Source organism: Cryptomeria japonica, chromosome 7 (assembly GCF_030272615.1).
Source record: "Cryptomeria japonica chromosome 7, Sugi_1.0, whole genome shotgun sequence".
Taxonomy (NCBI): domain Eukaryota; kingdom Viridiplantae; phylum Streptophyta; class Pinopsida; order Cupressales; family Cupressaceae; genus Cryptomeria; species Cryptomeria japonica.
Window position 1 is genome coordinate 287,794,176 of NC_081411.1, and position 72,089 is coordinate 287,866,264.

Sequence of the window (72,089 nt, forward strand, 5' to 3'; positions counted from 1 at the left end):
AACTTGGCAAAGAAAGAAACATGAAATGAAATGTACTAGAGTACACTACAAGATGAGCTATCTGAAGCCTACAATTGTCTTCAAGCATCTTTAAATGTTGAAGTGCTTCCCATTAATATTAAACTATCTATGAGAGAGAAAAACATTGTGTATTCTTATTGTCTTCAAACAAATTTAAATGTTGAAGAGATTCACATTAATATTCAACTATCTCTAAGAGAGAAAACCATTCTGTACGGTTATTGACATCTCAACAATGTCAAATATCTATCAAATTAGCATGGAAAGTTACATTTGTCTAACTTATCAACACTTGTAGAAGCAAATGTATGAACTTAAGGTAATTTTCAAAAGACATATAGAGATTTAAAAGAAGTACTTAAGAAATATTTAATAAACATCCAAAAATTTTAAGAAATTCTTCAAAAAAAAATTCAGAACCTATTGAGAAGAAATAATGAATATGAAAATGTCTTGAAACATGTGCTTACAACATTTTTTGTTTTTTAAATTTATGTAATGAGAAATCATTCTGAAGATACGCATTTTTAACTTGAAGCACAATGAGGTTGTCAATAGTCAAATAGATACAAGATACTATCATGCTCTGGACAGTGAGCAACACCCAGGTATTGCATTCAAATTGTTGACAATCACCATTTAAAATAAACAAGGGACCAGAAATAGATTATGCATCATGCAAAAATAGACATACATACTGCAAATCACCTACAACTATGAGTAAATACTATTTGCAAATTTTTTGAAATCTTTTTGGGATGGTTTTGGTGCATTGATAATGACTTGCTAAAATCCTCCTTGTTCTTGTATCATGGTTGGATGATTGCACAGAAAACTACTACCAGCGTATGGGTCAAATTTATTTGTCTATAAGTAGAAGATTTATTCAAGTGGTTAGTCTCATCTTGGATGAGATATAGCATTCAATGCACTATCACAGAGATGTTGATTCACAATTGTGGTAGAGGATTGCTCGACACTAGTGAAAATATGAGTTAATAAGTGAATAAGACTAATGAAGAGAAGTGGAAAAAATTATTATAATCTTATTTTTATTCATAAAATATATGTAACTAGAAAATAAATTTAGTCCTAATAAGCAAAACGAGACTAGTGATAATCAATTTTTGAAGGAGGAAACAAAAATCAAATTTGTTTGGAAACCAAAAGTAAAAATTGCAAAAAAAAATAAAAAAAATCTATTTGTGGAAATAAATCTTTGCATGTGAAAAAGAAGACTTGTGGATTATAGATAGTGGTTTTTTAAACCACATGAGAGGAGATAAAAGTAAGTTAACTTAATTAGAAAATTTTAATAAAGGATTTGTCTCACAAGGTGATAACTCTGCACTTTAGATTAAAGGTAAAGGCACACTGTTCTTGAATAATGAAACACCTATTAATGATGTGTATTGTGTAGAAGGTATTAAGCATAACTTGCTGAGCGTGAGTCAAATTTGTGATAGTGGATTTAATGTTTATTTTTATGCTCATGGTTGTGAGATAAAAAGGAAGTCTAGCAAGTTAGTCGCTATAGGAGTTAGAACCATAAGCAATTTGTATAGTCTCTTAGGGACTAAAGCAGGAGGTAGTATGAATGTCTATCTCAACAGATGAATAGAAGAAATCTAGTTGTGGCATAAGATACTTGGTCACTTAAATTTTGACAATCTTGTCAAAGTGAGTAAGTATTAAAATGTTATAAATCTACCTTTTATTAGTAAACCTAAAAATGGTATGTGCAATAAATATCAACATGGAAAACTAACCAGAAGTAGTTTTAAGACAAAATAATAATTTTCAGCAAAACCTTCGCAACTTATCCATATCGATTTGTGTGGACCTACAAGAACAAGAGCACTAGGTGGAGAGAGATACTTTATGCTCTTCATAGATGATTTTTCAAGAATGACCTGGGTAACCTTTCTCAAGCATATCTCTGAGGCTTTTAACAAGTTTAAAATTTTTAAAAGATGGTAGAAAAGGAATTAGACTACAAACTTAAATGCTTGAGATTTGATAAGGGAGGGGATTTTATCTCTTAATATATTTCAGATTATTGTGAACAACATGGTAGTAAGAGGCAATTTGCAACAACAACAACACCACAAGAGAATGGTGTTGTTGAACGAAAGAACAAAACTCTAAACCCAGTTCAATTAAGGGTAAAATGTTCGCTTACTTCCTATGAACATTGGTATGGTAAATCTGTTAATATAGGTTATTTTAAAATGGTGTTTGAACCTTGCAAAAATAAAAGGCTACTGGTGGATTTTAAATGTTCGATATACAATTGTGTTTTTCTTTGTAGGTGCATTCTATTTTTCTATTTTGCATTTTGGATGTTGTAGAAGTGCATCTATATTTCTCAATAGACAATAATGAAAACACATTTTACATATAATTTATCATTTTAATTCTTTCTCATTTATCACTCGATCTCTACTCTAATGATGACTATCTTGTGTGCTCTATTTCTCCTAGAAAGGAAACCCTATTTATGAGGAAATTGTATTAGTGATGAGTATAGTGATGTATTCTGAGAGTCTAATAGTTGTTTAGATGTCCTGGGATATCCATTGGTGATAATCTTATGAGAAGTATATTGTAATATGTTGTTGATGTTTTAATAATATATTTTGCAGCTTCTGGAGAGTCAATTTTTTATCTCGAAAGAGTTTTTCAATGTAAATCACTATAATGTGGTATGCATGCTAATTATGTTTACTACTATTAATTTGATATAACTATTGCAATGATTTAAAAAATAATTCAATCCCTCCTCTCAATTGAAGTGTAGGAATTTCTTTCTCTATCTTAGCTTCCATGCAATTTACACAATTTTAAAGTAAATATTTAGGAAAGGGCAACGACAAAGCTAGATTCCCGCTATTTGCAAAGTTGACTTTTATTGTTCAAAATTTGACCATGTTTTGACTACTGCTATAAAAATGAGCCACAAAAAGCTTCATGAATAGGGAAATGAAGGATTGTTATGGAAGCAACCCTGAAAATGGTCGCAATCATGCACAAATTAGCAAAATTTACCAAAATGGGTCAAAACCTAGTCTCAACATTTTATAGGAATATAGTTATGTCCCACTTTAGCTATAGTATGAAATTCAACTCATACTCATGATCAAATATGAATAATCCCAAAATTATTTAATTAAGATGTTGAAGAGTTAATATGGTAAAAAATTTAGCAAGGCAATAGCCCCAAAACTTTGTGTCGTATATATTTACAATATAAATATAAAAGGTCAAGTATAATTGAGAAAATATGATCAAAATTGGAAATACATATGGAGAATACAAAAGACAAGTTATGCCATCTATGAATTAGTAAGATCATAGATTTTTAATTGGAGCATTACAAAAAAGTAAGGTATAATATCTAGGAATAACAAGATCCTCAAATACTTACTAGGAACCATGTGAAGGGGATTCATAGGTCACAAGGGTAGAAATTTTTGTTATTCTAGGTGGTTCATTAACATGTTAAGGCCTCATGAGCTAGTGAAAATTCTCAGATATAGTAGGTTAACTTCACTATAGTGATATTGGAAATTACTATCTAAGAGAAAGACAAGTTGTTTGTTGGGTAATCATTATAGAGTGATACAAAATGATGCTACAATAGCACAAACAAATTTTTAGTGTATTGTTAAAGTGAAAAACCAATGTCAATGTGTGTGCATAAAGAAGAATGCATAGAGGAACTTATACCCCTACTTCAAAATAATTGTGTACATCAACTAGAAGAAAGTACAATTAAGATAGTATACATTCAAACCCAAACACATGATTATAATGAAATGCCCTCAACATAGGAAAATTGAGATGATGACAAATAAAAACAAGGACATGCAAGAACACATAAGGGACATTTAAAAATATAGCATTAAGTATGAATATGACTTAAATAATTGCCCTCACCTTGAAGTAATTATTTATGCCTATTGAGATCAATTTACTTGAAGGTGGTATACATTAGAGGACCAAAAAATCATGACTAGTAAATGCCCCCAAAATAGGAAAATTGAGGTGACACCACATGCAAACAAGGGAATGCAAGTTTATATAAGAGATCCAAATTTGGGGTTAATATAAATATGAGATCAATAATGACTATCAATATAATTATTTTTATTTGTTCTCATTTCCTAAATACAATGAAATTACAAGTGCAATTAAGGAAGAGCACATATGGAAGATCAAAAGATTTTTTGGTAATTATGGAAGACTCATATATACATTATCGTAATCAATAAAAAAAGAGATTATGTACAATTAAACACATTTACAAAAAATTGCATTTACAATAAATAAAATAATGAATATAAAAATATGATGATGTCACAATAGGGTCATCCCTTTGTAACCTTGTGTCAATGGAATATTTTGGGTCATCCAAAGAACTTATCAAACAAAATAAAATGCAAGCAACACATCATGTGGGATCACAATAAATGTAATTAAACATACAAAGACAAAGCTATACTAGACTTAAAATCCAATTTATACCAAATCATCCACCCACCATCTTACTAATCGTAAAGATATGGTGACAAAGATGGTAAAGGAGATTTAGATTGTACAACAGAAGGCTATATGTCTAGTTCCAAATAACGAACATTCCCTAAGGAAGGATCATTATGTATGACACTAGGAGATAGAGTCAATGCTTTAGAGAACATCAAGGATGACTGATAATCATTTTTTATATATTCAACCATATCTTTTGAGCTATCATCTAGATTTGTCAACATAATTGGTTCAATGGTGCTATTAGTATCACCACAAGAACTATTAGTTGGGTTGGACAAAGTAAGTATCAAACTTAAAACTAGTGAAGGTAGTGAAATTTGACAAACTAGGTACATATAAATTGTTACTTACATAGGGGAAGACTCACTTTTCCTATCAAGCTAATGAGACAAATCACAATGACTTCTATGGTGCTCTCTTGTATTATAATTTTATAGTTTATAGTTTATCTCTTTTAATAGAAGAATCCCTTTGAATTGACGACTTGATATTTTGGTTAGGTTTGACAAAGTAAGGATCAAACTTAAGACTAGTGAAGGTAGTGAAATTTGTGAAACTAGGTACATATAAATTGTCAATTACATAGGGGAAGACTCACTTTTCCTATTAAGCTGATGAGACAAAGCACAATGACTTCTATGGTGCTCTCTTGTATTATAATTTTATAGTTTATAGTTTAGCTCTTCTATAGGAGAAGGCAAGGTATAGCTCAACATCAATTTTATTTCCTCATTTACCAACAAACCCACAAGCACAATGACCCAATGAGGACACAAGGTCTATGAGAACAATGGACCAACATGGGTTTGAACTTTGGTGGTCGCTTCACCAACAATGTTTTAACCATGACACTGCATGTCCAAAGACAAGGAAAAGACTCGTAATCATACATTTGATCCTCTCATTACCTATACTGTAGGATGAGTTTACTTTCATATCCATAGAAGTTGGAAGATCCTAAGGGATAATAGTTAGAGTTGGACATGAGGAACTACATATAGAAAATTCTGTTATTCCATTGGCTATAAATTTTTGGTGATAAAGGAACAAAGACTCATCATGTATTTGAAAGGGTTGATATGGTTGTAGCCAAAAGTAGTAAAGTGTAAAGTATCCATGTCTGAGAAATGGTTAGAATCGTTTATAAAATATGGTATGCAGTTGTTCTTAAAAAAGAAATTTAAACACTTATGAATTACAAAATAGATTTCATTCATGGAGGTGACCTAAAGCATGATACAAATTCAAATGACTTTTTTTATTTGGTAATTAGAATTAAGGCCACATATAAGATATTTTGTCCAACCTAGACTTGAAGGGTTATGAAACTGATAATGGTACAAGAGAAATCATTGTGAACCGCAATCAAGAATTCTAATATATCATTATTTATTTATATAATTAGCATGTGAAAAGGAACAATTCTATAATTATATTTACAATGCATACCATAATAATGACCACCCCATGTATGGGGTTGTCATTCATTCTAATCATGATGTATACTAGTCCTTCAGGTACATGCATTAAGTTATCACTACAGGTTAATGTAATACTAGGTTTGAGCTTAGGTTTTGACTTCTCTTGTTTAAATAAAGTTTTTATAAAATTAACTAAATTTTATGCTTGGTTTGTTTTGATATAAATGTCTATTTAATAAAAATCTCTCTAAAATATTTTTTGGATGGAAAAATTAAAGTTTAATGAAAATTTGCAAGTTTTTATTAGGAGGTGATATGAATTTAATCCCTTTATCACTTATATTATGCAACTATACTAGAGTAAATAATTTCATGGATTTCATATCTTATATGTATACATTGCTTGATATCATTTCAAAAAGTATGATGATATTGATAAAAGGACATTCAATTATACAAAAGAGGTATAGGTTTGGAATTATCAATGGGATGGATGAAAGGAATTATAATTAAGTGTTTTGTTTATAAATTGAAGCATAATGGAATGCAAGGGTCTACAAATCTAGGAAAAATATTTACTATTTGGTCTAGAAGAATAGTGGACTATAATGATTAAACTGGAGACATCAAAATAAGGAAAACTGGAGAATGTGTAAACGCATAGTCGAGTTGAGATTTCTAATTCTGGAGGCATAAATAAATAAATAGGCAAATAGTGAAATCCATCTATAAATAATCCTTGACGAATAGATAAATAAATAGGCAAAGAGCACAATATTGTTGACTTTAGTTGTACTTATGTGTTACACAAAGCACTACATACATGTATCCAAATATAAGTGGTCATGAGAACTATCCAAGGCTAAGAACAATGTATGAAAGGGCAATGGATTTTCTCATTTTAAAATATAAGTGGTCATGACTTTAGTTACTTTGAGCATGTTAAAATGTATGAAAGGGTAACGACTTTTCTCATTTTACTACTTGCAGGCATCTTTGTTAAAAAACATACTTTTCTCATTTTACTGCTTGCAGGACTCTTTGTTAAAAAACATACATTTCAAGTACACTACATAGAAACATGAGAAAATTTAAAAATTTGGGTGAGACAGGAACATGATAAATTGTTAAAACTTGGGTGAGCTGCCAAAGAAATCATCATGGAGAAGGCCAGCTGCAATCTTAATTCTCACATTAAAAACCTACCAAGCTCATACAATCCGCTTAAGGAGACATTAATAATCTCAGAAAACATTTTAGAAAATAAAAAATAAAATAAACTATAGGAAAAACATTATTTCAGTATTTCAGTCTATCATTATTTCTGTGTATTATTGTTGTTATCTTTCATTGCAAGCAAAGAGTTAAGCCTTGTTAATTTCTCACCGTGAAGTGGATTAACGTTGAATAAGTAATTGGATAATCTTGCACAAATAGTCTCTGGTTAAAGTCTTCAAAACAAGTGTTTAAAACTTGTGCAAATTTTTAAATCTTGGTAGTGAATATAGTGACTCAGAGGAACGTTCTTCTAAATCAAAAGCACCCTTATTTGATGGTAACAATTTTTCTTCCTAAATCAAAAGCACCATTCTTTGATGGTAATAATTTTGCTTTCTAGAGTGTTAGAATAGAGAATTATCTGTTTTCATTGGGTTTTTATGTTTGGGATTCCATTACTGAAGGTTATACATTGGCTCCAAAAGGTCCTTCCACAATTGATGAAGAAAAGGCCTATGGGAGAAATGCCAAACCTAAAAATGCTATACTATGTGGATTATCTAATGAAATACTTATTAAAGTTGTGCACTATAAAAGTGCTAAAGAAGTTTGGAATAAACTTGTTAGTATTTATCAAGGTGATGATAAAATAAAAGAAGCTAAACTGCAAACACTTAGGACAATATTTGAAATCCTTAAAATGAATGAAGAGGAGAAAATAGCAGAATGTTTGCTTAGGGTAGATGAGAAAATAAATTCTATGAGAGGTCTTGGTGAAACTGTTGAAGACAAAACAATTATTAAAAAGGTTCTAAGATCACTACCATCTAGATATGACTCAAAGGTCATAATAATTGAAGAGGCCAAAGACTAAAAAATAATTCTCTAGATGAACTACATGAATCACTTACTACATATGAAATGAGAATTCAAAATGAGTTGCCCTCTAGCAAAGAAACTGTTTTTAAAATTGTGAAGAAATACAAAGCATCAGACTCTGAGTGTGAAGATTTAAATGAAGATGAACTGAATCTTGTTAGAAAACTGATAAGAGGATCACGAAAATATAAGGAAAAACTCCTTCCAAATGCTTTAATTGTGGTAAGGTAGGTCACTTTGCAACATAATGTCCTTATGTAGAACTTGAAAATGATAAGGAGGAAAGAAGACAAAGTAAAAAGAAACAATATACCTTCAAAAGAAATAACAAATTTAGAAAGAAAAGTCTTTTGATAGAAGACTTAGAAAATACTAGAAGTTATTCTAAGAGTTTTGATAATGAACAAGAGGAGATTTGCTTCATGGTTATCATATGTCCTAATAAAAATAAGAATAATCTAGAGGTCCATTCAGATAAGGAAGATAAACGAGAAGATGAAGTTGATCTTGAAGGTGAACTCTTGTCTACACATAAGGAGATTAAGAGACTGAAGAGAGAACTAGTAGAAAGCAGAAGGATTGAAGAATTAACTAGGGAGAAGTTGCAAACTAAAGAAAATATTTGTCAAGACCTAGAAATAGAGGTTGTTGGTCTAAGAAACAAATTTTAAAGATATGATAATGGTAGATTAGAAGACCTCTTAAGAAAACAAAAATAGAACATGGATAAAATTGGTCTGGGTTATGAAAAAGGTGAATGTTCAAACACAACTGATTTGTATAAGAATCAAGGCAATACCCTCTCTAGTTATAACGGACCTACATACTATGCAAAGTCAAATCTAGGAAGAAGGACAATATTTTAAAGATTTAATTCATATCTTTCAAGATATTATTTTTATTGGAATCAATATAACCATAGGAAAAATGATTGCAATATGTTTAAAATAAGGTCCAACTTTGTTTTTAGAGTACCTTTTATGATGTTGAACAATCTGAAGTACTTCACCTACAATAAATTTTGTCACATTGCCAAATATTATAGATCTAGTACTAATAAGCAAAACAAGACTAGCGGTAATCAATTTCTGAAGGAGGAAACAAAAATCAAATCTATTTGGAAACCAAAAGTAAAAATTGCTGAAAAAAATCCATGTTTGTGGAAGTAAATCTTTGCATGTGAAAAAGAAAGACTTGTGGATTATAGATAGTGGTTGCTCAAACCACATGACATGAGATAAAAGTAAGTTCACTCAACTAGAAAACTATAATGAAGGATTTGTCTCACAGGGCGATAACTCTGCAGTTTACATAAAAGGTAAAGGCACAATGGTCTTGAATAATAAAACACCTATTAATGATGTGTATTATGTAGAAGATCTTAAGCATAAGATGCTGAGCATGAGTCAAATCTGTGATAGTGGATTTAATGTTTCTTTTGATGCTCATGGTTGTAAGATAAAAAGGAAGTCTAGTAATTTAGTGGCCATGGGAGTTAGAACCAAAAACAATTTTTATAGTCTCTTATAGACTAAAGTGGGAGGTAGTACAAGTGTATGTCTCATGAGTGAAATAGAAGAAATCTAGTTGTGGAACAAGAGACTTGGTTACTTAAATTTTGACAATCTTGTCAAAGTAAGTAAGCATCAAAATGTTGTAAAATCTACCTTTTATTAGTAAGCCTAAAAATGGTATGTACAATGTATATCAACATGGCAAACTAACCAGAAGCAATTTTAAGACAATAATTTTTTTCAACAAAACCTTCACAACTTGTCCATATCGATTTGTGTGGACCTACTAGAATAAGAGCAATAGGTGGAGAGAGGTACTTTATGCTCTTCATAGATGACTTTTCAAGAATGACCTATGTAACCTTTCTTAGGCATATATGCTTTTAACAAGTTGTAAATTTTTTTAAAAGATGGTAGAAAAACAATTAGAATACAAACTTAAATGTTTGAGATTCGATAAGGGAGGGGATTTTATTTCTCAAGAATTTTCAGATTAATGTGAACAACATGGTATTAAGAAGCATTTTGCAGCAACAACACCACCACAAGAGAATGGTGTTGTTTAATGAAGAAAAAAATAGTTTAGGAGATGGCTAGAACTTTGTTACATGGAGCTGGTCTTTCTAATGCATAGTAGAAAGAGGTTTTCCAAACAATAGTCTTTACTCTAAATCGGGTTCGGTTAAGGGTAAAATCTAAAATTACTTCCTATGAATGTTGGTATGGTAAATCTGTTAATGTAGGTTATTTTAAAATATTTGGTAGCAAGTCTTTTATCAAAATAAATGAAGAAAGTATAGGTAGATTTGAATCTAGATGTGATGAAGGAATCATTTTAGGTTATTCTACTCATACTAAAACATATAGATGTTTTAATAAAAGGCTGAAAAAGAATTATGGAAAGTGCTAATGTACAAGTTGATGAGAATTTGTATCCTAACATACAAGAAGAAAAAAATGAAGTTCAATTAGATACAAGTCAATAACACGAAGTTTTAGTAGAAGAAAAAGCTTTTGAAAGAACAATACGAATTCTTTGTAAGGCTCATTGTAAGTTCATACAAAGACATCATCCACAAGAATAGATTTTGGGTGACAAAGATGCAGGTGTTCAAACAAGAAGAAAACTCGCTAAATTAGGTGAAAAGTCTAATTTTTGTTTTTTATCTGCCTTAGAACCCCAAAGTTATATTGAAGCTAGTAAAGATGAATGTTGGGTTAGGGCTATGGAAGAAGAAATAAGCAAATTGAGAAAAATAAAACATGGGAATTAGCTCCTAGGTGAAAGGATAAAAATATCATAGGTGTAAAATGGATTTTCAAGAACAAATTAGATGACAATGGTAACGTTTCTAGAAATAACTCAAGATTAGTTTGTAAGGGATAGTTTCAAGTTGAGGGTATAGACTTTGATGAAATATTTACACTTGTAGAAATATTAGAAGCTATAAGGATGTTTTTAGCCTTCTTAGTTCTTAAGAACTTTAGAGTTTATCAACTGGATGTTAAATATGTTTTTCTTAATGGATATCTTGAAGAGGATGTTTACATGGAATACTTGGAAGGTTTCAAGGTTAAAGGTGTTTTTGTTTGCAGGTTGAAAAAGGACCTGTATGGTCTAAAACAAACACCCAGAGCATGGTACTCTAGGTTGGATAAATATTTACAAGAATAGCGATTTACCAAAGGAGGTGTTTGTTAGTTATGTGCTCATTTAACCATAAGAAATGAATTTCCCTCCCAACCATAGACAATGCATGCTTGTGTTCCCCAAGAACTTGAATATTCAATCTACAAGAAGATGTGAATAGCAGTGTAATTTCTATGATCTCTAGAGTTAATTCTATCTTCCCTCAATGGTATTCACTCTGCCTTAGTCTATCAACTTGCTCTTCAATGATATCGATGTTCACTTCTACATCTCTTCTCTACAATTGTTGAATTGCTCTGTAATTCGAATAGTGTGTCTAAATGAGTGAGATCGTGTTATGTATATGTATGAGGGAGGAACTCTTTCACAAAAGGTCAACCCTCAAATGATGTATCCTTTCATAGGGTGGAGGACTTACATAAGGTCGACCCCATAAACAAATAGAAATTATAATTTATATTAATTGAAAAAATTCTTCATTTAATTGGCTCATACAAATATGTTAAATATGCAAAATCAAAGACTACTTGTAGATTTATGAGTCGACCTTAGAAGGATACGACCATAGCTATAAAATTTATCACTCCCTCTTAGCTAGGGAGGAATCCTTCTTGGTATCTAAGTCACACAGTGACACTCATCATGGCTACTCCAAAGGGTGGGTCCATCATGGCTACTGCCATGAATAGAAAAACAAATGAACACAAGTGTTATGTCATGGAATCTCTCAACATGAAATCCACCATGGCTACTCCCAGAGGGTGGAACAAGGGATTTCACCTCAAACTTCTCTCACAAAGAAGAATGTGTTAACAAGGGCTTGGACCTCAAACTCCTCCCTCACAAAGAAGAATGTATTAACAAGGGCTTACACCTCAAAATTCTCTCTCATAGAGAAGAATGAATTAAGGAGATCTTCATGATGATATGGATGCTCAAACATAGATATCAACCTTCTGACCTCCTCATCAAAGGTTATTTCTGATGAAATGTTAGACTCCCTCTAAATCTGATATCAACCTTCTGACCTCGTTGTCCAAGGTTGCCTTTGATGGATTGTCTGACTCCCTCTGAATGTTAATTCCTCCTCTTTGAAGAAACATCTTCAGCCACCAACTTAATCTCATTCTGGAAATTATCAAGTTCTTTATTCCTTAAATGCAATCTCTTATGCTTCATGGTCCGTCTTGAAATCATTTTAGAGAGAAATTAAAAATAGTTCATAGAGCTAATCTATCCCAAAGGGAAATAGCAATGATAGAAGCAAACAAGATTCACTATCCCAATGTTATAGCTTGAATTAATTACTACATAAAAAAATAAATCATCAAACATGGAATACTTATCTCTTTATGATGGATCTCATAACCTTTATCCACTTCTACTATAGGAGGGACATTAACGGAGCATTCAGGTCGAGCTTTCAGCTCTGGCCGATAATCACATCACTATAATTAATAAAGTCATCTTCACCATCTAGAATAGGAATTATATCTGGGGTGGAGAAAGTTTGCTTCTCATATGCAATTGCCAACTTCTCGGATGCAATAGCCAACTTCTCATAGCACTCCAATAGACATCTGTTGATGTCAAGATCAACTTCAACATCTTTGGATCTCTTTATAGCAACCTTAGTACCTCATCACTATTGCACTCTTGAAGGCACTCTCACAAGGCCATGAGGGTGACTATGTCTTGCAAGCTCATCGTACGATTCCGGCAAGCTGTAAGCTCCTACTAGGTTCTTAAAAAATAGATAGAACCCAGAGCGATACACAAGGCATCATTCAACCTCTGGGTGTCAGCAAAAGTAAACAGACTTCCTACAAGATCCCAATCATGTCAAATTATGACACTTTGGAAAGATTGGCCTAACTTGGCTTTATCTTGCCTGAAATACTTTACTACATTTGGTGATGGTTCATATATGTATCGTCTACTTGAACTGAACAATGTCTGCTTAGATCTTGCAACCTCTATCTTTTAGAAAATGAGTGGCTCCATGTGCAATCATACAATCATGCTCCATCTCTCCAACATGTAAACCACAATCACGGGAGCATCCTTCTATTGGTTGTTGACTAATAATTTGATAAAGTCCATGGCCACCACAATGGATCTTATTATCCTTTATATGCTTTTAATCATTGGTAATATTAAGGACCTAGAAAAATCATTGCACTCAACTTTCTGCCAGTGTGTTCATTATACATTATTTTAAAACCTCTCATCTAGGATCCACATCTATGAAGTCCCTTGCTAATACTGTCAACAGTGATATTAGTGAAAGGTGTTGCATCTCCCTCTTTTCCCGTATGAGCGGCAACCACAGAGAAAATTCAAATTCGAGAAAAGGGACTCCATACCTCATGCTAGGTCATGATACTAGTTGTCATGATTCTACTATTGAAAAATGATTTCATAATGGATAGAATCAGGGTTTCCATGTGAATCTTTTCAACAAGAAGAATCATCAAATCATGATCTCACTCTTTGGAATTCTATATCAATCATATCTAATACATCAATATAATATAAATGCTATCAGAAATCATTCCTTACATAGAACTATTATGGTACAAGAAACCAACTGATATTCGCAACACAATGAATACCTAATCGCTGAGGCAAACCCATATGTATAGGCATGCGCTGAATGCAATTGATGAACTATGTAATTCTGGCAACTAATGATCGGATTTTCTCACTGTAGAATGTATCCGATTATTCTATCTAGGGCAGGTCTTTCCTTGCTGAAGGCAAAATCTCAGGCACGTCTTGAGAGCAAATTTGAGACTTCTCAAATTGCAAATGAACAAAATATTAATCATTCCAATGATACCCTCAATGAGTTGGTCGATAGTCATTCAAGAAGGAATAGCATGTGAATTTACTATAATATCAGGTGTAATACCCTCAAATTTCCAGGGCATATCCTTTTGAGTATATATCATTCCTATATCTCCCTTGATTAAATTCTATTTGAAGGAGGCATTATTGATATAAACGGTGAAGGAAAATATCAGGGTGTCGATTCTCATCATTACCACCATAAATCAATACTGAAGGTTCCAAAAGCATGTAATCAACGTGAAAGTAGCATATGACTAAATAAAATGATCAATATGTGACAATGTACATGCCACAATCCACCAGTCACACCCTCTAAAGATGAGAGATCTCCATGCAACGCTACTGAGCCAGAAGCATCGTCGCTATCCTTTGACCATGAATAGACTAGCTGAGAGAATGATCAAACACTCCCATTGTTGGTGGATAATATGGGGCGAAGATGCTAATGCAGATAGCTAAAAATCAGATAGCTCCAGCCAATACATGCCCAATAGGTCAAGACAAGCCTACAAAAAACTTATTGCCCTCGATCAAACACACAAACCACTTGACATAAGCGTCGGCCTTTCGCAGAAGTCTTGAACCTTCACCGCCAATAGTTAATATGCTAGCTAGAAGATAATGAAGAGGCTAAAAACAAAGTGTTGATCAACCAAATACATGATTGTACCAATCTAAATAGGAAAGTCACAATGAACCATAGGGTTGCTGAGTCATTAAGTTGCACAATGAGCAGATCGAACACCGTCCACTAGTAGTTATTAGATCAAGAACAGGAAATGCTTCGTCCAGGATAAGGGTCCGCTCAAATGGCTAAATGAACTAGAGAATCTGAAGAACAAAATCAGATTTAGAAAGAGTTGTTGAAAACCTAAGCTCTGATACCATATTCGGTATGTGCTTGTTTAACCATGGGAAATGATTTGACCTCCCAACCACAGACAATGCACTATTGTCTCTCCCGAGCACTTGAATATTCAATTTGCAAGAAGATATGAATTGCAGTGTAATTTCTAATCTACAAAGTTAATTCAATGTACCCTCAATGGTATTCACTTTGCCTTAGTCTATCAACCTTCTCTTTAATGATATCGATTTGCACTTCTATATCTTTGATTCTCAATTATTGAATTTATCTTCAATTTGAATAGTGTATCTAAATGAGTGAGATTGTGTTATGTATATGTATCAAAGAGGCACCCTTTCACAAAGGGTTGGACTTCGAATAGGTTTTACAGGGACCTGAAACCCAAAGTTTAACAGATAAAGGCGAACAACCAAAAATACATTAAAAAAAAGAGAAATAGGGGATAAACCCCAAATAGACCTAATGCACAAAAAACAAGACAAAAAGACCAAAAAAAAGGTAAAGAACTCAACTAAGAGAGTGCACCATTACAATTTTCTTCTGAATAATCTTCTTGTTGATTTTCGTTAGATCCTCCATGATGAATCTAGAGGTACCCTATTTCTGGTTTCAGTTGCTAGTCCTAGTACAGGGACCCGAACTAGTCTTCCCACTAGCAATACTCTAACCACCCTTAGAAGCATTCTTTTCCTATTTTTTCCCCAAGAGAGGTTAACTGTCTATAGGTTCGGTTCTCTAGTCAACCATCATGGCATTGATTTTCTCCAAACCTTCAACGCTGTTACTCATCGCTTCCCTGTTGATTTCCACTAGATTATTCAGGTTGTCTTTGATGTCATACACATACTCCTCCACCTTATCAATTCTGTGCTCATGGAAGATCTTCATAGTTTCAACATCCTCAGATATCTTTTGAACCATGCTCATGATTTTCTCAGTTTTACTAGGCCTAGGGGATTTCCGTGAAGGTTTCAATAATTCCTTTAATTCTATCTTTCAGAGTTCCAATTTCCTTATCAACCCACTTCCAACATTTTTCCTGGCCTCTACTGCCGTCCAAAATCAAGTCTTCCATCTTCTTCTCACCCTTTTTATCCCCTTCTTTCTCCTTATTCATAGTCCCTTGTTTCGCGCTATCCATATTGATGGGAATGCCTAACCTAATCTCGTGGTCCTTGTCTTTGGACCCATTTGACTTGATAGATTTTGTTTTCTTTCTTATGGGGGTCTCTAGGTCTTGCATTTTCCTGCTACTGGATTTAAATTTTCTTGCCGCCCTCCTTGGAGGGTTGTTTTTTCTACTACTATTAGTTCCCAGGGTCACCATAGGCTCCCTTTCTTTCTTTGGTCTATACTCAGGGTCCTTTGAATCCTTAATATCACACCAATCTAGGGAAATGCCACTATCATCCTCTTCCATCCCCATGTCAGAAACAAACTGCACCTCAGGGTTAGAAGAAGAACCGTGGGTTTTATCCATGGGGGAGGGTTTCACTTCATGGGCTTTGGCATACTCCATGATTAACATGATAAGCCCCTCATGAAGCACCAGATTATCTTGGTTCTTAGCATGTTTAGCTAAGCTATTTTCCAAGGATGAAACCAAATAGAAGGGGATGGAAATAATTTTACCATGCGTGAAGTGATTTAAGACTGTAAAATTATATGAGAAAATACTAGCATATCTTCCATAAAGAGTGATATACCTCATGATGAATTTTGCCATGTCAACCCTGATGGAATTCAGTTCTTTCCTTTTGTAGCAGTCATCCACCATTTTTGTCACCCTCTGCCATTCCTTTTCCTTGTGAAGAAAAGCATCAATGGCCTCCTCACTCGACTTTCTCTCTCTATAAAATTTCCCACCCTCCATATCAAGACTAGCAACAATGGCAACCAGGGTTTTATCAACCTGGAATTCCACCCCATACACAACCAACACACCCTTATTCTATCCTTTGACAAAGCTTTCAGTAACTAGGGGAGAGTTACCATGAAGTCTCTCTAGATAGGGAACCATCCCACCATCACAAATTTCCTCCCAGACCTCCTTATTTTTCTACCACTTATCATAGGTCATGGGTTCATACTTATTCTTGTCCCCTCCCATTATGTTACTCAGACACTCTAGGCAACTACACTCTAGATGCAAAACAACGAAGAAATAAAACCTGAAACATGGTGAGCTGAAAGTTATAGAGCTTCTCAAACTGGTAATAATTTGAAATACCATCCCAACGGATCCCATCCCATCATAATCTTTCAGAATTAAAGTCATTTGTAAGGCCAAAGATATAGGCATCATTTCTTGTGAGGTCGCACAAAGTTTTCGAGAAGGTTTCCCTTCCCCTCCACCATTTAATTGCCATGTTATCAATAGCCAAGTTGGCCACATGATCTGCCAGTTTAGTTCCTTCCTGAAAAACATGTGAGATATTAAACTCCTCTAGACCAGCAATCCTTAATTAGGTTCAAAATAGTCCAAATAGGCTCACTACTACTCCTAATGTAGTTCACAATATTAAGCGAGTCACTTTCCATCCAGACCTATGTAAAGTCTTCCTTGCTAGCCATGTATAGACCCATGTAGGTGGCACTGACCTCCATATAATGGTTAGTCTGGGTGCCCAAAGGGAGTGCCTATATTCTATTAGTTGTTATTTATGTTGATGATATTATTTTTGGCAGCAATACTGATGTTATGTGCTTTGATTTTCCTAATATAATGAAATCTAAGTTTGAGATGTCAATGTTAGGAGAATTATCATTCTTCTTGGGATTGCAAGTTTCACAACTCAAGAAGGGTATATTCATCTCACAAATGAAATATGCTAAAGAGATGCTAAAAAGATTTAAAATAGATGAAATAAAACCTATTGGCACTCCCATGGAAACTAGTTGCAAATTAAGTCAACAAGTTGATCTTGCTGATGTAGATCATACTCTATACAAGCCTATGATAGGTAGTCTTTTATATTTGACTATCGCAAGGCCTGACATTTTGGAGGTTGTATGGTTGGTATCCAAGTTTCAGTCCTCTCTTAAGAAACATCATCTTATTGTTGTTAAGAAGATACTTAGATATGTCAATGGTACTATTGATTATGGTTTGTGGTAACCAAAACATGATGATTTTACATTTCTTTCTTATACTAATGGTAACTGGGCAAGCTGGCTTGATAACAGAAAGAGCACTTTGGGACGTGTATTTTTCTTGGGTTGAAGGTTGGTGGCATGGCACAGTAAGAAAAAATGCTCCTTTTCCTTGTGAACAATTGAAGCAGAATACATTGCTCCTACCACATGCTATTCTCAAGTTTTATGGATATCAAAGTGGAAGTAGTTCAACCTATTCATATTTTTTGTGATAACACTAGCACTATGAATATTTATAAAAACCCTGTAATGCATTCTGGTACTAAACATATAGATATCTGATATCATTTTATGAGAGAAAAGGTTTTAACAAATGAAGTGATTTTGGATTATGTGGCATCATGTGGTCAAGTGGCTGATATTTTTACAAAGCCATTACCAAAAGAAGTGTTTGAAAACTTAAAGGATAGACTTGGTGTTCTTTCTCTTAGTACCCTTCCATAGTTAAGTTCAAAGATACTTAGGTTCAAGGGGAGGTTTAAAAGTTTATACTATGCCCCTGGATTACACAAGTTGTTGGTGTTATCTTATCCTAATATGGTTGGCAATTTGTATGTGAACTTTAACATTACATTATTTTGAGATTCAAATCTCTATTCTTTGGTGATTCTTTGCTATAGATTTTGTCGTTTCCCTTAATGGTTTTCTTTTTTGATACATAGCATTCTAATGTTTTCATGCTTGCATAGTGCTATATTTCTCTTAGCATTTTCTTGCTTATTTTTGGCTCTCTTTCGGATCTCATAGATTAGTGCTATTATAGGAGTTTGATATTTGAGGCATTCCACATTTTTCTATCCTTTGTCTTTGATGCAAAAAGGGGGAGAGAGATTTGTATTTTTTCATCAAGGACAATGGGGGAGCTTATTTCCCTCTTATTTATTTCCCTTGATGTCAAAGACACAAACTTCATGATGTATTCATAATGATGGGATAGTGAAGTTGGAGGAGGGGTGAATTGTATTAGTAGCTTTTTTAGGGAAAGGGTCCACAGGGGAGGCATTATCAGGGGGGACCAACGGACCAGAAGGAGCTGAGGCGTCGACAGGGGTGGGGTTGTTCATCTTAGGTCTGGTGTTTCTCCTGATGATAGGACATCTACTTCTCAGGTGCCCTTCCCTTTTGCAGAGAAAACATGCATTCAACCCCCCAAGAACTTCAATGGGGCATGAAAAAACCTCACCCTCAATATTAAGATTCAGCGCTTTAGGGATGTCTATACCAGGTTTAAGAGAGATCAAGATATAGGCATCTAAATGTGGGATGAGTCTGGAGGATTCATCGATTCATATAACCTTGCCAATAGGCTCCATAACCTGGGAGATAAACTTCCAGAGAAATGGTGAAATGTTTTTTAGAAAGACCCACCTAGGGCATGAAAGTGCTAAGACTTCTTCCCATATGGCTTCAAGGGTCCATCCAAGGGCATGGAAGGAGGTTTCCCAAACCGCCTAGTATTGTTTTTTAAGAACCTCGGTTTGCATCTCATGGTTACCCAAAAAGATGACAAACAAGCCTTTCTAAATTTAATGACATAAAGAGATTTTAAAGCCTAACTTTAAATTCCAATAATTATGAAACCAGTCATCCATAAATTTCCTTGGGGGACATTTTTCAATATCAACTAAAGCAAAGAAAATAGAATTCTCCTTAAGACTATTCTTCTCCAACACAATTTCATTAATCATGGAGCTATTAGGAGAAATAATATTAGTATCAAGGTTAGAATCAGGATCCTTACCTTCACTATGGCACCCTTTGTCACCACAGGAAGCCACAAATCTGGCATGATCCACAATTGCCTTAGAAGCCCTAGACACGATATCTCTAAACGATGGTTTAATGGAAAGATTAAGGTTAGGGAAATCCATATTAGGGGTGGATTGATCGGCCCTAGGGGGTGCAATAAATGCACCATCCGACTTAGGCTCCATTAAGAGCCGGAGGGAGTACAGTTGCAGTAAATGAAGTAAGCGAGATGAAATAAAACCCAAAAAAGGAAGAGCAGGGAGAGTTACAAAATTCAAACCACGTGGAGGAGGGAGACCATCTCCTCCACAACACCACTTGGAGTCCTTTGCAACATCGGGAGGTGATTTGAAGATGCCAGCCGTACGCACAGGACCATCAGGCTTAGGACACCGACCGCCGAGAAAGTGTAGGGATTTCAATGAAGAGTTTGCCAGTCTATCAAATATTTTTCATTTTGACTCATCATCCATAAATTTATCATAATTTAATAATTTAGATACCTTTAACACTATTAAAGAAAGTAGCACACCATTGGTTCCTCTAACAATGAATGTTTTGCTGCCACCCTCATCTCCAGTAAGGATGATTAGGTCTCCTTCAAGCCCTAAACAAAGAAGACTAGATATTAGAGCATCTTCTTATGTTTAAAAGAGGACATTTTCACAACTTAGTGTTAGATGAAGGGAGAATAAAAATTAAAATGTAGCAATTACTTCTAATGGAGTGTACGCTTGGTTGATAAAACTAAAATAAACTAAAATAAAACATACATTCCAGTAATGTTCAATCAACCCTCTCTTTATGATTGAGATTTAGGGAAAGATCAACCACTACAATTGAAGCAAAATTAATGGTTCAACTTAAGTCCTTGCGTGGTCAATCAGTAAGGAGGCCGCTATTCCTCCTATAAAACACCAGGCATAAGATATCATGACATATATTTTTCCATACAAAATGACAAGTAACATATAAAAAACATCTTTCAAATATTAATTTTTCGATGAGACGAGGAAACAACAACCATTACATCTAACAGTAATATAGCTCTCCCATTTAACACACTTTCAAATTTTGTTGTTTATTTATTTATTTATATTTTTTTCAATAAAATTGGAGGAACATTAATTTTATTAATTATAAATTTATACAATGCTGGTTCAAAGAGCACCGGTAGGAAAGAATGAACCAGGCAAAGAAAACCTTCGGTCTTGCTCATAAAAACCCCATTGAGAAGATAATATGACTGATTACATTGAAGTAGAGAAATAAAAACTCGAAACTAGCCCAATCCCATCCCAACAAGCTATATAAGCCAATACCAATTACAAAGATGATACCCAACCGCTCAAAATCTGTGTAGTAGATACAAAAGTGTTGGAGCAACCACCTGCAAAGGCTCAACTACCCTCAGAAGAGACATAACTTCCTTCATCGAATCAAGGATGAAATGTATACCTGAAAAGACATTTACAGCCACAACCAAAGTATCTTGAGAAACATTATCTAGAAAATCTACAAGAGCAAACATTGTGTCAACATATATGTCAGAAATCAAACTACCTCTTAAAAGTGAAAGTAATTCACAATTCCAACCATTAGGTAGTAATTAAAACCGAGATAAAAACCACCAAGCTCAAAATGATAAGAAGACAGAGCTTATCCAAATCAGACGCAGAATAAAAGGAGGGATTAAAGTATGCATCCAATAATTCCCAAACCAAAGAAGCATCCAAGAAAATATCCATACACATAGTAATAAAATGAGAAACAACTTCAGCAAGGAAAATATTAAGATTCTCCACCAACCACCATCTTCCCACCACCTTGCGAATAGCAAGAGAAAACTCTGAAGAATGAAGTTTAAACAACCTACCAAGCTTCTTAGCATCAAAGGCATGAGGATCCTGAAAATCACACTTCTTAACATGCAAAGAAATTCTATAACCAGCAACGTCCATCACAAAAAAAACCGCAAGGAAAAATAAGACCCAATGCAGAATGCTACAAGCACATAAAAGAGAAGAGAAACAACATTAATAAGTAAGATTATCGCACAAGCAGTCGTAGAATGACACAAGTATAACATAAATGATACAAGATCAGATATCCACATGAGCCATACCCCAAACACCGTATCAACAAGCACACACAAGCCACCACCCTCTAAGGAAGACAATTAATAAATAATGCCTACATAAAAAGAAATGAGAAGCATCATTAATAAGAAAGCATCACACCAACAACCATTGAATGACATAAAATGATACAAGGTCAGATATTCACACAAGCCATATCCCAATCACCATGCCAACTAGCACACATAAGTCGCCACATAAGAGGACGATAATCATTAAACAATGCCAAGTGACAAGAAATATCGTGTAAGCCACCACATCTGAGAATGATAATCATTAAACAATGCCAAGTAACATAGATATCATGCAAGCATGATAGTACATGAGATGATAATGCAACGAAGAGAGAACTCCTCAATCAATATGGTACCCCATAAAACAAATCAACTCAAGAGCTAAGAATCGGCCATCACATCCCTTGAAATTATGAACAAGCATGCAAATTTAATGTAATGAAGTAAAGAGGCCAAAAAGACCCCTTACATCATCCCACTAAAATGCATAAATATTAACAATTCCAAGCAAAATGCAAGGTCGAGGAAAAGATAAATAGTATGATCAAAAAGAAAACTTAAGACTTCGAAGGAAAAGAAGGCAGATAACTCATCAATATCTACCAAAGTTCAAATATTCTCATTTAAGGCCTTATTCACCAAAAAATCGGCGATGAAATTAGCCTCTCTATAACAATGAGAAATATAAAAAGAGTTAAATAACTTAAGATGCTACAAAACCTTATTAAACTAGTATTGTAAATACCAAGAATTACAAGTTCAATTAGTAACTGCATAAAACATTAGTAAAGAATCTCCTTCAATCACAACATCTTTAATATTTAATGAAATTAGCCAATCTAACCCAACAGTGAGAGCATGAATTTATGCCACATTATTAGTCCCATCCAGAATACACTGACATCTAGCTTTTATAACTTTGGAACTATCATCAGTAACCACCACCCGAATAGAAGACTTCCTCGGGTTGCCACGAGAAGCACTATCAAAATTTAACTTAAACTTGAATCGGGGAGAGGGTAACCAAAACACCTCTTTTCTATTAATTGAAGAAATTATTTTTTTAGAAATAGCCCCATGAGAAGGAAGTAAATGCAAAGTTAGCCAATGCCTCATGATCCAGCTATCCCAAGAGGTGAAAGTGCATATAGAGCTCAGAACTTTGTAAATAAAAGCCAAAGTAGATTCAGAAAAGGATTTCTCAATATAGAAAAGAACATCCGACAATGAGGAAACGCTCTTCCTAAAGATTCTATTGTTCCTTTCCAGCCAAATCTTCCAAATCAGAATAGAAGGGGCAATAATCCACAAAAAAGCATAAAAAGAAGATGAACATAAAGATGACCAACCCCTAAACTGAGACCATAAATCTTCACATAATGTTGCAGACCAATTTAATTTATCAAATAGCCAATACAACTATTCTAAAGGAAAAGGACATTGAAGAAAAATATGATTAACCGATTCCAAGGAACAACCACACAAAACACAAGGAAAGACAATAGTGATGCCAAGTCTACCCAACCACATATCCATGAGAACTCTATCTTGGATAGCCAGCCACGCAAAAGCTCCTTTTTTTGGAAGAAAGGCAATATGTCAAAAAAGTCTAGAGGGGCATACATTCCTCCTACAATTAGCAGATAAATACTTAAATCCATCTTTAACCAAATATTCCCTAGACTTTGAATGAACCCAAATTAGCTCATCATCAGAATTAGAAAAGACAAGTTGATGCTTACTTAACTCCTCAACATATGTAGACTTGAGCTCTTGATCAACTGGGAAAGAATCTATTGATTTCCATCTGGAAACCAGCACAAGACCAGACAACTCCACATAAAAATAATAAGCCACAAAAATTACCCAACAAGATTTTAATTGAGACATGAGAATAGACCAATCTTGAGACTAGTCAGAGCAGAAAAACCATTCCAAACATCCTCCCAAAATCTAGCTTTTTAACCATTGTGCACAAGCCAAGATAAACCAGAAAGAATGACAGATCTACATTCAGACATGAAATTCCAAATTGCAGAACCGTTGGGAAGTGAGGAGGCAATAAAAATAGCCTCCTTGGGACAATCTCCTAATTATTTAGAAAACAAAATAGATGCCCACTTAGAAGAAGGTTGTTTATATAATTTCCACACTAGCTTAGCTCCTAAAGCCAAATTCTGCTTACCTAAATCTCTAATACCAACACATGCCCTATCCTTTAGAGAGAAAACCTTATCCCATGCTAGCAAAGGAATTCGATCCCTATTTTTATTTTATATATTACATTTGTAAAAAACTATATTTTTTTAGTATACTATATTTATAGACATTGCATTTTATAAAAAATATTATATTTATTATTTTGATGATGTCTTTTATTTTGTTTTAGTTTATCATTATATTTTATAATTGATTATACTTACATTATATTATAAATTATTATACTATATGATTATATATAATTATACAAATACATATAATTTTGAATGTTATTATATAAAATAAGATAGAGAGGATATTGAAATACAATACATTATATTATTCTTTTATGTTATTTTATACGATCTTATTATCTATGAGGAGGTCTATTGTACATATTTTTGGAATTCTCTTAGGCCTATTTATTTTTCGTCCTGGAGTACTAGAAGCTAAAATAATCATCTTCTTCCTCCAACTTTGGTTTTCTTTGTCTCATTCTATCATTACATTTTAAGGATGGGTGGGGATTGGGTTCAAACTGACCCTAAGGATCATTAAAATTTTAAGAGAATAGTGAGCTCTATGATATTTTAGTGGAGGGAAATATCACCTTGTACATAGAGTCTATGTAGGGATTTGATCAATTACTTTCTCTAGAATTTACGAAGTCCTAAAAAAATTGTGCGGTCATTATCAGAGGTGTTTGCTCTAGGTCTCCATGGAGACTATCAATATTTCTATTTGTATCCATAATTAAGGTGTGCAAATAGCTAAAATGAGGAAATGGAATTACAAGGAAGCAATGAGGACCTTCCTAAGAGCAAGGGAGAATGTTAAGAAGATCCAAAATGGCTACTATTGTAAAAACCTCATAGGCATCTCAATAAGAGTGGTCAAAGTTTTCATGAAGTATGATACTTTGAAAGGCTATTATGAAAGATTCCATTCCTATGATGAACCACTTCAAAATTCACATTAAGCTAAATTTTAATTTTTGGATTTTTACTTCCATGAAGGAGTCGATATCTGATTTTTTTGCATCTAGGAAACCCCCTCCACTAGGTTCGGAATCTCCACCTCTTCGAGAATAACCTAGCTCTCAACCCTACATTTATTTTGAAGCCTAAAGTTAGTCACTTGTCCATCATCTTGCAATTGGTAAGCCTGAATTTTTCACATCAAGTGGAACCTCTTCATTAATAACATTGGTCCCTTCTACTAATAGTTCCTAGAATATTTCTCCCTAGACCCCTAACTCCTTTAATAGCTGGAAAATTGTAGTTGACATGTCCCTCTATAAGTCAAAAAATTAAAAAAATAAGATTGTTTACTCATTTGGATGTTTCTTTTGTCCCAAAAATGGATTCTAGATTTGATTCTTTGTCAAGTTTCAAAACTATCTTTATCTGCAAATCAAATTCTTGTGTTCCCCCTCCTCCTTTGTGTATCCTTCCTCATTCCTTTCTTATAGTTATCTTCTTAGAGAAGGAAGAGGTGCATAAATTGACGCCAACCAATCCTAGTGTATCTTATGGACCAAATTATAACAATAAATATTTGAGATGTATTGCACTCAACCTCCACATGGAGATATCTAAGTTAAGGATGGCCCAGCTCCATGAGGCAAAGAAAAAAAGTCAAATTTAGAGATTCCAGTGTTTGAAAATTCCCAATATTGACAAGGGGAATTCCTCTATGAACATCCATAGAAAGAGACTAAGAAAATGGTTGAAATTTTGAAAATTGGAGAAAGATTATGTGATATATTCATTACATTGAAAAGGAAGTGGGGGAAATTAACAATAACTAGAGGAATGTGGAGATTTTAAATTTAAAGAAGAATCAAACAAGTGCTGATACATAACATCTAGGAGATTCAAGTTCTTCAGAACAAGCTGGCATGAAGGAAGGAGAAAATAATGATAAGATGAGTGGTTCTCTTGACTGGCATCCTCTTATAGAAGGAGAATAAAAGTTCAAAACATATATTATACTCCCAACTCTCTTGATTAGGTGGAAACTATTGTTGGTTCTTGAGCTCTGGTCAGTAGTGTGTCCTTTAAAGATTGTCTTGAGTTTATCTAGAAAGAATAATGGGATATTTTTTGTATGTTTTCATTGGTTAGTTACTAGGGCTCTTCATATTTTGGCATTTTTCTTAATCTCATATCTTGTATAAATCATTCCTCTTGTGTTAACCACAAACTTGCAATGGGTTTGGGCCCTTCTTGCTCTTAACTAATAAAAATAATACTATTATTTGTTTATTTTATCAAATAAGTGTTTCTTAAGGGTACATATCCCTTTTTATCACTTAAAAAATATTACAAAATCTGGTGCATGATGAACCTAATTCCCTCAATGTACTTATACATCTCCTCTCTAGTTGGGGATGGAAAAATAGATCATTGTTCCCGCAAACAAATCTAAAAAATTGACTTAAAGACCCATCCACACTACTCTAAATTATATAACAATGTTTTTTTCTAAAAAAAAATTCATACTCACAATAGTGCTTTCTCAAATAGCCCTCACCACCACTTCATTCTTAGACAAGACTAGCTAGTCCCTACACATAATTTCCCAAGTGAGACACCCCATGATCTGGAACACATTTGTAATGAATCTATAATAAACTTGGCCATTGTAGATATTTCCAAAAAAGATCTTCCCACTACCTTGTAAATATCCTCCATGGTCTCCCTCTCCTCTATGTTCTTGAACAAGTGTTGGATTTGGTCCTCTACTAACTCATCTTGGTATCAAGAATTAATCATTAACACACATGAGATGGTGCTTCGCAACCATTGAAGCATGCAAATAAAGGGAGAAACACCCCATTTAACAATAGCTTGGCTAAAAGAAGAGAACAAAAATATTTTTATTCATCTATATAATATATAATATTTTATTATTTAATTTATGTAATTTAATATTAAATAAATATTTTACTTTTTCTCTATATATTATAATAGATGAATAAATATATTATTTGTTTATAAATATGATATAAGATAGAATAACATGCCATCATTAGAAAAATTAATTTTAAAATAGTGATAAATCTTAGTGTTTCTCATTGCTCCTAGGTCTACTTAAACTCAATGATTTCTAGTTGGATAGGAGAGGGATTGCCATGATTATATTTAAGCACCAAATAAGTAGAAGAAAATGAACTGAAAAAACTCAGTGCAATGATATCTCAAGAGGCAAAGGTAGACTTAATTTAATAAGGTAGCTAATGTATTATTACTACTAGAAGGAATACAATTCTATAAAGAGAAAGAGGTTTCAAAAATTTAAATGAAGAAAGAAAAGTTAACAATGTACAAGAATATATAATTGTTAACAAGCAACATTTATTTTAAAATGATAGAGTGCGCACGTGAAGGCAAAGTAGGGTTGAGGGTTTTGCAAGGAGATGCAGAAGTTAGGCATGATGGAGAACCAAATGAAGACAATGATTGACATCCTTGTGTAGAGGCATATTTTCCCATTGGTACTAGATCCTTGTTCATGGAGAGGAATGTGGATTGGGTTGTGGAGTAGTCAAGAGTTATTTTCCTAGCTAATTGGAAATGATGGATGCAGTTCTTTGTGATGGGAGCTTGTTTGGCCTTCTTTGTCCTACCATTGGGCAGTGTTTTGGGGGCTATCGGTCTTGTTCTTTTGACTTGATTGATGGGTGTTGTGGATTTTGTGTTCTCCGAATTGGCCTCTTCTTTGGAGTGGATGTTGGTTCATGCTATAAGTGGCCCCAATTATCTATTCTTTACTCCCTAGGTGCCTTGGATAGTGACCCAATCTAGAAGATTTTTGGTCAGGTAGATATTCACATCAACTACCTCTCTTATGTCATGCATAAAGGCCCAAGTCTTTTTTTAGTTGGTAAATAACTAGTAAGGGCCAACTCCCATTATATTTATAATAGAGAAGATTTACACAGAGTATTTTCTATATGTCTTAAATTAAATAAATAAACCCCATACCCCTTACTTATCAACTTGCATCCTACTAGTACTGATGAGAGAAAATGGGGAATAACCAATAAAAATTTTCACCATCCTATACATCAATTACCCCTAATACAATAAAAAAAATATTTCTAGAATATAGAAACGCACATAGACACCTTTATCTATATGGAACCCCTATGTTATGCTAGCTATACTAGCCCTAGATAATACCAAACAACTAGAAAATTACTCATCTTCATCTTCATCGGTCTCCACTTCTTCATTTTAATCTACAAGTGTTTGTTGGGTAGCTATCACATCTGGAACCACAGGGAAATATAGTCCAAAGGCATGGTGGGATGGGATTCTTTCCATCTCCATGAAACCCCTCATGTCATTTTCTAGCCACTCCTCTGCAATCGTAGTTAGACCCAAATTATTGGACTCATGCTATGCTTCTACCTCCTCCTCCAGCAAAACCTCCTCCCCTCTATGGATTCTTAACCAATTGTGTTCCTCGAACTTAGTTACTCCTAACAGTCTCTAGAGAAAGAGGATGCAACAACCCATCGAATCCCAATGCTCCTATAGCTCGTTCGGCTACAAATTCCTTAAAATTGGGAATCTCCTAATTACATTGTTCCCCCCACTTTCCATGTACTAATTTTCAAGGAGGGGATTCATCGAGTCTTGGCCCATATTATCAAAAGTAGCTTCAAATTCACCCAAGAAGATATGCTTGAACAAGATTTGACAAAGCTTCTTTGTCTTCCACTTCTTGACTCCGTCATATTTTAGCGAAGCCAGAAACATCAATGTTATATCCATATTCACTCTGTATCTATGGAATGTCTTGAAAAAATCTTTTCCCAATACTACCTTCACCGCATGTAAAACTAGTGGGTGCCCAAATTCCACTATCATGATCAACCTCTTATTATTGATTTCTTCAGGAAGTGCCATTTGTCTACCGGTTGATTCAAGCAACAATGGTGTATCCATGGCTCTTATCATAACTTCACTTCATAATTTTGAAGAATAGCAAAATGTTCTTTTAGAAGCCAAAATTTCTTTAAAGAAATAGTTCATGTTACTTTAATCATGAGATTAGCATGTCTTTTGTAGCCAAAAATTTGTCGAATCTTACTACATTAATTACACATACCTTATATTGATTGCACTTGTGTCATCGAATATAATTATTTGTAGGAAGTAACACTATCACCACTCTTAATACAATCTTTAAATAACAATCATCCTTCCTTCTATGGGGCATACACGAAAAACCTCCCAGAAGTAGGTATGTGCTATATGGCTCTCTTGCCAAAGATAGAGTGTTATGATTCTTATGTTAAATTAATCAATGTTTGTTACGTCACATCCAATTAATATGTGTGATCTATCATGACCAACTAGTTAGCCATCCTATGCCAACTCATGATCTTACATTATCATCTGAATCTCTTTTGGCCAACTCATTTTCCAACCCATTTCCTTCCCTATACATATGACTAATTTTGAATTCTTTTAGACTATCTATCAACTTCTTAATTGGAGAAAGTCATGTACTCAATTTCTACATAGGTGCATATTTTTTCCTAAAGGCATTGATAGTAATAAGAGAATCTTGTCTAGGTGAATCTTTTTTGCTCCAATTTCCTTACTTATCTCTAGTCCTCTTTAATCATCTCTAAATTTTATTATGTTGTTATTTGTGTCACTTATGACTTTATAATCTTCTAAAATGACTACTTCTAATTCATTTTTAACTGCAAACCTAATTCCACTAGTCCTTCCATTGCCTTTGGAAGCACCACTAAAATTAATTTTGACCCAATTTTCCTCAGGGGCACAACACTAGACATTATTCTCAAGAATTGAGGTCTGGTTGGATTTGTTGTCTTCCATTAGTGGTGGAATGACCAATACTTTGAACAGTTTGGTCATCTTTTCATCCCAATTTGATTAGATATTTTTGTCTCACAATAAAATGGTTAGTGCATGATTAATATTCAATAAAATCAAAAACTATTTAAATGAGATATCAATAAAGATTAAACAAGAAAATAATGAAAACAAGACAACATAAATGGAATATACTCATGAAGCTCCCATTTCAAGTAACTCTTCCTTGTCCTCCTCACCTCCATGAACTTTTCTCGCTCCAAAGTTTGAGTAATGGAGAGTTGGAGAGAGATGGAGTGAATGTGGATTGCTCTCCTTGTGCTCAACAAGAATAATGGATTTGATAGGATTATTGAATGTATTTTTGATGGATTTGAATTGAAATATTGAAGAAAGAAGAGAGAGGAGAAAAGAGAAGCATGACAATGCATGAGAAGTAGATGATTTGTGAGAAGAATAGTCTCCAAAAATAAGGATGCATTTAGGGATTCAAAGAAATTTGAATTTATTTAAGAGACTCAATGTTGATGTGACATGAGTAGGAATTAAAAATTGAGGGATAATGATAAGCATGGTTATGAGAGATTATAGAAGGATTAATTAGGCTAATGAGATTAGGAAAAGTGAATTATAGGAATCACATGACTAGGTTAAATAATTAGAATTAATTAACTGAGCGGGTTTAGAGGAAATGATTATTGGAGGGGACTTTATAAGAATAGGGGAATAATTAATTTATTTGGTAATTTAATTATTTAACAATAGTGATAGGATTAATTAAATTACATTTAATTGATTCTGAGAGGAATAAGGACAAGACAATAAAATTAATTAACTATGTTGATAAAATTTAATTAATTAAATATTAATTTTAGGTGTCTAAATTTTGCCCCTCTTTGATACAACATCGTGAAATGATATATAAAATAAGAATAAAACATAGGGGAAGAAAAGGATAAAGACTAGTAGCTTGAGGCCCCAGTCATGAGATGAAGAAAAGGATAAGGACTAGTACCATGATGTCCCAATCATGAAATGAGGAAGAATGATGAGGAGGAAGGATGACAAGGAAATAGTTGTATGCCCCCTCAAGAGGATATGTGAGTTTGAAGAACATGGGTGTGCTCTCCAAAGGAATTAAAAGAATACGTGATGAAAAGATGAAGATAATGAATGAGGGAAGTAGGATGAGTTGGAGTGTTGTGAATGAAATGAGACAAAGAAATGATAAATGGATTGGATTTCTTGCTGAGCAAGTATAGAGAGTAAACCTAGATCTTATATTGCCATGGATAGTCTACACCACTGATTATGAGAACCAGGATGATATGAAGATCTGAGGCATGGACTGAAGCTCAGTTAAATAGGAATGACTTGCACACAATCATGTAAGTGTTGATAAAGACTAATGCAAGGTGGCCAGTTCGTACAAGGAAGACCTTCAAACACACCATGCCATGAAAACAATGTCCCATTATACACCAGCCAAGACATACTAGGATATAGGATGATCAAGGTAGTCCCAAATAAGTATAGTCCTAGGACACAAGATGAAAGAAAATGAAAAGCTCAAGCATGCAAATAACATGCACATGACCAACTGACATCTCTTGCCAAGAGTAGGACATGGATTTGGATAAACTGTTGGACTAGGGAAGGAGACATCCCAATGGGTAGGTGATGGATTTTGATGAACTACAAGACATGGGAAAGATTCATCCCAATGGGCAAAGCAATGGATTGATTGATGACAAAAGACAAGCTGGATGTAATAGATCTGCAGATGAGAGGATTGTTGCTTGGATTGGATTAGCAAAGTATGGATGGGTGCTTGGATTAGGCACACATGAGTGCGATCTTAGGTAGATGGGGAAAGCTCAGTTTGATGGATTGGATAAGATTGGAAGAAGGATAAATAATTAGATAGAATGAAAAGCGGGATGGATGATTGAATAGGATTTGATTGGGGATGAGATTATTGATTAAATTGGAAGAGATGGAGAATATGATTGTATAAGATAGGATTGGTGGATAGAATTTGATTGAATGGAACCAATGACAAGGAAGAAACAATGGGTTGGTAAGAGGATGGATAAATGGAAGGAGGCAGACAAATGGATGGAGTGGATGGATATGTATAGTATATGGAGGACTAGAGGATAGGGTGATAGAGACCCAAGGATTATGCTACAAACGAGTGAAATTCCCCACACTAGAGGTATTGGAATTAAGGATGCAAGGATGGTAGATAAATATGTATGAGTTTGAAGGATAATATGTAATGGATGTGGATGGTAGAGGATTTAAGGCTTGAATGCTCCAAAGCATGATGCATATACATTTTTTTGCCTCTTATATGATCAAGATGAAAGATAGGAATGAACGATTCATTTTGATAGGATGAGGGATATGAGATGGAGGATATGGATAGGATACTCAAGATCAAAGATAGGAAAGGAGAATGGACTCAGAGAAAATGTAGATGGATGGGAGGATTGTGTGGATGAATCTTGCCCCCAAGTTTAGAGTGCAAGGGGATGAGGGGATTACACATGATGCTTGCTTGCCAAGTTTTCAGCATGGTACTTACCCAAGGTGCCATAAGAAGTGGTTTTCACCATTGGATGAAATGATTTTTCTTTACTTTTTCATGATTATTTTTTTTGTATTTTTCTTGATTTTTTGAATTTTTGAATTTTTGGAATAGTTTGGATGTAGAAGGATAAGTATGAGTGGATATGGAAGATAGTGGATGCATGAAGGATGAAGAGAGGACTCAAGCATCTAGTTCCATAGATGGTATCCCTTTGTATTTCTTTGAACTATAGGTATGATCATAGATGTTGGTAACAATAATTGGGGAGATGAAATGGATAGGGGATGGAAGATAAGGATTTGGAAAGGATTGGACTAATGGAATGGCATTGTGAAAAGTGGATGGTGGATAATGGATGGGGTTTTGAATAATTTGTTGAAGATCAACATTGGCACACACCTTGAAGAGTATTGGAGTAGTGGGGGAGAGTTTATTGAATTAGATGGGGGATAGAATGTAGATTCTGGGAAATGATGACCCAAAATAGAAGAATGGGACGAAGGAGTTGGGATGGTGGCTTTTGGGACATAAGGACCCAAAATGGATTTTGAAGATGGAGGAGTGTTAGATGGAGGATTGTAGGACTTATGAATGGATGTTTCTTTTGTATTAGCAAGTTTGGATTCCAATTTTGATTTTTTTTTGGGATGCATTGCCTCTTTGGGAATCCACATAGTTTTTGATTTTTTCTTTTGGGGCCTTTTGTGGGCTTTTTGACTTTTTTTTTTTTCAGATCATATTTTTCTTTTGAGCATTGCATTTTGAGGGGACATGTTGATTCTTTCATTTTTGTGTATTTTGAGCTTTATTCTTTTTAGATTGGAGCATCCAAATTGCTTCCAATAGAAATGGGATGGGTGCATGAGGATGAATGACTTAAGGATTTTATGGATGGTGGGATGATGCAAGGAGAGTGTTGGGAGGCATTCAAGGATGTGTACCTTTGTTGATATTGCTTACGGATAGTGGATGGAGGGATGTAAGGACCCAAAAGGGATGGAAGGAATGGAGGATTTACTTTTGGAATATAAGGTCCCAAAATGGATGTGGATGAGAGGTGATAACGGGATTTTGATTTGCATTTAGGAGGAATATGGGATGTACCAACATCTTGAGAATTAGCTTGAGGACCCTTATTATTTTGGAAAGAAGATGCAAGTCTATTTTGAGGGTAATGTGATGTGGAAGGAATATTCAGACCTTTAGATAGATTGGGATCATGACATGGAGATGAAGGGATACTTTGATCTTTACTAGGGATGGTATCATGAGATAGTGTGGGAGGGGTGATTGGATCATGAGATGAAAGAGGATCATGTGATGGAGGGAGAGGGTTGGATAGAGGAATCATATGATCATGAGAGGAAGTGGATGGAATGCCTATTAGTTAGATGAGAGGGGGGGTGAATCAGATAAACTCACAATCCAGTATTCTAATCAGATTCAACCTCGGTAGCACTGTTCTTGATATGCAACTATGACTATAAATCATTCAAACTCATAAACAGATAAACTTAAAACATTAAAACACATTTGACACTAGATTAAACGTGGAAACCCAAATAGGGAAAAACCACTGTGAGATTTCGGACCCATAAGAAAATATACTCTTCTAAAGTATGCTCGGCTAAAAGAAAATCCTGTTAAAGATTACAAACACATTGCTACATGTGACCCGGTTAAGGGATTTCCCTCAAATCTATTAGAATCTTCACTTTGTTAGAAGTGATCTTGTCAAAGGATATCAAACACTCATTCAGAATGTTACCTTCCTAGAGGATTTACAAATAAGACTATTAGGTCCACTCGGTTAAGAGATTTCCTGTCACATACAAAAATATATAATAGTAATAAAATATATATCTGCAACTTCACATCTGAAATGCTAGAGCAGATTCTATGTGCTCAAGGTAATCTTTTCATAAGACTTGTCTTCCTCCTTGTTGGGCTTCTCACTTTGTTCTTCAAATAGATTTTCAATCTTTTGTACTCAGTAATTACTTCAACAACATCACTGTGCTTCTAATTTCCCCGCATAACTGTTCTTCATCTTTACTTTATTTATAAGCAATTCCTAACCGCTTAATCTCCTTGATCGCATTTCCCATGATTAATCTTAGCCATCAGTTCTTCAAACTTAACTAGGTTCATTGTATCCTTCAAACTGAAAAATGTTTTAACTTGCCTTGAAACTTGTATTCCTTCCTAGATACTTGTGCTTGGTTAGGACCGTTCAATTTGTGTTGTAGATCTAGCTCTTGAATTTCCATTGTCGTTGATTCTTAACAAGCTTCTTGCATGACATTCCAATCTTCTATAAATCTCCAGCTCATTGGCATCCTTCATTTAATAATGTATTCATTCATTTAATGCATTCTATTACTTCTCGGTTGATACTCGGTTAATACTAAACTTTACTCGGTAGAAATTCTCATCTTGGTTTCTTTTGCTCGATGACTGATAAACTTGAAGTTTACCAACTAGCTCCTTGCTTGGTAAAATAGAGTAATATCAAACCTGTGCATGAAATCTTTTCTCCTTCTTATTCAGTCTTCGAATACACATATATAAGATATAAAAACAATCAAAACATCATAATCTCATCACTGTCTAACTTGGTAATAGTTGCCCATTGAATAACTTATTACTCCCCTTCATTTTCACATTCTTTCTTTGTCACTTACTGACATCTTTATACTCATCAAAACATACTCTTTAAGATATGGCAACATCATACTGAAACAAAAAATCAATTTCTTGACATCAATGACAAAATAATAATATTAAGACAGTAATGATCCTTTATTAATTAATCTCCAACAACCTTCTCAATATCATCAACCAACAAACTTATTGGAAGACTTGAGGAGACTTGGCCACTTTGCTTTGAGGTGAGGATTTTGTCTCCTTTGCTAGCATGTCTTGCATAAGATTATGGATGATGGACTTGGAGGATGTGGACAATATGGATTTTGGAGGATTAGGATAAGGTGGAGAATCGGGATTAGATGGAGTATTGGAATTGGATGGAGGATTAGGATTAGATGGAGAATTGGGATTTGATGGAGGATTAGGATAATGGATTGGGGGACTAGGATTAATGATTCGAGGACTATGGAGTAAAGGATTTGGATGCAAGCTAGAAGTAATGAATAAGTTGTAGAAGTATGGGGATTGGGATGTAGATGGGGGGGGGGGAGATGGAAGTATACATATTGGATTAGAGGAGTATTTGGATGAGGGATAATATGGAGATATGGATGGGGAATTAGATGTATTTCCCTTGTCAAAGGTAGAGGAAGGATAAGAGATACGAAATAGATTGGGATTGGGTGTAATGTGTTGAGATGGGATGGATGAAGGTATGATAGGTGAGTTTGAGATTATGGAATTAACTTGGTAGGCAGGCTCATGAATTTCCATGAGCATCTTCTTATACCAAGCTTTGAAATTCTGGGTGGTCATGTTGAGAGTGAAGGATTAGATTGGAATTAGATGAATATGTTTTGGAGGGGAAAGATTATGAAGATAAAGTTAAATTTAGATGAGGATTAGGACTTGTCTTGGAATGATGATGGATTATATTTGATTAGATTTGGATTGGATTTGATTTGGATTAGAATTGTTTCTTGCATTAGGACTTAATTGGATTGGAATGGTCCTTGGATTAGGACTTACTTTAATTGGATTGGTCCTTGGATTAGGACTTGATTGGATTGGATTGGATTTTCTATATACTTAAAAATAGTATGAAGATAATTAATTAAATAAGTAATTATTTAATTAATACTCCCCCTTCCCAGTTTAATTAAATTCATCCACAATTTGATTAAATCCCCCTTTCATCTACTTATTAATAAATCTACGTATTTATTTAATAGGTTCATTTCACCTCTTTGATTAATTAATTCCCTCCAGCCAAAATCATTTCTTCTAAATCTCATAATTAATTAAAACAAATAAAATTCATGAGTTGTTGACATTAATTAGCCTTTTCCTATTATTTGAATTTTTAAAATTCAAATTCTCCTAACTCATACCACTCCTAAACCTAACCATTCCTAAACCTAACCATTCCTAAACCTAACCCATTCTACCTACCACCATGTCCGCTTTCACCCAACATCTTCTAGAACCTTTGTGACACTTCTCACTAAGTGTTTCCTTTCATATAACTCCTTCTAGAAGCCTCTTGACACCTGTCACCATAGAGATGATAGATGTTCCCTTTAATCCAACCCCCTTTGCCAACCTCCTCCAATTTAACCATTGATATCTTCAGATCAATCTGGATCTTTGATTCTTGCCACATCACCCCTAGCCTAGGAAAATTCTATAAATAGACCTCATTTTGGAGAAACATTGGTCCCAATTTCATATCATTCTTACATTCCATCTCATTCTCATCTTATGCATTGTTACTATAGGCATCTAGCTTCTAGTTTATCATTCTTTAGCAATGTTATCATGCTCAATTTTAGCTTAATTTCATCTTAATCTTAGTTCATTTTCTAGATAAATCATGAACTCATGTAGCTTAATCATTCTATTCTTGCTAGATCCTGCATTTTCATCATTCAAATCCTCCCTCTAAGTGTAGTCAAGTCACTGGAATATGCATAATCAGATCTGAGAGCATTTTTCATACTCGCATTTTACTAGGAGGCAATAAGTTGATTAGCTATGGTTTTACATTTCTTTGATTTAAATATTCTAACCATGCTTGTAATGATTAATTGATTACATTGTGGTTGCAGGTACAGGTACACTTCATAGAGCATGACATTTTGGCGCCCACCATGGGGCAGAAATCATCATTTTCGGCCTCTTGAGCCCAGTTTAGGGTTTTCTGATTCTAATCTGAAATTTTCTAACACTAACTCTGATATGTTTATGAGATGTTTGCAGCCTACTCTTCTCTATAAGACGCTTGTCAAAGATACGCTTGTCAAAGACAAATTCAAAACACAATCATGACTACTAATGGATCTATTTTGCAGGTTGCATAAGGATTCAACAAAAACTTTGTGTATTCTTTAAGATTTTTAGGCACACTTCAATTTGGGCTTAAAGAAATGAACAACTATGTCTTTCGTGTATTTGATGATAGGCGAGTATTCTCTCACCTTTCTTAGGTGATAAAAAAGATAGACTCATCTTTGTCTTTCATTAGTGCATTTCTTTAGTAGGCCTACCCTCCTGAGGAGTAATAACTCTTAGCCCTTAAGGCCAGTGAGAGGGGAATGACCTAAGTGGGAATGGCTAATGCCAAGTAATACAACCCACTATAAAATAAATGTGTTTTTGATGAAAATCAAAGCAACAAAAATGCTCAAGAATATCTCTCCTTCGTACCTTCTGGTATATCAAACCGTGGTTTCCAAGGCTAGGAGACCTTATAACTGAGTTTATACCCCGACGCGCCAAACAAATCCCTTACTAGTGCTGGTTAAAATAGAAGCTACCCAATTCACCTTCGAAAGGGTGATAATCTTTGTGCAAGAGTGATAGTAACTCTCCTAAGACACTTGCCATATCTTGCCCCCAATAGTTTTTGGAGTTGGATAATATGGCGCTGAGAATCCATTGCGTGAGACTCAGTGGTCGTATTCTAATTAGCTATTGGGTGTGTACCTAAGTTAGCAAGCAAAGGTTTTCATTTTCAGCCAACTTCCTTAGGGTTTAGCTTGATTGGAGTCAATTATCACTTCATGTGTTTACTATGTATTCATCCCTAAATGAGAAAATCAGACACCTAAAAAACTGGAAAATATCAGCAAAACATCATCAGAATTCAAAGATCAAAATCAACAAAATAAACACTTTTTACGATTCTCTGCAACCTATCGTATGAGCTGTAATTCTCGGTAGCATGAGTCATAATCTTTGTTAGAGGAGTTAACTTGCATAAAATTATTTGCTGTACTTACTGCTATCCTATGTCATACGAGATAGGTGTTTTGTCATATGGTCGATAATCCAAAGTCATACAAGTTGCTACTATTTATATGAAAAAAATTGTTCTATCATATGACTCTGTATCTTGTGTCGTCCTAAGTTGAATCTTATGTTGTACGAACCTCTGCATTTGTTGGTCCAAAACTATTTCTTTGCATGATACTCTCAGGTCTGTTAGTTTGCTTAAATCAATTTGTAGTAAACATAAACACCCGTTATCTATCAATTTGTGCTTAAATAGTCTCCTTAGTTCACTTGGTCAAAGTTATCACCCATCAAAATCAGACTCTAGAAGATAAACACCCCAAAATTTTCAAGTGCTCACCCCCAACAAGTTCAAGATCTAAACATCTCAAAGTGCATTATCACCCTCTTTGATACACTAATCACTCAAACATAGTTTCTCATTAGGATCAATCATCCTTTATCATGAAACTGAAACATTTGATCAGGATAACCTTGTCCCACATCATAGGATATATCATTCCTACTGGACCTGGTTCTTATCAAATCATCACCATTGCACTCCTAAACCGAAGATCAAAAAACTTGCAAATTTTTAAACACTTAAGTTCTCTTTTAGTGTCATATCACTCTATTGCCTTGAAATTGACTATTGATCACTTACCCAAAACAACCTTTTGGACAATCAAATCTTAGCAAAATAACACACGTGTATTCCCATTCTAACTAGAGCTCAAAAATCAAGGATAGCAAAGACTGAATTCAAAACATCGAAAACATTTGAAGAGCATATAACCATGGAACATGAAGATGAAATACAATTTGAAGAAGAAATAATAGAACAAAACATCAGAGACATCAAGAAAGATCCCCAATTTGACAAATTTATGCATAAATTGTTGGAGGAAGAAAAAGAAAAATACTTTCTAATGCTAGCCAAATCTGGTGCTACACTTCCCTAGGATTTTGATGTGAATAAGTTGACACTAAATAAAAATGACCCTCCCCCTAATAATGAACAATATGAGGACATATTTGGTCTTCGCGTGAATGACACATCAATTCCCAATAACACCAGGACCAATGAAAAAACCAACATACCTAGAAGAGATGAAGTAGAAATCCTATATAATATTCAATTCAATGAGGATACAAGAAGAGCTAGAGATGAAACAAGAAGATATCCCAATCCTCCTAGAATGCAAAACCATAGTCATGCAAGAACAAATCATGTTGATAATACTATCATGACTCTCACACAACAACTGAAAGCAATGCAAACACAAATCCAAGAGATGCAAAGAGGAAATGTTAGAAGATACTCACATCAAGAAATCTGTCCTTATCCTTTTGACAAAAATCTAAACATGATACCATTTTTTATAGGTTTTGAAACCCCGAGATACAAAAAATATAATGGAAGCACTGACCATCAAGATCATATACGAGAATTTTGCACAATGAGTATGGAGTTTGCACTTGAGGATACCTACTTAATAAGAATATTTCTGAAAAGCTTAAGTGGACTAACTATGGAATGGTTCTCCAAACTTACATCTAGAATCAGATCATTTTTAGAGTTGGTGGATAAGTTTTTTTCACAATACTCCTATAACATACAACATGAAGTAACAATGCTAGACCTATGTAACACTAAACAAAAAAGTGGAGAACCCTTCATGACATTCTTACAATGATGAAGATGCCTAACATCGCGGTATCTTCATACATTGTTAGAGTATGAAAAAATGGACATATTCATGTTGGCATTTTGATGATGTTGTGACTGTCATTGATGGACATGCACTTATTTTATGATCATTTCTTTATGTATGAGTTATGCTCGACCGGTAATTGTTCCAATTGGTATTATGTATTATAGTCTTTAGACTATCGGTATTTTGTAGAAGGTGTTTACCAGTCATAAACTGACTGAAGACCCAAAGCAATATGAAGACCTCAAGCAGTTCACAGATCTCAAAGTGGTACGAAGGAACAAAGCGGTAGTTAACACTTTGGTCTACTAGTCTTCATTTTGACAATCAGTAATCAGTAATGAACCGATATTACTCTATTATGAGTTATCATCCACCGACACTTTGGTGGTGATTTTGTGTTGTGTTACCAAATGTGTCTAGATGCACTGACATCAAATCAGACTCCTTTGTAAGGACATCATGTCTAGGGGTTTAGTACATGAGGGTTTTGTATGTGCAATTATAGAAGAGAAGATTAGGTATGTGTTAAGAAACAAAGTATGGAAATTTGAAGACAAAAGTAATGCTCAATGTGCATTAACAATGAACTATCAAGGATCTAACCAAGCATACCATGCTAGTATCTAGATCATCTACTTATTGATTACTCATATCATTGAAAAGTCTGAAACCCTTAACCGGGTAGGCTCAGCAAAGCCTTTGTAAATCCTCTAACAAGGTGGTTCACAACTGTGAATCTGAAATCCTCTCACAAGGTAGTCTTTAATAGGACTTATCTCCTAACAAAGATCTAGATTCCTAATAGGATCTATTCTGGTGAAGAACATTGTGTGACCTTAATCGGTCTGGTTTCTATTCTAAAAATAGTTACTTGTGAGTTTTATGCTTACCGTGGTTTTTCCTAGTTGGGTTTCCATGTCAAACATCTTGTGTTATGGTGATTGTGCTCTTGTGGGTGAATGCTTTACTTGCTGTTTGGTTTGTATTTATCTTAACCAATTTGTTAGTAAATTTGTTATATTGGTTAATTGTTAAACTGTTTAAGAGTTTGAGTTCAGTATTTTTTGGTATACTAATTCACCCCTCCTCTTAGTATTCATTAATTGGCATCAGAGCCTACCTTTCTATAAGTCTAACCCCTTGGAAGGAGATATGGGGGAATACACTGTGAGGGAACTTACTCATCATTTCACTCAGATTGAGAAAGCCTTTGACGAACTCAAAGTCAAATATAAAGCCTCTCTGGAAAAAAGAAGAGAGCATGCTAAGAAACTGATGGAGCTTACTGAAAATAGTTCTTCTAATGAAGGAGACATGGAGGCCCTAGTTGAAGAAGTTGAAAAACTAAATGAATCCAATGCTAACCTAGGAAGGGAATTGGAAGGACTGACTATTAGAATGTGTCAAGAGCTTGAGAACCAAAGGAAAGATGAAGATCTGGTAAAAGACAAAGATAATGAGATCTCCAAGCTAAAGCAAGAAATCAGTTCCCTTATCGGTCATCTCCAAGAGAGTAAAGTGGAAAAAGAAGAAATGCAAGGTGAACTAACCATGGCTATTTCTGAGAATGCAATCTTGAAGGAATCCAATGCTTCTATTTCCAAGAAGCTCTATAAGTCATAGGAAATACTTGCCAAATTCAATAAGAGTACCATTAAGGCAGAACAAAAGCTTGATTTAGCAAAACCAGTAAAGAATACCACTGGACTTGGTTTTTCCAGTTATGAAGAAGGTGAGACCTCTGGAACAAAAGATGTAGCATCAAAGAAGCAACCAACATCAAAGGATGAAGGTAAGCAAAAGTTTAAACCTGTCTGCTTTAATTATCTCAAGGAAGGACACACTACTAATGTGTGTATAAATAAGGCCTACAATAATTTTCCTTATTTTATAAACAATTAGCCTAGATCCAATAGATTCAATGGAAACTGCTATGCATGCAACAAGTTTGGGCATAGAGCATTTGAATGCAGCTTTGTCATGCACAACGCTGGGAGATATCCTCAAAGGACTCAAGGAGTTTTTTCTAAATCCTCTATAAACTGGAATCCAAACCGGTATAATGCCTATGACCATCTGTCAGGTGGTGGTGGCTATCAAGCGACAAGTGGTTGGAGAGCAACATGTTTGATCTGTCATGGAAGCGGTCACACTACTGCAACATGAAGGAGGAAGAATGGTAGAATGAACAATGGACCATGGAGAACACCTGGAATGGTATTATATCATTGCAACCAACTAGGATACACTACTAAAACTTGCAGAATGAGAAAGAACCTATCAGATGATATACCAGTCACTCTAGAAGGGAAGATTGATGTTGAAACTTTTCAAGCAGGAATGAATAAAACATGGAAAAAGAAACCTGAAGAAGTGTCACCAGCTGGACCAATTTCTGCACCTAGTCTGGAAGTCTCTGAACTGACAAACTGAGCTTCATAAAAGATTAGGGGGAACAAGTCGGTGAAATATTTTGAACCCTCGGTTTTTATCGGTAAAAGAACATTAACAGGTATACATTACCTGTCAATCGGTAGAAGATTGTGAAGAGGTAAAAAGCAAAATTAGGGTTTATGCCCTAGCAGTGGAGCATTTATTATGGTAGGTGAAGAATTCATTTAAAAGGAATTTTCAAAGTCATTTTCACTTATTAGTTTTCGAGCGAAGAAATTTCCAAGAGCAGAGCGACAAAAGGTGATTCGACTTACAATTTAAAGAGATTTCAAATCTTACAGAAGTATCCTGAGTCATTTACAATCTATCAAGTGAAGAACACCAAGTGGTAATCAAGCAATCGAAGTGGTGTGGTGTGAGCTGGATTTGTCAAACCCTAAATTTCAAAATTGTGAAGGTATTTCTTAAAATTCTTGTTTATCAATTAAATAATGGATTCTGCATCACACTCCAGTTCTAGTGCACCTATGGACTCAACTAAATTCATTCAAAGAAAAATTAAATACAACGCCTTGTACCAAATACCTGTCGGAGTCATTATCGAAGGAGATATTTCAGTGTACATTCACTGCAAACTCGAAGACCTAGGATCTCTAGTGATTCACTCCAAGGTAGGTCTATTCTATAGGGATGACAGGAAAATCAAACAAGAATACAGCATCCTAGAGAGGAAGAAACTACATAATGTTGTTTATTTCCTTGAAGAATTCACTGAAGAGCACATCTGCATCATTCTAAGTAGAGTGCATGGCGACAAGATGTATCTTGAGAAGACACATGACATTACTCCTGAAGTAATTTATGTCATCACCAGTTTCTGCAACATTGGTGAGGTCCCAGCCCTAAGGAAGGTCATCAAGAAAGAAATGACTAAGCTCACCGGTTCTTTGAGCAACCAACGGGGAATGACCATCAACACCATCAAAGATGAGTTGATCAAGTATGCTTGCATGCTAATTGGATACCAGATATTTTATGCCAGCAAAATAAATTTTGTCTCTACTGCTATGGTAAATGCCGCCTATAGAATGATTGTGGAGGACGCCTCATTTGATCTATGTACCTATTTGCAGATGCAACTTCTATTAAACTTGAAGTCCATCAAATAGGACAGTGCTCTAAGGTTGAAATTTGGACAACTTTTGGTAGGCCTATTTTTCTACTTCCAAGGCTATTTCTTAGGAGTTGGTGATATTCAATGGTCTGCTGACCAACCAATAACCAAAAAAATTAGGGAAAGTCTCCAAGTGATAGGAACTAGATACCCTGAAGTCTTGAATAAATACTTTGTTGAATTCAAGCGGAAGATGAGTCAAACGATGAAAATATCTGGAGACATTGTCAAGAAATATGAAGAGGACATTTGCTTTACCATTAAAGTAGATGAGTGCATAATGGAAGCGGTAGAGCCCAGACAAGAAGAAGTAGAACCTATGGGATATGAGGTGATGTGCCACATGTTGGATGGGTATGCATCCATCCTGATTGCCTCTCCTTTATATGCTAAGGATGAGCTACTACTACCATGAATATAATGTTCCTATTGCTGCCCTCTATTGGCATTATAACAAACATGAGAGATTGTTGGCATTCCAATTACAATGAGAGATTATTGGCATTTCAATAAGGATATTGCGAAGGTTGTTGATGATAATGGATATAACTGATTAAGGATGTTTACTGTCTTAATATTATTATTTTGCCATTGATGTTAGGAAATTGATTTTCTAATTCAGTATGATGTTGCCATATCTTAAGAAGTATGATTTGGTGAGTATAAAGATGTCATTAAAAGACACAAAAAGAATGTGATGAATAAGGGGAGGAATAAGTTATTCAATGGGCAACTATTACCGAGTTAGACAATGATGAGATCATGATGTTTAGATTGTTTTGATATCCTACATATGTTGTTGATTATAAGGTTAATACTATACTATGTTACTGAGCAAAGAGCCTAGTCAGTAAACCCTAAGGTTATCGCTATCAGTTAATAAAGGTAGAATGTCTACTAAGTGAAGTTTAGTATTTACTGAGTTGCAACCGAGTAATAACAGAATGCATCGAATGAATAAAAGCATTATATAATGAAGGAAGCTAATGAGCTGGTTATGATTAAATGATTGGTATGCCGTGCATGAAGTTTGTTAAGGATCTATGGTAAAGGAAAATCGACAAGAAGATCTAAAGCTCAGATTGAACTGCAATACCCTAGCACAAGTTCTAAGAAATGTATGCAAGTTCCAAGGTGGGGTAAAACATTTTTAGATCGAAGGATACATTGAACCTAGTCAAGTTTGAAGATCTGATGGCTATGATTGATCATGAGATATGTGATCAAGGAGATTAAGAGGTTGGCAAATTGTTTATAAATAAGGAACTCTTGATAAACAATGTATGCGGGCAAGTGTATGCACAAGGATGCTACATAGTGATTACCGAGCACAGAAGCTTGAAGACCTGTTTTAATAACAGAGTATAGAGCCCAGTAGATGGACAAGATAAGTCCTATGACTAGTTTGTATTGAGCAAATAAGAATCTGCTGTAGCATTTTAGATGTGAAGTTGCAGATAGATTTTTATTACTGTTATTTTGTAAGGTGATAGAAAATCTCTTAATGGAGTGGACTTAACAGTCTTATTTGTAAAACCCTCTAGCAAGGTGACATTCTGATTCATTGTTTGAAATCCTTTAACAAGGTCACTTCTAACAAGGTGAAGATCTTAACAGATCTGAGGGAAATCCCTTAACCGGGTCACATCTAGCAATGTGTTTGTAATCTTTAACATGATTTGCTTTTAACTGAGCATACTCTAGAAGAGTATATTTCTTAGTGGGTCTAAAATCCCACAATGGTTTTTCCCTATTTGGGTTTCCATGTTAAATCTAGTGTTATGAGTATAATGATGTTTATATGCTTATGAGTTTGCATGTTTAACAGTTTTGGTTATATTACTGAAGTATATGTTATTGATGTTGAATCTGTTGTTTTTATGGAAGATTAAGTTTGTATGATTCACCCCCCCTCTCATCTTATTAGCTTGGCATCTGTACTAAACATTAAGTATCAGAACTATTAATTGGTATCAGAGCTTTGGACTCCAGAAGAAAATTTTTAAAGGTACTTGAGGCAAAGATCCAAAGATGTACAAGAGGGATGCACCGAAGCTGAACAAGTCAAGTTTCTCTACATGGCAGAAAGGGATGAAGCTGCACCTATCAGGAGTTGGAGAATATGTTGTATATTATCTAGACAATGATTTCATTACATTGAGAACCTATCCATTGACAATGGAAGAGATAAAGGCAAAGCAAGAACATATCCAAGCAATGATTGAAATAACATCTGCATTGACCAACTCAGAGTTTAATGATCTAGAAGGCTGCAATGATGCAAAGGCAATGTGGGATAAGCTCATATTTGTGTATGGTGGAGATGAACATGTTCAAAGAGAAAAAGTGGACAGTCTAAGAGCGCAACTTGAATCTATGAGGATGAATGAAGGTGAGAACATAACCCAGTACAATACAAGACTAAAGGAGATTGTCAATCAAATCAAAGGAGTAGGTGGAACTATTGAAGAAAAGGATATAACAAGTAAGTTGTTAAGAACCCTTCTACCAGCTTATGCAATCTGAGTCTCTACAATCAATGAATTAAGGTCTGTACCCAATATGCCAGTTTCTTTAGATGCTACTATTGGTAAGCTACATGCATTTGAGTTAAGTAACTTTGATAACAGTGGGTCATCGGTAAATAAAGTTGAATCTGCATTTAGTTCTTTTCATCTGAATGAATCTAATGATTACATTGAAAGAAAGTATAAGTACTCTGAAGGAGATCATAGTGGAGCAAGTGAAAGATTTCAGAAGAACATGGAGGAGGTACACAAACTGTATGAAGAAATTAGAAAGCAAGAAGAGTTTGAAGCACTATTGGCCAAAAGGTCACCGAGAGGCAAAGGTAAGTATAAAGGAAAACTACCTTTGAAATGTTTCAATTGTGATAAGATAGGACATATGGCTTCTAATTGTCCTGACAAAGATTCTACTGAAAAGAAAGATTACCGAGATGATAGACAGAAATATAATCATTATAGAGGACACAGAGACTTTAGAAGAAGAGATAGAAAGTCATGCTTAATAGCCGATGAGGAATCCAATGATGATAAATTAGATGAAATTGATACAGAGGAAGTAGTTTATGTAGCTATCAAAGATGGATCAAATGAAGAAAGGTATGAAGAAAAATCCCTAATATCTCACATAAATACTAATGATTCTTGGATCATAGATAGTGGATGCTCACATCACATCACAGGTGATAAACAGAAGTTTGTTATATTAGAAGATTATGATGGAGGCTATGTAAAATTTGGCAATGATGCACCATGTTTGGTAAAAGGTAAATGATCTATAACACTTCTTGACAATGCAAAATGCAATGATGTTTATTGGGTTGAAGGTTTGAAATACAATTTGTTGAGTGTAGCACAACTAAACAATACAGGTTACCAAATGGAATTTCAGAAGGGAATTGTCAAAGTTCATGACAAGCATGGAAAGTTAGCTACTACTGGGACACAAACAAAAGGTAACACATTTCACCTTGACTCAACTCAGAACAAGTGTCTGTATGCAAAGATAGATGATACTTGGTTATGACATAAAAGGTTTTGTCATGTAAATTTTGATAATCTGATCAAAATAAGCAAGAAGAACCAAGTAAGGGGTCTAATAAGTCTTGAAAAACCTGAGAATGCTATGTGTTGAGGATACCAGATGGGAAAGATGGCAAGATCAAGCTTTACAAGGAAGTCCTACTCATTTAAGAGAATTTTAGATCTTGTGCACACTGATCTTGGTGGTCCTATGAAAGTTCAAAGTTATTATGGTGATAAATATATCATATTATTTGTGGATAATTACTCAAGGATGATATCAGTAATGTTTTTAAAAGAAAAATCAAAAGCTTTTCAAATGATTCAATGGTACAAGGCAAGAGTTGAAAATGAAACAAGAAGACAACTGAAATGTCTTAGATCAGATAGACGAGGAGAGTTCACATCTGATGAGTTCAACTTATTCTGTAATGATCATGGTATAAAAAGACAAGTCTCTGCACCGAGAACTCCACAACAAAATAGGATAGCTGAGAGAAGAAACAGATCTATTGTGGATTGTGCCATAACCCTGATGATTGAAAAGAAAGTGCCACAAACATTTTGGAGAGAAGCAATAAGCACAACAGTTTACATGCTGAATTGAGTACAACTGAAGAAAGGAACTTTGAAGACACCACATGAAATCTAGTATGACAAGAAACCTAATGTAAGTTATTTTAAAATCTTTGGAAGTAGATGCTATGTTCACAAAGATGATAGAAATGGAAAGTTTGATCAGAAAAGTGAAGAAGGAACATTTCTTGGTTATTCTTCTAGTAGTAAAGCATTTAAATGTCTGATCAAATCATCTAACAAAATAGTAGAAAGTGTAAATGTGAAAATTGATGAATTTGTAGAAAGAAATGATGAAGGAAGCTCCAAAGAACTAGAAGATTATGAAGGATTTGTCTATGTTCAACTGACAAGTCTTACCGAGAGAACTATTGAAGAAAATGAAGAGAATATCCAGTTACCAAGTGATGAAGAAAATCATACAGAGCCTACCAAGCCTGTATTAGCCAAGTATGTCAAAAGAAATCATGCATCAAGTCAAAATATAGGAGATAAGGATGATTGAGTGATGACAAGGAACAAACTAAGATAGAACACATGTTTGATATCTGAATTTGAATCAAGGATAGTGAAAGAGGCATTTAACAGTGAAGATTGGATAAATGCTATGATAGAAGAGATTGATCAAATCAAGAAGAATGACACATGGATACTGGTCCCAAGATCAAAGGACAAAAATGTAATCGGTACAAAGTGGATTTTCAGAAACAAGCTGAATGAAAAAGGTGAGGTCATTTGAAATAAAGCAAGATTAGTTTGCAAAGGTTATGCCCAAGAAGGAGGAATTGATTATGGTGAGACTTTTGCACCTATGGAAAGACTTGAAGGAGTAAGAGTATTGTTGGCATATGCTGCTTACAAGAATTTCAAGGTATATCAAATGGATGTCAAATCTGCATTTCTGAATGGTATATTAGAAGAAGAAGTTTTTATTGAACAACCTGAAGGATTTGTTGAAGACAAGAGTAAAGATCAGGTATGTAAATTGAACAAAGCTTTATATGGTCTGAAACAAGCACCTAGAGCATGGTATGAAAGACTGCACTCTTATTTAATCAAGATTGGTTTTATAAGGACAAGTGAAAACAACAATATGTACATGAAGAATGATGAAAATAGAATAGTGATCTCAACCATATTTGTTGATGATATTATCTTTTGTGGAAATGACTCTCTATGCAAGAACTTTGGAAATGAAATGAGCAAAGAATTTGAGATGTCATTAATTAGTGAGATAAAGTATTTTATAGGTTTACAAATAATGCAAATAAAAAATGAGATTTTCATTACTCAATCCAAGTACATAATGGAAATCTTGAAGAAATTTGGAATGGAGGATTCAAAACTAGTAAGTACTCCTATGACTACCAACTATAAACTATCAAAGAATGATGAATCTGCATCTGTTGATGAGACACTTTACCGATCCATGATTGGAAAGCTACAATATGTTGTTCACAGCAGGCTAGATATAGCACATGCAATAGGTATAGTTGCAAGATTTTCTGCAAATCCCAAGGAAACACACATGATAGCAATCAAGAGAATTTTTAGATACTTGAAAGGCACTGAAGATTATGGCTTAGTATATCAGAAAGGAAATGACTTTGATTGAAAAGTTTATACTGATGTTGATTGGGTAGGCAACATTGATGATAGAAAATGCACAAGTGGAGGAGGTTTCTTTTTAGGAGAAAGACTAGTGAGTTGGCTTAGCAAGAAACAAGGATGTGTTTCACAGTCAACAGTAGAAGCTGAATACATTGTTGCAGCATTGAATTGTACCAATATAGCATGGATCAAACAACTGTTGGATGGTATAAATGAGAAAGTTACTGAGCCAGTAACTATATTCTGTGACAATACTAGTGCCATTAACATTTCAAAGAATACTGTTATGCACTCTAGGACAAAGCACATCTCTATCAAATATCATTATCTTAGAGAAGAAGTTCAAGAGAAGAAAGTGGTTTTGGAGTATGTTAGCACAAAGGAATAAATAGCAGATATCTTCACCAAGCCACTACCAAGGGACACTTTTGAGTATCTCAGAAGTAAGTTAGGGGTCCTATCCCTATCTTCCATTCACTAACCGAGTTCGGTGAAAGCATCAATTTGATGAATCTACATAATATTATGTGTGGATTGATGTTGATTTACACACTTTAGGATGTTTTCTAAAGGTGTGTAGGAAACAATAATAGGGAACAGAACTTGAAGTCAAAATGCTCTGACTGAGACTAAGTTGACACATAGCAGCAGCAAATCACTTCATACAGGAAGAAATCATGTTTTAGTTCTTTACTTTTTGGCATTGTTATCAAATGGGGAGAAGACTGAAGAAAAGAGGAGAAGACTAATGTATTGGGGAGAAGATTGATGACAGGGGGAGTATTTCAGCATTTCAGAATCTCATAGCAACCCAAATCAATTAGGTCATATCAATTGGTTTTGTCATCAATGCCAAAGGGGGAGATTGTTGGCATTATAACAGACAATGAGAAATTGTTGGAATTCCAATTACAATGAGAGATTGTTGGCATTTCAATAAGGATATTGAGAAGCTTGTTGATGATTATGGATATAACTGATTAAGGATGTTTATTGTCTTAATATTATTATTTTTTCATTGATGTCAAGAAATTGATTTTCTAATTTAGTATGATGTTGCCATATCTTAAGAAGTATGATTTGGTGAGTATAAAGATGTTGGTAAAAGACACAGAAAGAATGTGATGAATAAGGGGAGGAATAAGTTATTCAATGGGCAACTATTATCGAGTTAGACAATGATGAGATCATGATATTTAGATTGTTTTGATATCCTACATATGTTGTTGATTATAAGGTTAATACTATACTATGTTACCAAGCAAAGAACCTAGTTGGTAAAACCTAAGGTTATCGCTATCGGTTAATGAAGGCAGAATGTCTACCGAGTGAAGTTTAGTATTTACCGAGTTGCAACCGAGTAATAACAGAATGCATTGACTGAATAAAAACATTATTTAATGAAGGAAGCTGATGAGCTGGTTATGATTAAATGATTGGTATGTTGTGCATGAAGTTTGTTAAGGATCTATGACAAAGTAAAATCGACAGGAAGATCTACAACTCAGATTGAACTGCAATACCCTAGCACAAGTTCCAAGAAATGTATGCAAGTTCCAAGGCAGGGTAAAATGTTTTCAGATTGAAGGATACATTTAACCTGGTCAAGGTTGAAGATCTGATGGCTATGATTGATCATGGGATATGCGATCAAGGAGATTAAGTGGTTGGAAAATTGTTTATAAATAAGGAATTGTTGATAAAGAATGTATGCAGACAAGTGTATGCACAGGGATGCTACATAGTGATTACCGAGCATAGAAGCTTGAAGACCTATTTTAATAACAGCGGATAGAGCCCAGTAGATGGACAAGATAAGTCCTATGAGTATATTGTATTGAGCAAATAAAAATCTGCTTTAGCATTTTAGATGTGAAGTTGCAGATAGATTTGTATGAGTGTTATTTTATAAAGTGACAAAAAATCTCTTCACTGAGTGGACTTAACAGTCTTATTTGTAAAACCCTCTAGCAAGGTGACATTCTGATTGAGTGTTTGAAATCCTTTAACAAGGTCACTTCTAACAAGGTGAAGATCCTAACAGATCTGAGGGAAATCCCTTAACCAAGTCACATCTAGCAATGTGTTTGTAATCTTTAACAGGATTTGGTTTTAACTGAGCATACTCTAGAAGAGTATATTTCTTAGTGGGTCTGAAATCCCACAGTGGTTTTTCGCTTTTGGGTTTCCACGTTAAATTTGGTGTTATGAGTGTTATGATGTTTATATGCTTATGAGTTTACATGTTTAGCAGTTTTGGTTATATTACTGAAGTATATGTCACCGAGGTTGAATCTGTTGTTTTTATGGAAGATTAAGTTTGGATGATTCACCCCCCCCCTCTCATCTTATGAGCTTGGCATCTGTACTAAATATTAAGTATCAGAACTATCACCCTTAAACAAGATGCAACACTTAAAATGAAATATAACCTTATACGCAGACTTCTGCTGGAAATGAAGCAATGATTTTTTGTTTGAATTGTAGCGAACTAAGGTTCCAACTTTTGGGGAGGGGATGAAATGACCATATCAAGAATCACAAATTTTAAGTAAGGTGATGAAAAATTGAATAATTTATGCTTCAAATGTATTTAGTTCAAGTCATGTGTATAGAATTCATATTTTTAATATGTTCATCTTAGTGTTTGTGTTTCAATATCAACAATTTTTAGGTTTGTGTTTCAATGTGAATAATGATTAGTTTCACTTTGTGACAATAATTGGTAGTTAAAAATATTTAGTAAATCCTAGTTTACTAAGCCATAGTTCTTTGATTACAAATGTATGTGATAGGATACTTGTACCCAATTCCATGTTTTCTTCTACATTCCCTACCTTTAGACAACATACCAAAGTTTATGTTACACATGCAATATCATTTAGTTTGTATGGAGGAAATGGGGATTGCCATGTGTATGTGATGGAATTTGTCTCTGTGAAAAAAATTAGTTGTGTTATTCCATCCGAGTAGGAAATTCTAGAAAAGAGGATGTTAGGATCATAGTTTCCTTTCACAAACATGGAACATGAACAACCCTATTTATAGTCCTAAGAGTAGTCATAAGAACTAAGTTTCTGTTCTTTTAAATTTTAAAAGAAATGAGATTGTGAAGTTTATGCATGAACAAGACTATTTATAGTCCTAAAAGTAGTCATAAGAATTAAGGTTCTATTCTTTTTTTTTTAAAGAAATGAGATTGTAAAGTTTATGTATGTGTTTTAGGTTAATAATGGCAAGATAAATTGATTTTGATAGTAAATAATAGATGAAAAATAAATAACTAACATAGTAAGATAAAATATTAAATATAGATATAGATAGGAATCCAGATTTGAAATTTGGTGTAAATTATGCTAGATAGAGATGATGGGTTCTCTAAATTTAAGGTGTCAAAAATTACAGCAAATGATTAGAAATGGAGTTCATAACACTTGTGCTACTATCTCCAATAAATTAAGACTAGAACAGTAAGACAAGGGTTTAGAAAAATTAAGCGAATATTTTTCATTTGTTTAATGTCTATCATAATCAATGTCAATCCTCTCTACAATCTTGTAATGTTATTTCTATAAAATATATACCTCCATGGACATAAAATGGGTAAAAGGTTTGTGATGTATAGGGGATCGCTAGAGTAAAATATTATATTTTTTTTCCCACATCCACAAAAAACAAATTTTGATATCTGAGTGTGTGTCCTTGCAAGGATAAAGGCTAAAAAACTAAAGAAATATAGAATTGACAAAACATTACCTTAATTATAAACCCTTTTAAAGGAATATTACATAAGGCTTGATGTGATGCAATGAACTGCCTATAATATGCTACTATATTCTTTCACCATATAGAAACACAATGTAGTTTTCGATTAAGTGAAAAGAAGGTTTTGAAGCGGCCTCAAAACACTTTTTATAGAAAGATAATCAAAAGATAGAGCATAAAAGACCTTCCAAATAGAAAAAAACACAACAAAGAGATAGCTGGAAAAGACAAAAATCCAACAAAAAGCCAAAAGTGGTAGTGGGACAACACAAAGAAAACTAAGAGATGACAACAAACAATAGACCCTAAGAAAGATTTATGATAAGCTCCACTGCTTCTTGCTCCAGCAAGACCATAGAGGCAACAACACTCTTCAAATCTTTGAGCTCCTTGGCATGCTGGATCATCTTCCTAGTACTAGTATGAGCTCTTTTACCATGACCAATTGTCCCCCCTTCAAGAATTAGCACCTTATCCTTGATAGTATCAACAGTGTTCTTTTAATGTTGGACCTGTTCTAGCTTGTTGATCATCATACTGAAGCAATCAGAGGAGGCTTTTATTATTATTTGGCTTTGTTCTCCAATCTTCTTAAGGGTATTCTCATGATTGAGAACCAGCTTCTCCAGATCATTGAATCTATCCTCCACGGCCTAAAATTGAGAGCCATATGCACTGGTGATAGCCTTAGAATCACTAATGGCTTTAGTCAATTCATTCAGGTAGTTAGGAAGGGTATTGAGCTTACCAATACCAACAACTTAAGGGTAGTCACTATTGAGGATGACTCCTCCCACTTATTCTTCAAACTGTTGATCTCCGAATAGATCCAGTCAATAACCTTACATAATTCCATAATCCCACTCTTCGTGGTATTCAACATGGTCAAAGGGGAATTTATGCAATGAATGTTGATCTCAGGGGAAAAGTTCTCCAGGGTTTCCACATTAACATTTGTAGCATTGGGAGGCAGAGTATCACCTTCCATCACCGTCTTCCCCTCTTCTTCCACATCATCAGTAGATTTATTAGGGTCTTGAGTTTTTGGTTGAACATTAAAAGAATCATTCCCTTTATCAGGGCTGATGTTAGTGATGACAGGGCTCCACTTTTTTTTCTTTTTTGACGGAGGGGTGAGATAATCACTATCAGTCTCAATCCTCTTGTCATCTTCTTCATCATCTTCAAGCCAACTTTCCTCTTCCTGAACCTTACTTCTTTTTCCTTTAACCTCTTTTCTATCTTTCTTATTTCTGGACTGAGATGCCAAATCTTTGTCCTTTTCCTTGGTAGAGCACTTAGCAGGGGTAATCCTATCAACATCATCTTCCCACTCAATATCAGACCCATTGTCTTCACTATCATCAGAGTCCTCAAATTCATCATCTGAATCAAAGAGCTTGGTGATAGAATGTTGCACAAAGGAAGCCGTGACATGGTTGTATAAGAGAAACATTAACCCTTCATGCATGGGAGGGTTACTATTCAGGTTAGCCGTAAAATCCTTAATGCTAGTGTAAAGGGAGCTAAATAAATAGAAAGGTATAGACACCGGGGGTTTATAGCAAAAATGATTGATAAGAATAAAGTGATAACTGTAGACATGAGAGTATCTACCATCAAGTGTAACATATAGCATGACAACAAACAAAATCCATCTCCATACCTTTTTTATCACTTTCATAGAGTAGTAGGTTTTTCCAAATTTCACCAACTTGCTTTTCTCAGACTCCTTCTTTGGGAATCACTTGATAGAAGCTTCTGTGAGATTCTTGACTCTGTAAAAGTTTTTGCCTTCCATAGACATACCAATAACTTTTGTGATCATCCCTTTGTCAATTTTAACCTTTCTTCTTCCTATGGTAATTTTACCATCTTTCCAATTTTTTTTAAAAATTCTGGTCATGGTAGGGTTTTTCGGGCTACAATTCTCTCCTTATACCCTATCATCTTAGTCGTTTCTAGAATAGCCCAGGCCTTCAGCTTGTCTTTCCATTATTCATAGGAAAGTAGGTCAATTATTTTCCTATTTCCTCCCATGGCGTCCACAAGTAGAAAACTCTTATCCTTCACTATGCAAAACAAGGCAGAAACATAGATCAAAGGGCAGAGTAGGATTATCTTCAAAATAGAAATGGGCACCCCCAAAACATGTAGAGTCTTGTCCACATTAAATGCTATCTCAATCTTTGAGCACCGCTCTTTCTAATTCATTATGGCTTTTTTCATTGATAAGTGCATTGTCATATTTACTTATTACTCCCTCATAACCGTAAACTCTATCATAAATGAGGAGTGCACATGCATCATGATGAAGATCCAACTCACCTCTCTATCTCACAAAGTGATCAACACGGATGGCCATTTTGGTAGCCCAATCAGCTATAGTGTTGGTCTCTCTATAATTTTGAGACACAATACATAGTTCAAAAGAATTAATTATCTCCTTAGCTTGAGATATGAAATTCTTTATGGTCCATCAAGGGGAGGATAGGTCTTTTACGCATTGAACAATTTTATTTGGGTCTCCCTCCAGCCAGACTTTAGTAAATCCTATAGATTTAACTAGGACAAGAGTTTGGTAAGAAGTCATGGCCTCAGCTAAGTTGTTGGTCTAGAATCCCATGGGGAGTGCCACTGCTGCAATACAATATCCAGACTCATTTCTTATCATAGAAACACAATGTAGTTGATCATGATTTCTATTGTGGACTTTAAGGATTGAATGCAATTTTCTCCTTAAATGTAGACCAATTCTTGACTAAATTGACTAAATTTGAATTTCTTATTGAATGTTACAAACTCTTGTTTGATGTACATATTTGAAATGGAAAAGGAAGTTGTATTTATGTGCAATTTTTGTAAGAAAAATGGTGCCTTGGCCTTGTAAAAATAAAAGGTTACTAGTGGATTCTAAATGCTATTTAAAATGAAAAAGAAAGTTGTATTTATATGCAATTTGTGTAAGACAAATGGTGTCTCAACATTTGCAAAAATAAAAAGCTACTTGCAGATTTTAAATGTTCAATAGACAATTGTGTTTTTCTTTGTAGGTGCATTCTATTTTTCTATGTCACATTTTGTATGTTGCAGAAGTGCATCTATATTTCTCAATAGCCAATAATGAAAACATATTTAACATATAATTTATCATTTTAATTCTTGATCATTTATCACTCGATCTCTATTCTAATGATAAATATCTTGTGTTGTTTATTTCTCCTAGAAAGGCAACCCTATTTTATGAGGAAACCGTATTAGTGATGAGTATAGTGATGTATTCTGAGAGTCTAATATTTGTTAAGATGTCCCTGGATATCCATTGGTGATAATCCTATGAGAATTATATTGTAATATATTGTTGATGTTTTAATAATATATTGTGCAGCTTCTGGAGAGTCAAGTTTTTATCTGGAAAGGGTTTTTCAATGCAAATCACTGTAATGTGGTATGCACGCTAATTATTTTTACTACTATAAATTTGATATAACTATTTTAGTGATCTAAAAAATAATTCAAACCCTCCTCTAAATTTAAGTGTATGAATTTGTTTCTCTATCTTAGCTTCCATACAATTTACATATTTTTAAAGTAAATATTTAGGAAAGGGCCACAACCAAGCTAGATTCCTGCTATTTGCAAAGTTGACTTTTATTGTTCAAAATTTGACCATGTTTTGACTACTCCTATAAAAGTGAGCTGCAAAAAGCTTCATGAATAGGGAAATAAATGATTTTTATGGGAGAAGCCCCAAAAATAGTCGCAATCATGCACAAATAGGGAAAATTACCAAAATGGGTCAAAACGTAGTCTCAACATTTTATAGGAATACAATTATGTCCCACCTTAGCTATAGTATGAAATTGAACTCATACTCATGATCAAATATGAAGAATCAAAAAATTAGTTCATTGAGGTTGAAGAGTTAATATGGCAAAAAAAATCGCAAGGCAATAGCCCCAAAACTTTGTGGCATATAAATTTACAATATAAATATAAAAGGTCAAGTATAATTGAGAAAATATGATCAAAATTGGAAATACATATGGAGAATACAAAATCCAAGTTATGCCATCTATGAATTAGTAAGATCAAAGATTTTCAGTTGGAGCCATACAAAAAAGTAAGGTATAATATCTAGGACTAACAAGATCCTCAAATACTTACTAGGAGCCATGTGAAGGGGATTCATAGGTCACAAGTGTAGAAATTTGTGTTATGCTAGGTGGCTCATTAACATGTTAAGGCCTCATGAGCTAGTAAAAATTCTCAGATATAGTAGGTGAACTTTAGTATAGTGATATTGGAAATTAATAGCTAAGAGAAAGACAAGTTGTTTGTTGGGTAATCATTATAGAATGCTACAAAATGATACTACAATAGCACAAACAAATTTTTAGTGTATTGTTAAAGTGAGAAACCAATGAGACAAGTTGTTTGTTGGGTAATCATTATAGAATGATACAAAATGATGCTGCAATAGCACAAACAACTTTTTAGTGTATTGGTAAAGTGAAAAACCAATGTCAATGTGTGCGCATAAAGAGGAATGCATAGAGGAACTTATACCCCTACTTCAAAATAATTGTTTGCATCAACTAGAAGAAACTGTAATTAAGATAGTATAAATTCAAACCCAAACACATGATGATAATGAAATACCCTAAACATAGGAAAATTATGATGATGACACATAAAAACAACAACATGCAAGAACACATAAGGGAGATTTAAAAATATATGGTTAGTATGAATATGACTAAAATAATTGCCCTCACGTTAAAGTAATTGTGTATGCCTATTGAGATCAATTTACTTTAAGGTGGTATACATTAGAGGACCAAAAATTCATGACTAATAAATGCCCCCAAAATAGAAAAATAGAGGTGATACTACATGCAAACAAGGGAATACAAGTTTACATAATAGATCAAGATTTGGGGTTAATATAAATATGAGATCAATAATGACTATCAATATAATTATTTTTAATTGTTCTCATTTCCTAAATACAATGAAAGTAGAAGTACAATTAAGGAACAACACATAAGGAAGATCAAAAGTTTTTTTTGGTAATTATGGAAGACTCATATATGTTTTATCCCAATCAATAACAAAAGAGAAGATGCACAAGAAAACACATTTACAAAAAATTGTATTTACAATAAATAAAATAATGAAGATAAAAATATGAGGATGTCACAATAGGGTCATCCCTTTGTAACCTTGTTTCAATGGAATATTTTTGGTCATTCGAAGAACTTATCAAGCAAAATAAAATGCAAGAAACACATCATGTGTGATCACAATAAATGTAATTAAACATACAAAGACAAAGCGATACTAGAATTACAATCCAATTTATACCAAATCATCCACCCAAACAAACATAGATAGCCGTAAAGCTTTAGAAATATTTTTTCACTTTTCTTTATTTTAAAAAAAATGTTAATTATTTTTTAAATTGATTTTTATGAACACAAATTTTGTCTATAATATGTTTCAATTTGTATTGATTGTTTTAAATAAATCAATATTTTTTTTAAACCTTGATTTATTTTCCAAATTAATCAAGTGGATAAGTGATTCATTAATATTTAATTGGAAATGGAAAAACATAATTACATTAAATTATATGATTTAATGTCATTAGATTTAATCCTCAAAATTTATTCTTAAATACTTCTTGAAATATTGAAATTAACTTTTATAAGGTCTTTAAATTAAATGATTAATAAAATTAGAATTTTAAACATTGCATAATATTTCTATTTCTTTTATTTAATATATTTCGAAACTTCAATTGATTAATTATTCTTATCAAATGATTATGTTATAACATTATGTGGCTACAAGTTGAATCTAGGTGGCCATCATAATTAAACTGCAAGGAAGGGATTATCTAACACACAAATAGGTTTTTTCTTCTCCCCCACTACTTTATGGAATGGTTGTGATGACAATGCACAGATGTTGCAATCATGTGCACATAGATTCTTACGCATTCATGTGCACATAGGTTCTTATGCATATATTATTTTTATTTACATGATTCGTTGAATTTTATTTTTGGATCGTGACATTGCTCTCTTTGGTTAATATATGGTTTAATATATGGGCATCTCACTATAGTAAATAATAAATAATGTCAACTAATTGCTTAGGAATATTTTTCTCTTCCACATGGTTTTGGACTTACTCCTAATACATTATGAATGGTTTAAAATATATGTAGATATTTCAAAATTACTTAACCTTTCAAATATTAATCATTTTTTTTTATCAATACAATCTAGAAAGTTTGGAAAGACATCAAGCCCTAACTTTCATAATTTATTGAAAGAATTTTGTAGCAAAATTTTTCATTAATAAATATTTAAGTTAGTAATATATGACAACCTTATAAACTACAAAATTGACTATATTATATGGTTTAATGTCACTAGATTTCAATCCTCAAAATATATTCTTAAAATTATAATTGGTTAATGACACTTATTCTTAAAATTATAATTGGTTAATGGCACTTATAAATAATTATGTTATAATGTTATATGCCTTCAAGTTGAATAACTAAGACACCTAGTCCTATTAGGTGGCCATCATTATTAGAATGTATCAAAAGGTTTATCTCACTTCCAGATATGTTTTTCAATATTATTTTCCTTCTCCCGCACTACTACATGGAATGGTCATGATGACAATGTACAAATGTGACAACAAAGTGCACATAGATTCTTATGTATAAATTCTTTTAATTCAAATTATTTATTAAAAAGGTTTGGATTTTGTCAATGTTCTCTTTAGTTAAAATATGGGAATAATAAAGAATGTCAACTAGTGGGAATTTTGTTCTCTCCCACATGCTATTACGGTTCTGGTCTTATTCTTAATCCATTATGAATGCTTTAGAGTGTATGCAGACATGTCAAAACTATTTATATGACATTGTATTTAATTTAAAATATCCACCTTGAAAATGAATTAGACTTCATATTCCTTAAAATGAAGGATACCAGTCAAATATTAAACAGTTTTTGTTTACAATCTAGAAAGTTTAAAAAGACATCAAGCCCTAACTTTTATTAAAGTGAGAAAAAATTTTGAAATATATTTTTTATTAATAAATATTTAAGTCAGTAATATATTATTCTTTCCTATTAGAAATGCCCTCTAAAATAAACCCTTAAATTTAATCTTTAATTTTTATAAAAAGGTATAATTTTTCCAATATATTGTAAAAAATTACTAGTGATTTTCTGTATACTCGAAACAATCATCCCTAAAATATTTAATTTCCATTGACGTTGAAGAGCGTTTCTGGCTGCCCTTTTCTTTGCCACTTCTTTCTTTGTACATTCACCCCTCCCAACCATCTCATCATCTATAAATACTTCCACAACTATCTTTTCTTTATACACGACACATTTTCCAGTTTTTTGACATAATTCTTGAAGTTCTGAAACGGGATGCTTTTCCAATGTCTCCAGTGTGACCAATGGTTCTAACAAATTCTTGAATTTCTATCATAAATGAAAGAAGAAGAAATATGGTATCACTATACTCCATCATCTTAAAGTTTTGTATGAAAATATAAATCTTAGCATAATAATAAATGAAAACATATGAAAATAAGAGTAGAGATTGAGTTGTGTTAATACCTCCCAAACTTCTTCCAAAGAAGAGTCAATATTTTGCAATAACTCACCACTGCTATCAGTGTTATTGCTATCAAAGTTAATGCTATCAAGAAACATTGCACCTGCTATTGATTCAACTATATTAAACAAAACAGAGGGTGGGTTCAGATCCTTTTCATTTTCGTTGATTTCTTTAGTGAATGTCTTCACCTACAAGACACCAAAAAATGAACTTCAGTAAGAATGCCTTCACCTAAAAGATAGCAAAAAAATATTTTTAAGAGTTACCATATCATTTAGGTCATCATACGGAATTGTGAGATGGTTATCAACTCCTAATTTTTGTACAGCAACTCGTGCCAGATTTTTGTTGCCCATAATTTCAGATCTTAAGCAGCTCAACACGCCTGCGTTCTCGTGGGGATAAGTCATGTACAAATATTTTGCTATTGCTAGCTTAAAGAACAAAGTTCCAAGCAACTCCAATGATTCATAAGATCTCAGACCTACTGATTCAACTATTTTTGTGCATTCATCGCATCGTATGGAAGCGCTTCCAAACAGCATCTGCACAGGCTTACAAAATGACTCTCGCAACAAATCCTTCCTCTTGAAACTATACTTTAAGTTTCCTTCAATCTTGTCCAACACATCAGACTTATATGAAGCTTTCTGCATATCTGATTTTAAATTTTCAATAAACGTTTTGTTTTCATTGCACTTGCATTGCTTTTTCTTTGCTTTGTTTATTGGATCGGCAACAGTTTCGCTTGTAGATGGATTCTCCTCTTGACTTAGCACTGGATTTAACATAGGCTTGAAGACCTGTAAATGTTTAGGACGGTTAATTATAACTAAACGCAATGTGTTTAATACTATGGAATTTAAAAAAAATGAATATTTTCTTACTTCCCAAACTTTCTCAAATGAAAACGCACTATCCACATGCACAACTCCGACTAGGGCTTCAATTATGTTTGCAAGAACCTTTGGAGGTTTAACACCGCTGTTTGATATAGATTCATCTGCTATAGCTTCTTCGCACTTATTAGCATGTAAAAATACATCGAGAGGTAGAGTTCAATAGTGACTAAATAAGGAGTTTTTCAAAGGTTTCAATATGAAAAACTCACCCTATTTTTCACAGTGTTATCTAATAGGTAGTTGTGAATCTTATTTTTTAGTGCTGCCCTTCCAAGGACATCATTCTCCACATTTATTGTGACTAATTTAACGAAATTGATTTCTTTGCAAGTCTTGTATACGTTAATGGCAATCAGAAACTCTAATACTGCATCTCCAAAGAATTCTAGGCGGCGATAAGATTCTAGTGCTTCTTTCAATAAATCTTTGTTGTTCAAGCTGTATTTTAAAATTGATTCTATCTCATCTATGTCAGTTCGGAAATGTATCCACTCCATTTTCTCAGCCATAAAATTGACGTTCTATATGTAATTGATAGTTGGCTGGAACTTTACCACAATCACAGAATTTTAAAAGTATATAACATAAAAAAGAGTAACAGATGGATTTTACGGTGTTTTCATTTATACTATTGCAAAAGGGTTTCCAGGCTTGGGTTACGTCGATTCCATTCGGATAGAGATCATCTTAATTATACTATCCTCCACATAATAAAAACGGTTTTTAACGCTTTATACAGTTCATGATTATTATTCATGATTATGGTTTTTAACGCTTTACACGGTTTTAAACTCAAGGTACAGCCCTTTTTGTGGCTGCTCATGTTACGAAGGGCGTGTTGACCTTATACGCAGACTTCTGCAAGAAATGAACCAATGTTTTTTTGTTTGAATTGTAGCGAACTAAGGTTCCAACTTCTGGGGAGGGGCTGAAATGACCATATCAAGAATCACAAATTTTAAGTAAGGTGATGAAAACTTAAATAAGTTCTGCTTCAAATGTATTTACGTCAAGTGATGTGTATAGCATTGATATTTTTTATATGTTCAGCTTAGTGTTTGTGTTTCCATATCAAGAATTTTTAGGTTTGTGTTTCAATGTCAATAATGATTAGTTTCCATTTGTGATAACAATTGGTAGTTAAAAATATTTAGTAAATCCTAGTTTACTAAGCCAGAGTTCTTTGATTACAGATGTATGTGATAGGATGCTTGCGCCCAATTCTGTGTTTTCTTCTGCACTCCCTACCCTTAGACAAAATACCAAAGTTCATGTTACACATGCAATATCATTTAGTGTGTATGGAGGAAATGGGGATTGTCATGTGTATGTGATGGAATTTGTCTATGTGTAAAAAAAATTAGTTGTGTTATTCCCTCCGAGTAGGAAATTCTAGAAAAGAGGATGTTAGGATCATAGTTTCCTTTCACAAACATGGATCATGAACAGGCCTATTTATAGTCCTAAGACTAGTCATAAGAACTTGTATTTATAGTCCTAAGACTAGTCAGAAGAACAAAGGTTCTATTCTTTTAAATTTTAAAAGAAATGAGATTGTGAAGTTTATGCACAAACAGGCCTATTTATAGTCCTAATAGTAGTCATAAGAACTAAGGTTCTATTCTTTTGTTTTAAAAAAAATGAGATTGTAAAGTTTATGTATGTATTTTAGATTAATAATGGTAAGATAATTGATTTTGATAGTAAATAATAGATGCAAAATAAATAACTAATGTAGTAAGATAAAATCTTAAATATAGATACAGATAGGAATCTAGATTTGAAATTTGGTGTAAATTATGCTAGATAGGGATGTTGGGTTCTCTATGTTGAAGCTGTCCAGAATTACAGCAAATGATTAGAAATTGAGCTCATAAGACTTGTGCTACTGTCTCCGATAAATTAAAATCTGAACAGTAAGACAAGGGTTTAGAAAAATTAATCTAATATTTTTCATTTGTTTAAAGTTTGTCATAATCAATGTCAATCTTCTCTCCAATCTTGTAACATTATTTCTATCAAATATGTACCTCCACACACATAAAATGGGGAAAGGTTTGTGATGTATAGGGGATCAGTAGAGTCAAATATTATATTCATTTTCTCACATCCACAAAAAATAAATTATGATATCTGAGTGGGTCCTTGCAAGGATAAAGGCTAAACAAGTAAATAAATATAGAATTGACAAGATATTACCTTAAGTATAAATCCTTTTAATGGAATATTACATAAGGCTTGATGTGATGCAATTAACTACCTCTAATATGCTACTATATTCTTTCACCATAAAGAAACACAATTTAGTTTTCAATTAAGTGAAAAGAAGGTTTTGAAGGGGCCTCAAAACACTTTTTAGAGAAAGATGATCAAAAGATAGAGCATTAAAGACCTACCAGAGAGAACAAAACAAAATAGAGAGACAACTAGCAAAGAAAAAATGCCAACAAAAAGCCAAAAGAGGTAGAGGGACAACAGAAAAAAAACTAAGGGGTAGCCACAAACAACAGACCCTAAGAAAGATTTATGATAAGCTCTGCCGCTTCTTGCTCCAGCAAGACCATAGAGGCAACAACACTCTTCAAATCTTCCAACTCCTTGACATGCTGGATCATCTTCCCAGTACTATTACGAGCTCTTTTACCATGTCCCCCCTTCAAGAATCAACACATTATCCTCAGTAGTATCAATAGTGTTCTTTTGCTGATCATCATACTAAAGCTATTGATAGAGGCTTTCATTATTTTTTGGCTTTGTTCTCCAATCTTCTTAAGGGTATTCTCATGATTGAGAACCAGCTTCTCCAAATCATTGAATCTATCCTCCATAGCCTTAAATTGAGAGTCATACGCACCAGTGATAGCCTCAACATCGTTGATGGCTTTATTCAATTCATTCAGGCAGTTAGGAAGTGTACTGAGCTTACCAATACCAACAACTTTAAGGGTAGTCACTTTTCAGGATGAATCCTCGAACTTATTCTTCAAACTATTGATCTTCGAATAGATCCAGTCAATAACCTTGCAGAACTCCATAATCCCACTCTTTGTGGTATTCAACATGGTTAAAGGGGAATTTCTCCAATCAATATTGAGCTCAGGGGTAGAATTCTTCATGGTCTCCACATTAACATTTGTAGCATTGGGAGGCAGAGTATCACATTTCGTCCACCGTCTTCCCCTCTTCTTCCACATCATCAGTAGATTTATTGGGGTCCTGCGTATTGGGTTGAACATTAAGAGAATCATTCCCTTTATCAGGGCTGATGTCGGTAATGATAGGGCTCCGCTTGTTTTTCTTTTTTGGCAGAGGGGTGACATAATCACTATCAATCTCCATGCCCTCGACATCTTATTCATCATCTTCAAGTCAACTTTCCTCTTCCTAAACCTTACTTATTTTTCCTTTAACCCCTTATCTATCTTTCTTATTTTCGAACCTAGATGCCAAATCTTTTTCCTTTTCCCTGGTAGATCTCTTAGCAGGGTGAATCCTACCAACATCATCTTCCCACTCAGCATTAGACCCATTATCTTCACTGTCATTAGAGTCCTCAGATTCATCATATGAATCAGAGAGCTTGGTGATATAATGTTGGACAGAGGAAGGCTTGACATGTTTGTATAAGATAAACATTAACCCTTCATGCATGGGATGGTTACTAGTCAAGTTAGCCCTAAAATCCTTAATGCTAGTGTAAAAGGACCTAAACAAATAGAAAGGGATAGACACCAGGGGTTTATGGCAAAAATGATTCATAAGCACAAAGTGATAATCGTAGAAACGAGAGTATCTACCATCAAGTGTAACATATAGCATGACATCAAACAAAATCCATCTCCATACCTTCTTTATCACTTTCGGAGAGTAGTAGGTTTCGCCAGATTTCACCAAATTTCCTTTCTCAGACTCCTTCAGGAATCGCTTGATAGTAGCTTCTATGAGATTCCTATCTCTGTTAAAATTTATTCCTTCTATCAACATACCAGTAACTTCCTCAATCATCCCTTCGTCAATTTCAACCTTTCTTCTTCCTATGGTAATTTTACCATCTTTCCAATTCTTTTTGAAAATTCTGGTCACGGTAGGGTTTTCCCTAAAAAATTGTCCATATACCCTACCATCTTAGTCATTTGTAGAATAGCCCAGGCATTTAGCTTGTCTTTCTATTCATCATAGGAAAGTAGCTCAATTCTTTTCCTATTTCCTCCCATGGTGTTCACAAGCAGAAATTTTTTGTCCTTCACTATGCAAAATAGGGTTGAAACAGAGATCAAAGTACAGACCAGGAATGTCTTGAAAATAGAAATGGGCACCCACAAAATGTGTAGTCTTATTCACATTAAATTCCAGCTCAATCTTTGAGTTCCGCTCTTTCTGATTCATTATGGCTTTTGTCATTGATAAGTGCATTTTCACAATTATTTATTACTCCCTTGTAACCATGCACTCTATTATAAATGAGGAGTGCACGTGCATCATGAGGAAGATCCAGCTCACCTCTCTATCTCATAGTGTGATGAGCACGGATGGCCATGTTGGCACCCCAATCAGCTATAGTGTTTGCCATGTTGGCCATAATATATTTTGCAGCTTTTGGACAGTCAAGTTTTTATCTTGAGAGGATTTTTGAACGTAAATCACTGTAATATGGTATGCATGCTAATTATGTTTACTACTATTAATTTGATATAACTATTGCAATGGTCTAGAAAATAATTCAATCCCTCCTCTCAATTTAAGTGTAGGAATTTGTTTCTCTATCTTAGCTTCCATACAATTTACACATTTTTAAAGTAAATATTTAGGAAAGGCCCACAACCAAGGTAGATTCCTGCTATTTGCAAAGTTGTCTTTTATTGTTCAAAATTTGACCATGTTTTGACTACTCCTATAAAACTGAACCACAATAAACTTCATGAATAGGGAAATGATCAATTTTTATGGGAGCAACCCCAAAAATGGTCGCAATCATACACAAATTAGGAAAATTTACCAAAATGGGTCAAAACCTAGTCTCAACATTTAATAGGAATATAGTTATGTCCCACCTTAGCTATAGTATGAAATTGAACTCATACTCATGATCAAATATGAAGAATCCAAAAATTATTTCATTGATATTGAAGAGTTAATATGGCAAAAATTTTAGCAAGGCAATAGCCCCAAAACTTTGTGGCATATAAATTTACAAGATAAATATAAAAGGTCAAGTATAATTGATAAACTATGATCAAAATTGGAAATACACATGGAGAATACAAAAGACAAGTTATGTCATCTATGAATTAGTAAGATCATAGATTTTTAATTGGAGCCATACAAAAAAGTAAGGTATAATATCTAGGACTAACATTGCAAGATCCTCAAATAATTACTAGGAGCCATATGAAGGGGATTCATAGGTCACAAGGGTAGAAATTTGTGTTATGCTAGGTGGCTCATTAACATGTTAAGGCCTCATGAGCTAGTGAAAATTCTCAGATTTAGTAGGTGAACATCACTATAGTGATATTAGAAATTACTATCTAAGAGAAAAACAAGTTGTTTGTTGGGTAATCATTATAGAATGCTACAAAATGATGGTGCAATAGCACAAACAACTTTTTAGTCTATTCTTAAAGTGAAAAACCAAGGAGACAAGTTGTTTGTTGGGTAATCATTATAGAATGATACAAAATGATGCTACAATAGCACAAATAACTTTTTAGTGTATTCTTAAAGTGAAAAACCAATGTCAATGTGTGCGCATAAAGAGGAATGCATAGAGGAACTTATACCCCTACTTCAAAATAATTGTTTACATCAACTAGAAGAAACTGCAATTAAGATAGTATACATTCAAACTCAAACACATGATGATAATGAAATTCCCTCAACATAGGAAAATTGAGATGATGACACATAAAAACAACGACATGCAAGAACACATAAGGGAGATTTAAAAATATATGGTTAGTATAAATATGACTAAAATAATTGCCCTCACTTTAAACTAATTGTGTATGCCTATTGAGATCAATTTACTTTAATGTGGTATACACTAGAGGACCAAAAAATCATGACTAATAAATGCCCCCAAAACAGGAAAATAGAGGCGATACCACATGCAAACAAGGTAATGCAAGTTTACATAATAGATCCAAATTTGGGGTTAATATAAATATGAGATCAATAATGACTATCAATATTATTATTTTTATATAATTATTTTTATCTGTTCTCATTTCCCAATTACAATGAAAGTAGAAGTACAATTAAGGAAGAGCGCATGAAGAAGATCAAAATATTTTTTGGTAATTATGGAAGACTCATATATGTCTTATCCGAATCGATAACAAAAGAGAAGATCTATAATAAAACACATTTACAAAAAATTGCATTTACAATAAATAAACTAATGAAGATAAAAATATGAGGATGTCACAATAGGGTCATCCCTTTGTAACCTTGTTTAAATGGAATATTTTGTAATCTGAAGAACTTATCAAACTGAATAAAATGAAAGAAACACATCATGTGTGATCACAATAAATGTAATTAAACATACAAAGACAAAGCGATACTAGACTTATAATCCAATTTATACCAAATCATCCACCCACCATCTTACTAATCGTAAAGATATGGTGACAAAGATGGTAAAGGAAATTTAGATTGTACAATGGAAGGATATATGTCTAGTTCCAAACAAGGAAAATTCCCTAAGGAAGGATCATTATGTATGGCACTAGGAGATAGAGTCAATGCTTTAGAAAATGTCAAGGATGACTGATAATCATTTTTTATATATTCGACCATATCTTTTGAACTATCATCCAAATTTCTCAACCTAATTGAATCAATGGTGCTATTAGTATCACCACAAGAACTATTAGCTGTGATTGAATTAGAATTAATAGAAGAATCTCTTTGAATTGACAACTTGATATTTTGGTTAGGTTGGACAAAGTAAAGATCAAACTTAAGACTAGTTAAGGTAGTGGAATTTGAGAAACTAGGTACATATAAATTATCAATTACATAGGGGAAGACTCACTTTTCCTATCAAGCTAATGAGACAAAGCACAATGATAGGAGAAGGTAATGTATAGCTGAACATAAATTATATTTATTCATTTACCTCATTCCCACACTTCACTTGTTCAAACCCACGAGCACAATGACCCAACGAAGACACAAGGCCTGCGAGCACAATGGACCAACAAGGGTTTGAACCTTTGTGGTTGCTTCACCAACAAAGTGGTTTAACCGCGACACTACATGTCCAAAGACAAGAAGGAAAATATTATTAATCTAATATGTCATTCACTCATTACCTATAGTATAGGATGAGTTTACTTTCATATCCATCGATGATAGTTAGAGTTGGACATGAGTAACTACGTAATGAAAAATTCAGTTATTCCATTGGTTGTAGATTTTGGGTGATAAAAGAACAAATATTCTTCATTTATTTTAAAGGGTTGATATTGTTGTATCCAAAAGTAGTAAAGTCTAAAGTTTCCATGTCTGAGAAATGGCTAGAATCATTTATAAAATATGGTATGCAGTTGTTTTTAAAATAGAAATTTAAACACTTATGGATTACAAAATAGATTTCATTCATGGAGGTGACCTAAAGGATGATAAAAATTCAAATAGTTTTTTTAATGTGGTAGTTATAATTAAGGGCGCATATAAGATCCTTTGTCCAACATAAACTTGAAGGGTTATCAAACTAATAATGGTACAAGGGAAACCATTGTGAACCACAATCAAGAACTCTAATATATCATAATTTCTTTATATAATTAGTATGTGAAAAGTAAATTTTCTATAATTATATATATAATGAATACCATAACAATGAGCACCCCGTGTATGGGTTTTTCATTCATTATAATCATGATATATACTAGTCCTTAAGGTGCATGCATTAAGTTATCACTACAGGTGAATGTAATACTAGGTTTGAGCTTAGGTTTTGATTTATCTTGTTTAAATAAAGTTTTTATAAAATTAACGAAATTTTATGCTCGGTTGGTTTTGATGTAAATGTCTATTTAATAAAAATCTCTCCAAAATATTTTTTGAATGGAAAAATTAAAGTTTAATGAAAATTCTTGATGTATTCACGGTGATGCATTTGGACAGTGGTACACAGTGAAAAGTGTCGACATTCAGGTATGTACACAATGATACATCTGGTTGGCTTTGATCAGTTTAGTATTGATATTGGTACATATTGCAGGTTATAACAAATTGACATAGGGTGATTAGTCATAGGCCTATTTCATTTCAGTGGACAGATATATAGGATGGTTTGTCATAAGATTTTTTATATTTATGTCATATGGTTCATTAAGTATTCTTTTTATTTGATACATTATGTATCTTGTTTCACATTAGATATTTATGCCTTATATGTCTCTGTCTCTAATAAGAGATTAACATCTTACCAATGTTTTGTTGATAAGCTATTAACATCTTATTACATAGAAGATGTATAAGTTATTTATATTCTTTTTCATTCAAGGTTTTGTAAGTATCAGGTGACAATGCATTAACTATAACTTTTTTTACACAAAGATATTCACTTGATCAATAACAAATTTGTGAGTAATGGCATAAGACTCTTTAGTCTCTATAAAAGGCATGATTATGTGATATTGACCTAGTCTATGAAAACACATTGGTATAAACTTATAACCATAGTATGTGTAAGAGATACTATGGCATGATAAACTTGTAATAAAAATGTCTTTGACTTTGAGCACAAATTGAGATATTCATAATGAGTATCGATAGACAACATTGCTAATGGAGGTTTATATTTGGTAGTGAATACATTTATCAACAAGAGTTGTGATATACAGCTAGAGTCCCTACCTTATGCTAAATCAGATGCGGGGAAGGTAGAGATTCTAGGCACTAGGAAAAAGGAAATGTGGGAAATGAAGAAATATTTGTACTATACTGTAAAAGCACAGTCGAATGGAGATTGCTCAAACTTTCTCATGATTTAGAGCTTAACATTGTTAGTTATAAATGAGAAAAGAAAAACATAATGGAATGAAACTAAAGCAGATATGAACACAACAATGCATAACACGACTTTAACATGGTTCACCACTAAGTGGCTACTTCCACCGAAAATGTAGGGAGTTCTTTTGTTAATGAATAATGCAAATAACAACTCTACCAAGCATGGACTATGCTCAATATTTATATAAACATATCAGAGCCTTGAAGAAAAGAGTCTCTAGAAAATGAATGGTCTTGACTGTTGGGCTTCACATCCCAACAATCTCCAACTTGAAGCTCAACTGGCACAACCATGCTCTCAACATTCCCTGCATTTTTATTTCTTCAACTTGCAATCAGGTGCATCAAAGACTTCAATTTCACCAGATTTTTCTCACAGATTGTACAAATTAGTCTTCTCCAAGCCAAATCGCAATCAAATATATCTCCTCCTACTACTTCACCAAGAAGAAATTCATTCTCAGTCAGTCCACCTTGTAAAGAGTTATCCTGTGAACTGTACATCTCATGCACCTCGATGTTAACACTACCCTCTCCAAATCTCCTAAACTCTGGCTCAAACAAATGTTTCAAAGTAAATTCCAAATCATTGTGTCATGCATCTAGAGTCAATACATAGGACGAGGTAGTCATATTACCATGATCATCTGCAATGATCTTCACACAGTTGTGCTGCCACAGTCCAACGCGACTATATATAGTCCCAACATCGGTTCCCATAGCCTTTGGTCCAAAAAACTGTGACATGTCTATGCCTTTGGTGGTCAATCCTAATCTTTCACTATCATGTTCTACTTTCGTCCTTTCCTTCACTTTTGTCAGGAATTGATTCAAACCCAAAGAATTTGCTACCTTTGTGTCCTTCTTGAAATGGGAACATTTATAATCATTTTCCCTGCAACCATCCTCAGACCATAAGATGGAAAACCCACTCGGTTGTAGTCCTAGTTTGGATAAATATGACATCGGTTTGGGGTGAAGGGTCATTGGATTTTGATTCAATACCTTCCAAGTACAATATAAAGTCTGAAGGCTATCTTTTGCCATTGCCATAGATTTTTCTTTGTGTCTCTGCTCATACTTGAACTCTTCAACTCTTTG